The 72,089-nt window shown below is 38.1% G+C and overlaps 2 protein-coding genes and 1 long non-coding RNA gene across 12 annotated transcripts; 1 reads left to right on the top strand and 2 right to left on the bottom strand.

The window, feature by feature from the left end:
* Nucleotides 14,203-29,431, bottom strand: LOC109726694 (ALBINO3-like protein 2, chloroplastic). The gene is made up of 14 exons (XM_020256455.1): nucleotides 28,932-29,431; nucleotides 25,671-25,777; nucleotides 24,778-24,905; nucleotides 23,965-24,036; nucleotides 22,123-22,224; nucleotides 17,593-17,652; nucleotides 17,356-17,421; nucleotides 16,691-16,738; nucleotides 16,216-16,380; nucleotides 16,063-16,118; nucleotides 15,470-15,587; nucleotides 15,319-15,384; nucleotides 14,795-14,904; nucleotides 14,203-14,693 (listed from the first exon to the last, which is right to left on the bottom strand). Exons 1-14 carry the CDS (start codon nucleotides 29,342-29,344, stop codon nucleotides 14,558-14,560), a joined length of 1,647 nt encoding a protein of 548 aa, XP_020112044.1. The 5' UTR covers nucleotides 29,345-29,431; the 3' UTR covers nucleotides 14,203-14,557.
* Nucleotides 45,769-50,039, bottom strand: LOC109726838. Of its 2 annotated transcripts, XR_002220631.1 has the most exons (6): nucleotides 49,727-50,039; nucleotides 49,417-49,631; nucleotides 49,220-49,322; nucleotides 48,413-48,487; nucleotides 46,520-46,577; nucleotides 45,769-45,936 (listed from the first exon to the last, which is right to left on the bottom strand). It is a non-coding gene; the product is annotated as an uncharacterized LOC109726838 (long non-coding RNA). The 2 variants fall into 2 exon arrangements; XR_002220630.1 differs by having other exon boundaries at nucleotides 49,220-49,631.
* On the top strand, nucleotides 50,811-66,910 carry LOC109726295. Of its 9 annotated transcripts, XM_020255813.1 has the most exons (9): nucleotides 50,811-51,107; nucleotides 52,073-52,145; nucleotides 53,802-53,938; nucleotides 54,174-54,247; nucleotides 55,508-55,818; nucleotides 56,527-56,600; nucleotides 56,695-56,798; nucleotides 56,958-57,026; nucleotides 66,098-66,910. In XM_020255813.1, the coding sequence occupies exons 5-9, from the start codon at nucleotides 55,751-55,753 to the stop codon at nucleotides 66,377-66,379; spliced, it is 597 nt and encodes a 198-aa protein (XP_020111402.1). In that variant the 5' UTR covers nucleotides 50,811-51,107; nucleotides 52,073-52,145; nucleotides 53,802-53,938; nucleotides 54,174-54,247; nucleotides 55,508-55,750; the 3' UTR covers nucleotides 66,380-66,910. The 9 variants fall into 9 exon arrangements, with proteins under 9 accessions (XP_020111402.1, XP_020111400.1, XP_020111399.1 ...); XM_020255811.1 differs by lacking the exon at nucleotides 53,802-53,938; XM_020255810.1 differs by lacking the exon at nucleotides 53,802-53,938 and having other exon boundaries at nucleotides 55,478-55,818.

Raw genomic sequence — 72,089 nt, 5'->3', positions numbered from 1 at the left:
TAGTTTTCTTCTCTCTTTTTTTTTTTTTGTTTTTTTTTTTTTTTTTTTTTTTTTTTTTTTTTTTTATTACCTTTTCTTTTATCTTCTTTCACAGAATTGAGTAGATCTTCCCTTTTTTTTTTTTTTTGACTAGATTATTTTTTTTGAAATTCCAAAAGCTCTCCTCCTTGCGATTTTTCTTCACGGTATGTATGGGTGTTCGTCACCGCTTGAGGAGAGTTCGCGAGGCGATTTGAGCGGAAACGTGGAGTGGATGCGTATTCGGTGAGGCGGTTAGGGGTTTCGTTGGATTGTGAGTGGAATGCGGGTTTTTGATACTCGAATGGGATCGTGGGATGTGGGTAGTTGAGAGGAGATTGTGGGATATTTTGGCGGCATGCGATGGGATGTGTGGTATGGAATGGTTATGATTGGAATCGTGGAGATATTGGGTGGTTAAGATGTGATTGGGGAATATTGCGAATTAGTCGCTTTCCTTGTGATCATATGTACCTTAATCAATATTATATGATTAAGGTGGGGCATTTTTGTAAATATAAAAAGGGAATAGACTAATAGCTATTTTATATACCCGTCGTATTATTTTTTCCGCATCCGGTGCATGAGATTATTTTCAAATTTAAATTTTATCCATGCACACTGGTGCATGGATGTCTCATAAACCATACTCTATTTTATTCTTTCTCTCCCTTTTTTTTTTCCTTTTATTCTCTCTCTTTTTTTTTTATGCTTCAGACAATGCCCCCCACCTTTTCAAGCTTGGATTTAAACAAGGTGAAAAAAGGTGCCGATCTCCTTTTACATCACGACCTTCATATGAAGGCGCCATCTAAGGTTTGATCATACTAAAGATCGGAGGTATTTATATATATATAATATAATATATATATTTTATACGATTTGATCTCTTTTGATGTTATATATATACATATATGTATGCATGTTTGAGATCTGTACGAGATGTATTTGACCCATGAATAGATTGATCATGATATCTCTGATTTCAAAACATCTTATTTTAGATCGTAGATTTTACTCATATGTTTCATATTGTAATCCTTTTTCTAGATCATGGGGAAAACGAGCGAGCCATTAATTCATCCCGATGATGAAACTTTAGGCGTATTTAGAGGGCTTTCTTTAACACGTTCATCTCCGATATTTGGACGTTCTGCTGAACCCGCAATTCCTTATGAGACGCCTATGTTAAAAGAATGGGCGATATTTAAACAGAAACAGTTGTTGGGTCGTTTTGGGGTTGACTATTATGCTCCCGATGGTGACGGTGATGTTATATTATTGCCCCCATTAGGTCCTCCGAGAGAAAGAGACACGTTACAATCTCTCGGGTATAAAATACTTAATAATCATCCTGGATGGTGTGGGATGAGTAGGATTTTAGGGGATAGCATTGAGGTAGAGGGTTTAATTGAATGGGGAAATCATATCATCTCTCATTACACCACACAGTTACGTCGTGCTGGCATTTTAGAGGGTATCGTAGCTTCACGAGGGAGATACAATAAGAATATGAATATCATCAAGGCGTTGGTAGAGCTGTGGTGTTCGGAGACAAATACTTTTCATCTTCCATTTGGTGAAGTTGGGATTTCTTTATGGAAAATTAGAGAACTCGGTGGGCTTCCGTTATGTACGACGAATATATCCCTCCAAATTCTGAACTTTATAGTAAGAACAATTATCCCAGTTGTGTTAGGGAGCTTTTTGATGTTTATCAATGGCTCATGGCTCGATCTTCTAACAAGCGTGTGCGGTATGATTTATAGGTAGATTTCTTTTACACAAGCTGTAAGAAGTTGACTAAGTCTAAGTCTCGGAGTATAAGTAATAGAGAGCTCGCCCTCTCATATACAGAAGACGCGACCCGAGCGGCCTTCATTTCTTTATGGTTATGCAACTTCGTAATGCCTTCTGGATTAGACCATTTCATCAGGCCGGAGACGTTTATTATGGCTTCTAAGCTGGCATTAGGTGAGAAAGTTGCTTTAGCCCCTGCCATTCTTTGTGCGATCCATGCTGGTTTATCTTTTATGAGTGATCACCCTGAAGGACCTGCGCATCCTGGGCCTCAATTTCCTGTTAATTTTCTATATGCGTGGATCGGTCTTCATTTTGAACAGACTTATTCTAGAAAAGCAATCAGTGATAACATCAAAAACATTGCTGGCTTACGAAGCCCTCCTCAAATGATATTTTTTATGGATGCGGCGGCTTCTCCTTTTAATGCTAAGCGGGCACGGATTCATCTCAGATCGAGTGCTCATTTTGTGTGGCGTCCCTTACCATATTCGTGGGGCATTTTGTAAATATACAAAAGGGAATAGACTAATATGCTATTTTATATACCCGTGCGTATTATTTTTTTCGCAATCCGGTGCATGAGATATTTTCAAAATTTAAATTTTATCCATGCGCCTGGTGCATGAATGATCTCATAAACCATCTCTATTCTTATTTCTTTCTCTCCCCTTTTTTTTTTCTTTTATTCCTCTCTCCTTTTTTTTTTATGCTTCAACAACCGGTACACTTGTGGCGAATTTCGAACCCGAGCCTCGGGTTTGCATTTTCGTAGGATGCGTACCGGTACACTTTTCCGTGTACCGGTACACTTTGGCAAAATCTGAGCAGTTTGAACTGCAGGGGGTTTTTCGCAAATGTGGCTCTCTATATGTATCCCCCACGCCCTTGGGACTTCTCCTGAGCTTGTGACCAGCAGGAGAAGAGGTAAGGGAGCCCTCCACACTCTCCCCTTTGATTCCTTTGGTTTTATTTAGATTTAGAGAGATTACAGCCTCTCTTTTTGCTCCTTTTTGGGTGTTGGAGGCTTTTCCCACCATTGGAGCTTGGGTTTATGCTTGGTTGAGGGATGATCCTTGAAGATTGAGGACTTTGAGCTTGGTTTGAAGCTTCCTAGAGGTAAGTGACTAGATCTTTTCCTCTAGATTTGAATTTTGGAGGTTTCTTTGAGATGAAACCCTAGATGAGGTTTTAGGGCTTACATTTGGGCATTTTTGATCTAGGGCTTTTGGACCTAAATTGGTTGGATTAGAGCCTTCCTTGGGCTTGGATTGGAAGGAATTTAGCTCTCTTTTGGAGCTTGAGAGAGATTTTTCACACATTGGGTGAGTTTTAGCCCTTTTGCTAAATTTGTTAAAGTTTGATCTTATAGTTGATCGTAATGCCCGTGTATCTTGTCGCTCAATACTTTTAGGGTATTTTGAGACTCGGGGACAACTTTGTTCGGCGAATCGAGACCCTACGCGACGGTTCGGTGGGTTTGACCTAGCCTACATATGAGAAATTCTCATATATGGTTATATATGTTCCGTAAATTGAAAAAGCATGCATGTTCATACTAAATGTATTTATTATGATTTTTAGAATGCTTAAAATGCATATGTTATATATGATGAAATTTTGGACCTCTATGTAGTAGAGAGTTGCTTGGGAGATCTTTGGTTGCATTTAGCATTCTTTATGAGACTTGGTTTCATGCTTCTATAGTATAAATGAGTTCGGATTCATGCATTTAAACTTGAGTTTACTTGTGACATGAAAGATGACAAGATTGCCATTTAGAAGGTATGTGAACTAGAGAGCTAATGTCATCAAGCGGCATTGAGCTCGGGACATGTGAGAACCTAGTGGATAGGGCCATTGAGGGATTTGGAATACATGTTGAACATCAAATTGCCTAAGTGTCATCAAGGGGCACTAGGCGTAGCAAATGTTGAAACTTCACATTGTGACTTAAACTAGATCTTCGGGATGCTAGTGACCATACCATGTTAGAGACATGAGGATTGGATATTTGAGACTTGGACTATGCTTGCTTGCCATTTGTGCTCATTCGCACATGCTTGTGAGGGTCGCTCCCTACAAGCCGGCACTCCGGAGTTAGCCTACGCGACTTATGTTCGCTCGTGCGGTATTGAGAAGCCTACGGGGTCGAGTGGGACAGACACATTCCAAGAGTAGGGATGTTGGGCTACCACAGACACTTAGGCGGCACAAGCTGGACTACCTTGAGTAGGTCCTTAAATTGGAAATGGAAATCGACACGGTGTTGTATATGGACAATCACTACTAGATAGGATTAGTAGTTGGATTGCTTGGACATGCTCATGATTTAGCATTGGTACATTTAGTATACTTGCCGGTTTCATTATCGCATAGTAGTATACTCGGTCGTTTGGATAGTGTTTACCCTTATGCATTGACATATTGCATCGTGAGGTTTACTTGTTTATTATGTTGAGACATATTGGTATGCATTGGACATATTATCTTATGATAGCGTAGATGTACATCACCATCGCAACATGCTTACTTGAGACATATAGGTTAGCACTTCAATTATGCTTTCTTACTGTTGTTACTGTTATCCTTATTGTTGTTTATTATACTTACTCCTTTTCTTTTGGGGCCTAGTGGTGCGATGAGCTGAGGTCAGTAATTGCCCACTGGGAACTATAAATTATAGTTCTCACGCCCTCTTTTTCTCGATGTTTTTCAGAGCCTTCCACGCAGGGTGAGGCCAGGAATCGCGGGAAGGGAGTTGTTTCGAGCTAGCTTCCTTCGAGGACGAGTTGCTAGGTAGCCTACCTCTCGATATTTACTTTCTACCAAGAGGTTGAGGGTTTTGCCAGTGTGTAGAGACCACCATTTTTTGTACTAGAGACTGATATTGTACTACTTATGGTTTCTCTTTTTTTTGACTAGCTTTACTTCTTTACTTTGGTGTAGATGTTAGAACTTTACTCGCTCTGATATCATTAGTTGCTAGTTATTTCACTTCTTCTAGTTGTTCTATTACTTGCTTTTACTTCCGCTTTTATTCTAGACGCCTTATATGTGTGTCAATGGCGGGTCTGGGCACGCTACTGGGAGGGCCTCCGCCGGTCCCGGGGCATGACAGAGACAATTGATGACATACCTATTGCTGATCTCGTTGTAGAGGGTGGCCGTAGACGTGGACGTGGCCGTGCACGAGGACGTGGCCGAGGACGTCGAGGGAGAGGACGATCGAGAGGCTGATTGTATATTTTTGATTTAGATAACTTAGACTTTGTATAATATTATATAATACTTAATTTAGTGCATATTTATATATTTCTCAAGGTTTTTTTTGATATTTTTATCTTGTTGATTGTATCTTGTTATTCCACTCGTGATCTTGTGTTTCTTGTTGAAAAATTTGTTATCGTGAAAAAACTTGCGTCAAACTTGTTGAAATTTTCTTTAAAATCAAGCTTAAAACAACATCTGCAGCTATTTGCACTAAAGACGGTGAATGGTTCACCGTCTTTAGTGCAAATACAAAGAACCGGAGGAAAAAAGGGCTAAAAGGGCTAAGTCCTGGACTGCGTTGTGTTTGCACTAAAGATGGTGAACTATTTACCGTCTTAAATAAGACGATGAACGATTCACCGTCTTATCTATGCCCCCAGCTGTCAGGGGGATTTGCTGAGAAGGTGGTGAATGGTTTACGCGTAGATAAGGCGATAAACGATTTACCGCCTTTCTTAAGGCGGTAAACGAGTCACCGTCTTCTCCGCGGCGAATTGCTGAGAAGGCGGTGATACGCGGAGAATTGCTGAGAAGGCGGTGGAGGTTCCACGCCTAGAGAAGACGGTGAACTACTTACCGTCTTCAAGATTAGTAAAGACGGTGAACGAGTCACCGTCTTATTTGGGCGGGGGCAACACTGAGAAGGCGGCGAATGGTGTACGCCTAGATAAGGCGGTAGACGATTCACCGCCTTCGTTAAGGCGGTAAACGAGTCACCGTCTTCTCGTCGAATTGCTGAGAAGGCGGTGAAAGGTCCACGCCTAGAGAAGACGGTGAACCATTTACCGTCTTCAAGATTTGAGTAAAGACGATGAACGAGTCACCGTCTTTGTGAGAAATGCTGAGGTGGCGGCTGAGGTGGCGAGAGGAGGGTTAGTTTCACAAATAAAAGTTTCACAGGGTTATTTTGCCAATTACAAAATTTCAGAGGGTTATTTTCGAAAAAAGTTCGCGTCGAAGTGGGAAGAACGATTACAGATGACATACCAGACTGCAATGGAAAACAGCTTACGCGTGTCCGAACAACCGTCCGCTTGATGCAGCCGAATGACGTCGCTTTGTTTTTCTTTGTTTTTTTTCTTCTTCTTCTATTATTTTTTTTTTTTAGATTTCTTCGGGCTCGGGTTGGAGTGCGACGCAAATTCATTTGAGATTGGGATAAAGCCAAAAAGGAGTGAAAGAGGAGAAACGGAGTGAAAATGTTTTTCTTTTGAATATTTTTTGCATATTTCGATCATTTTTTTTTTCCGGCTATGCATTTCTGCATGTCTCAATTATTTAAAATTAAGTTGCAACTTTCAAATAGTTCAACTCAAGTACTAAACTGTATAATTTTTATTTTATGTAATACAATTTAATCTCAAAAAGTTTAAAATTGTGCAATTTAAGCTCAAATAGTATAACTTTGACTAGCCTTCATAAGAGAAAAAAAAATTATTTTTTTATTTTTTCTTTGAAAAATGTATTATTTTTTCTTTTTATTTTTCTTCTTCTTTTTCTTCCACCCTCTATCTGTGCCTTTTTCGCCATTACGCCTCATTGTCCTTAAATTTTTAAATCGTGCGGTACGCTCTCTCCTTTCCCATCATCTTTAAATCCTACGGTATTTTTGCGCCTATTGCTGTCCATGATCACGCGCTTTGTTGCAGCCTCACTTCGGCGATATGTGCCATATTCGAGCCATCATCGACAGAAATGTGGGCAAGATAAGAAGACGAATCGAAAGGAGAAAAATGAACGAGAGGGAGAGGGTAAAAGAAAAAAGAGAGAGAAAGATAGGATAAAGAGTACTTTAGTCAGTTTATTAAAAATTCGAATCGAATCTGTAAAATCCAAAAAATGACCTATTTTTTGTAAAAACACGATCCGTAAAATTTTTAACGTAAAAAGATCATTTTTATCTAAATAGTCATTTTACACTAATTTACTTATTATTTTTTAATAAGTTCATTCTATTTTTTTTTTTATTTTGCAAATAAAATCATATCTATTCTCGTAATATAATCTCCTTTATTTTTCTTCCCCCTTTTCTTCTTATTCTTTTTTCTATTTTCATTATTTTTCTCGAAAAGCAGAACCAACAAGCAAAAAGGGCTCATAATAAGGATACAATAATATTCTTTTCATTTCTATCAAGAGGTGTCAAAGATTTACAAAATATGATAAGAAATAAGAATTCACGCCTTCTATCTCCTTTTTTGTTTTCTTTTCTACAAAANCTTGGATGAAGGGATGTGCGATTGATGATAGTGGTCTCCGATTACGATGATATTTGTAGCACATAAAACTTTAACAAATATCAAGGTTACAATGTAAGACTAGCGTTTTGAGCTATTCTGAAAGTTTTGATGGTTGTTTGGAATGTGTCAACCTGTTTCCAGAGCTAAATAAGCGCAAGAACAGGTTTTTGACATCAAAATCTGCAAATTATAATTTTGGTGTTGAGTACCGGTACTAGCTTGAGGTATCAGAACTCATGTAGAGCGCAGAATTTAGCTGCTCTCGGATTTTGCGGAACCAGGTTGTGCGTACCAGTACTAAGCTGAGTACCCAAGAATTAAGTGCCGTGGCACTGGACCGTGCCGGAAACTTGCCGGCACGATACGGCACGGTGCGTGCCAAGCCATGTCGATGCGTGCTGGTCAAAAATATTCTTGTGTGCCGACACATACTAGCATGAAATATTTATTTTCTGTAGCAACAAAATATTCTAACTATTTCTTATGTCTTTTTATCATATCTTTTGAACTTTATTGAGGAAATTACTTATTAATTTAAAGAATAGAGGGTTTTGAGCTGTGCCATCAGCATGGGGTCTGTATCGTACCGGTATTTTGTTGACACAGTACGGCACGGTAGATACGGCCCATGCTGACAGGCACTTAAAACCTTGCGAGTACCGCTACTGCATCGAGCGGGTACCAGAACGTAGTAGAAACCAGAATTTCCAACGTTCGGATTTTGCGGAACTGGACCCCTGGTACCGAAACTACCGAGTACCGGTACTCCAATACGTGTGAAGGTACTCAATGCTGCAGAGGCTGTTTTTGTGTTGAATGTAATTTCTGAGATTTGGAAAGGCTTTGGGGATATTGTTACTGTTACGACAAACGCACAAACGGAAACGAAATGACGAACACAAAAAACAATCAAACCACAAGCAGAAAATAAAGAGACACATATTTACGTGGAAAACCCTTTGCAGGGGAGGAGAGAGCTTCACTATGAAACGAAAAGGGAATACAATGTTCTTCCGGTTACAACCGACCACAATCACATGCCTCTAGAGCAAAAACGAAAAAGAAAAACTCATAACGGGTTTCGTTTCCGTTTACATAGGCAAAAACGAAAAAGAAAAAAATGAAAAAGGAAAACTCGTATAACATGCCCCTCGTCCTCTCATTCTCTCTTTTGCTTACTGAGGTTAGAAAAGGAGAAGAGGTGAGTTTTCTTCTCTTCTCTCTTACATTTCTTCTCTAACACCTCTCTAATCCTTGGATTTTTCTTCTTCTCTTCATCTCCACCATGGATGCTTGCATCTAGGACCTTAGAGGAAGCTTGGAATTGAAAGAAGAACCCTATTTAAGGATTGGACTTCAACCCTAGCATCTTGTAGCTTGGTTTAGAGCTTGTTGAGGTTAGTGATCTTTTTGCTCTCCCTAATTGTGAGTTTTGCAAGAACGTTTGGTAGTAAAATCTAGTTTTGTACAAACTAAGATTTATTTTTGGAGTTTTCCTTTTGTGAGCTTTTGAAATGGAATTGATAAGTGTAGAACACTCTTGTTGGTTGGTTTTAAAGCTCCATTGCATTAATTTGGACTTTGCACAAGTTTTTCTTGAATTAAGAGAATTTTTATCTAATTTCTATTTGATTTTTTGTGAATTTCGTAGTAAGCTTTTTAGAAGTTTGTAACCCCTTTAGGAATTTTTATTAAGGCATAAAAAGTTTAGGAGGCAACTTCATCAGAAGATCGAACAAGGTTTCGAAAGTTATACGGTGGGTTTGACCTCACCGAAATGAGTGAACTCTTCCTATGTCTCCTATCTTGCTATAGAACTTAATAAATGATTTTTCATGCTATTCTTGACATCACAAAACTTTTGGATACATGGCATACACATGTTATATATGAAAGGATATTTTCTCTATGTAGTAGAGAACTTGTGACTATAATATGCATGATAAAGCATATAAAATTGCATTGAAAATATTAACCTTCTCTTGTTCAAGTATATATATGTATATGCATGTTAAAGATGAATGGTAGTATCATATGAGACACTATATGACTAGTGGAGCTATTATGTTTAGACATAAATGGCAAATGTATATAATTGCTTAGTCAAATAAGAGGCAATTGCTTACATGATAAGTAACACGAGAGCATAGCTACAGCTATAAGGCGTCTGCAACAATATGATAAGTAACACGAGAAAATAAAGCATCTAGTGTAATATCAGAGCATAGCTACAACTAATTTCTAACGACAAGGAAATAAACAGAGCTAAACAACTATAATAATTCATGAAGTAATTACATTACAAGTTCCCCAAGAATAAATACTAGATACAAAAGTGGTGGTCTCTAAACATCCGGTACAAAAATATCTCTCCAACAAAAACAAAAAGAGAGATAAACCACCTAGCGGAAACACCGCGCTATCTAGCTTGCCGCGATCCCTAGCCTCTCCCGGAGTGGATGGCTCTATAAACAAAAACAACAATACAATGGGAATGAGAACTATTAGTCAATAGTTCCCAGTGGGTAAGCCGCCGACATCAGCGAAATACACCACTAGGTTATGCAGGCATAAGTAGTATGCGTATAACTGAAATGAACAACATAGATAATTAGCATGTAATAGAATCTACGAACTACTTTGCCTCTACTTTAGCATGAAGTTTTACATGTATAAGAGCTATTCTAATATGAATGAGAATGTACAACTCGTATGCACTAACTAGTGATAATATCCACATTATATTTTTATTTATCATTATTCCAATCCACTAGGACCTACACAAGTGTAGTCCGGCTTGCGCCGTGCCTAATGGCCCCGTGGTAGTCAACATTCTCACTCTAGGAATGAGCCTCCCCCACGGCATCCTATTTCGGCGCCCAATCCAGCATGGGCGAGCTTGTGTCGCGTTGGCTATCTCCGGAGTGCCAGTTTGTGGGAAGCGACCCTCACAAGCATATGCGAATGAGCACAATGGTAAGTAAGCATGATCATCCGTCCCAAGTCCACTGTCATCATGTCTAAAATATGGTATAAATGCTAATGACCCAATGGTCTATCTCTATGTCATCATGTAAAGATTTAACTATTTGCTAATTCAAGTGTCACTATATGACATTAATGTTCACTATGTCAAGTAATAGTTCTATGTCCAAGAGCATGTACAACTTGTCATTTTCACTAAATGAAACATGATTCCAACCATAGATAAGAAATACCATTCACATGCAAGTTTACTATATACTTATCTCTCTACTACATAGAGGTTATAAAGCATGATATATAACATATGCATTTTAAGTATTCAAAAATTTATTTATACTCTATCTAGCATGAATATGCATGATTTTTTATTTTACAATAAAAGCAATGATATAGGAGGAGTTCACTCATTTCGGTGAGGTCAAACCCACCGGATATCCCTCGAATCCCCTTCGTTTGTGCGAACGAGGATGCCTACTAGTCTCCTAACTCCCTAACAAAAATTCTAAGAGAGTTAGGGGTTTCGAACGAACACCCCACAAGATCATCTTAATCCAACCCATAAATAAGTAGAAAATTATCTTAAATGGTTGAAAACCCTTCAAAATCCAAAATGATGGCTAGAATGATTCTAATCCAACCTAGAAGAGAGTTCTACAACCATCAATTTAACCCAAAGGCTACAAATCAAAAACCTCCAAATAAAACCCTAGTTTTCCCAAAACTAGGTTTTCATCACAAAATCCACCATAATACAAACTAGAGGAGAGATCAAAGCAACTAACCTCTCAACAAGCTCCAAGCAAAGCTAGGAAGGTGCTAGGGTTGGAATTCTTTCCTCAAACAAGCTCAAATCTTTCTCTCCAAAGCTTCTCCATGGTCCAAGAAGCAACACCTATGAAGAAGAAACAAAAGAGGAGATCAAACCAAGTAAATCCACAAGAAAAAAGGAGAAAATCAAGAAAGGAGGACACTCACCTCCTACTCCACGGTTCAGGGCTCAAAAGAGCCCTCATGGGGGTTGTGGGGACATATATAGAGATGTAACAATCCCAAAAAGATCCCTAAAAAAGATGCAATCTGCAACTGCACTGCGTACCAGTACACGGGCTAGAGTACCGGTACCTCGCGACCGAACACGCAAACCCGAGCCTCTATCAAGCAGACGGACTGAATGTGCCGGTACACGCGCGATGCAGTACCGATACTAGGCTCCAGTACCAGTACTCGAGCGATGCAGTACCGGTACTCTGCCTCGCAGAGCTCAAACCCGAGAGCTCTCCTCTCGGTTACGCGACGTGGTTCCGGTACCCCTATCTAGTACCGGTACCCAGTACCCCAAAACCTGTAGTTTGGATGTTTTGGTGCTAAGTACTCATCCTCGCTCCTCGAGACGCGAGTAATATGTCGGAACACAGTCAACGACCCTCCAGAAAATCCAAAAAAGCTCAGAACACTAATTGAATACTTGAACCTTGCAATTTGCTAAAGTTCAGTGTGCTACAAGCCACGTGAGAAAAATGAAAAATTTTCTTTAACTATTGCTCTTAGCTTGAAGATAGATATACATGTAAATTTGTATTTATATATATAAATAATTATACATAAGACAGTAGGAAAACCATATTCATGTTAGTAGACATTGTCACGTAGAGGCATGATAGTAACTGAATCATTTCGTTTTAAATATTACCTTTGCGTTTCATATTTCTATTATACTATATATCATTGGCTCAGTTGACCTAATGGTATATTTCGCTACTCTCGCCAGCTTACCCACTGAGAACTATTGTTTAATAGTTCTCATCCTTATTAGTTGCTTGTTTTTGTTTCAAAGCCCTTGACAGCGGAAGAGGTTAGGGATCATGGCAAGGGATTAGCGATTAGCTAGAGCCTCCTCAGTATTGCTATAGATGGACCTATTGACATCTTTCTTTTGATTTTAGTTTGAAAGATATACAATTGTACTTTGTTAGAGATCTCCTAGCATCCAAGATGTACTTTTTGTTCAACTTATTGTATATCTTGTGAATGTGTATTTGTATTAAACTTATTTATATAGTAGATTTATGTACTTGCTCTGATCACCGTGTATAGGATTTATTTCTACTTCTTTCTATAGTTGTTGTAGATGCCTTGTGTGTACCGGGGGTGCTTGGTGTACACTGCGGGTATGTGCACGCGCTGGGTGGGCTTTCGCCGGAGTCGGAGCGTGACAGATTATATTGGTATCAGAGTCTAAGGTTGAGTTTCAATGGACCTAGCAAACCTTAGGCCGGTTGGACGATAAGAACTAAGAGCATGAGAGACGGAGTCTTTTTTGACTTATTGACGAAAGCAACATGATTGGGTCATGTCTTTAGTTCAAAAGGTGTTAGAGTTGGATCGAAGTGAACAACTTCTATGTCCTTGGAGAGTCATGTTGGCGGCCAACAACGTGACATCGGGGAATAATAGGAGTTCATTTCACTACTTTTGCATGATTGAGAATTTGTGCTTATGAGTGGGGATACGTTGGCGTGGATTATTTTAACCCATGCCTCTTTTGTTTGTTGTAGCTTGGGATGCCGACGACGCACTTCGTGGCGGCCGAGGTGGTTGAGCCAGGGAAGTCTGCATCCTCTAGATTTGGTGAGGTCCGGGAGTTGAGAGAGCAGCTAGCCATTTTAGTTGGCGTGGTGGAGCGATAGTCGTCTATGGCATTATTCCGAGCTGAGACTTTGCGTCGACAGAACGAGGGAATCAAGTGGCTGGAGGACTTGTTGATTCAGTCGGTAGCCGACCTCAAGAAATTTCATGAGACTATAAATCGCACCTCTTATCAGTAGGGAAAGGTATGGAGACTATTGGGACGGTAAGAGATGCCACCAAAAGCGACAAGTTAAGTGTAAGCGGACCATCAAGGCGTTCATAAAGAAATCGATCTCGAGGATGTGGTTCCCCATTTGGGAGAAGGACATCTAATTGTCGATAGCCATTACGATGTGTGATTTGTGGAGGTCGGCACGTGCTTTCCCAGTGCCCTCAGCGTGGAGGCAAATGCTTTTCTTACGGCCAGGAAAGCCATTTTCGCTTTGAGTGTCTAGGGAAATTGATGCCAGCAGCATTGGTACCGACTTCATTGCGGAAAGCAGCTAGTGGACGTATGCCAACAGCTCAGGCGGAGGATGATTTAGCGACAGAGGAGATTATCACAGGTATTATTCAAAATAATGATACTGGAGTTAGAGCATTATTTGTTATGATTGCATTACTTGTGTTTCTTCATCGACTGTTCGCCGAGTTGCTTGGCATTGAATTCTTTTCTTTGTTGCATGTAGGTTGAGTTTGGCCCCGAACAAACTCTAGATAATCGGGAATACTGTTTTGATGCTCTATTAGAATCGAGGGTTTCTATATGCCAACAAATAGATTGGCGCAGTTTAGACTATGAGATATAGAGTTGTTTTGAGCTTGGTCTAGCTCGCGAGGTATCATGTTGTTGTTGATTGTGCGAGCCAAACTGTAACGTCTTGGGAATCTGAGCATGAAATAGTGTGTTCAGAGGGTGTAAATTTCGTTGTTTGCGATAATCATTTACAGGCTAAGTTACATGAGAGAGCTTTAGCTGTCATAAATAGGAGGGTCAAAAATAATCACAAAATTACTAATCAGTATCAACCAAACTCCAACTATAAGCCAGCTGCTGGAAATTCTATAAATAAGCCACCACAGAAGGAAATCACCGGTCAGCCTTTCAATAAAAGATAGTTAATAGAGCAAAGAAGAGCACCTGGACAATGTTTCAAGTGCGGTGAGAAATACCACCCAGGACACTCTGTGCAGGTAGATTCAAACTTTTAATCGAAAGTAGATATCTAAATGCAAAATTGAATGCAAATTTACAATATAATATGCACACCGACACAAGGTCATGAGTTTTATTGTATTATCTCAAAACAATAGAAATTCACTAAATTGGGTAAAAAAAAAAAAACTTATCAAATGATCTGAGAAACAGAGATAAATTACATTATTACAAGAGCCGAGAGAAGCAGCTCCGAGGAGTGCCACCAAAAATGTTTTCGGGCGGTAACAACTCATTCATTTGATCCCCCCTTGTTCTTCTCCTTTTACCCGCGTTCTGCGCAGCGGAAGCTCAACATCAGTAATTACCATTTCTATAATTATGTCAAGTCGAAAAAGCACACTCTCCTCGTACTACATGCTAGTCTATGAGCCTGTGAATGGTTGCGAAGAATAATTCATCCGGTACTTTGGTTGGTAACTTCCATTGCATCTTCACATTCTTTTACGTAGGCATTAACTGCCGGATCATATGTTGCAGCAATGCGGAGGTACTTCACAGCTTCAGCCTTCTCTCCCTCTTGAAACAGGGTACTGTACATCAAAACACAATACAAGTTGAATGTTCGATGAAATACATGAACTAAACAATTATAAGTTAGCGATAAAAATTAACCCATTTGGGGTTTTTATACCTCCCCAACATCACCAATCCCTTATGGTAGCATGCTTTGTCCATCGGTTCATCGGGTTCCCTCAATTCTGCTATTCTCTTCAGGTGTTTGATCCCTTCTTGTTTATTTCCCTGTGAATTAATTGGCAAGGAATTTCATGCTCTTTGCTTTTAAGGTATATATGTATGGAGACCACTTGAACTTTAGGCCATTTTGACTCAGACCCTTGAACTCTACTTTCATTGATTAAGACCATTAATTGCATTGGTAGCAACCAGTCGCTGATGGTAAACAGAATCCAAAATCTCGTCGATGGAAAAGTGTTCACAACAGTTAAATTTAATCGAATCGCTGTGAAACTTCACAAGATCCCTGATTTAATTGATGAAAAAGAACATAAATCAAAGAATGAAAAGTTGACGGGCTGTCGATCAAAAGAAACTTCGCTGAGAGGTCTATTTCAAAATGCCCTATGGTCGAGGGAGTTACCTGCTTTTAATGATTTTGAAGCTTAAAATCAGGTTAAATTCCCAGACCTAGTTTACCTGCAATATATGTGAAACGCCTGCTCCAAAACATGCAAGCACAAGAAGAGCATCCTCCTCTTCAATCTGGTTACAAGCAAGTTAACAGTGAACAGATGCTTGAAGGAACTAAAATCAAGTTTTAAACTAAAACAAAATTTAGAAAATAAACCTTTGGAATTGCACGCTCAAAATATTCAGCTGATTCAACAAATGATCCTTTTGAACACAAAGTCTGCCCCATAGCAATCAATGCTCTAACCAGGTCAGGATCCTTCTCAGTAGCAATTCTGTGGACAGAAGTTTCTCCTTTAGACTTAACTATTTGAAGTCAAAAGACAAGAAACAATTAAGCTAAAAGGGCTATAAAGATTTGATATTATAGTGTAAACTGCAGTGTTGTCCCCAACTCTTAGAAGATTTCAGAACTGAACCCAACCTTTCAATTGTTCTAACTGGGTCCCTGGTCATTTTACTCTGATGCAATCTTACCCTTTTCATTTAATTCGTCAGTCATATTGGATGGAAATGCCAACAAAATCACCATATTAGAAGCCCAAATTATGCTTATGAGGCAGCTAGAAGACATAATGTGAATGATTCTGCCCATTATAAAGGAATTTACACGTAGTATATGCTGACGGGAAAATTGAAAAGTCAGGGACACAACTGTAACAATTGAAAAGTTCAAGACTAAAATAAGACTATACTATATACTATAAGGTTAAGGACCGCTGACGCAATTTTACCACATGATAAACCTACCGCAGCAATGGAAGTGCTCTATCTTGATTCCCTGCAGCCAGCTCTTGGAGAGCAAGCTATAAAATAAACCAAAACATGTCGATTTTAGACGTAGCTAAGATACGGATCCAGCATCTAGACGAAAGATATATCATATATCTACAAATTATGTACCTCAAGGAGCTTCTCAGGGGGGAGAGATTCTACAGAGAGTTCAATGTCTATGCTGCTGCAGCTCTCAGGTGGTATGTTCTCTGGAGCGATTGTTTTCTTCTCGAGAACTTTCAAAGCCGGCAATCCTAATTCCGCACGAACATATGTATTTTTGAGGGACAATTGCTACATCATTCACAAAAAAAAATAATGAGCAGCAGTTACAAACAGATCTGCATCACATGGTATATACATCAACAATATAGTTTATGGAACATCAACTAAAAACTTGAATTGCACCTAGTGTTACTGTTATAAAGTGATAGAAAAGAAAGAGTGCCCTCCAGTACAGATACCTTTTGAAATTTCTAACTTCTAATCTATTGCAGACATTATGGCATCTCAACTATTACTAAACTTTCACGAAAAAAGGAAAATTACTATACAAACAATCTGCTGAAGGTGACAATAGAATAGATAAGCAAAGTTTTCAAACCTGAAATAAAGTGAATAAGCTGTTAGTGGTCCAATAGACTAAACTCCCCTGAAAAACAAAAGAGAGTTGGTATTAGGAAAATAAACTATGACTGGAGTTGCATGCAAATATGAATGTTCGCTCGCACATATAAATTATGAATCATAATTCCAGACTTCCGGTTCAATTTTTATCAAGCCAGACTTTCTTGAAAGCATAGCTTACACAGTTAAAAGAACAGAAGATTCCAACCTGTGGCAATCCTTCAACGTTAAAACCTGATGAAGCTATCAATATAAAAAAGACTAATCAGCACCAAGCCCAAACTTTATTTCGTAGTCATATTGGTCTTTTCAGCATTCAGGCTTCTGTTCTGAGGAAACTATTAAGGCAAGTGTGATGATGCAGCTAATTAACTAGAATGGGGTCAAAGTGTAAACATAACGGCAAAACAACAGAATAAGTTGGAACGTCCAAAGGTATATTATGTAGCATCATGAGCTGCAGATTAAGGCTCTAAAGCTGAAATTCGTATAAAAGAATATTTGTGTAAACCAACAGTTCAGTCTCTACAAGGAAGTTTGATGATTTACATTATTGCAAAACTAATGATAAACACTGAGGGAAAGTGGTTCGTTTGAAAATAACCTCAGAAATAAAGAAGATAAAAATGAAAAAAGCTTTACCTGAGGAATACAAAATCCGACAAGAAGTAAAGGAATTGCCAGAATATCCAGATATAATTTGTAATACTGCAATCAAGTAACAACCTTAAACTGAGTCAAAAACATCCAAAGCCAAAGCAAACTTTTACGATTGAAAATGGATTGTCAAAACTATGAAACATAAAAGGCACGTGGTGATAATTCATGATTTCCCAAATTAATAAATGTAAAAAGTTCTATATTCTTTTACCAACTCACTTTTGCCAATAAGCCTAACATTCCACGCAGGTTTGCAAGCTGAACAGTCTGGAAAGAAATCTGAGAAAACACGAATTTTAATCAGTTATTCTGCTTCTGGAATAACCATTAAATAAGCAGAAAGAAATAACGTAAACCTGTGATACGAGCATATTTGTTCAAGGAGAGAAAACGATGCAAATAATAGGTTTACTCAATTCATACCACATATAATTTACTCAAAAAAAGTTTCAAGTACATTTTAATTAGATTCTGGCAAATATAACCATATTTGAAAAGAGAAGAATATCTTAATAGTTGTGGGAAATATGAATTTTCCAGAAAAGCTTAATATTTCATCTCCATATTTAAAATGGAAGAATCTATCTTCCAGGCTGGATGAGTATATTCTAATCAATATTTAGTTATATAAGCAAGCGACCACTAATATATTCTAGTAACTAAAAATATGCCTGGATATTTCATTAAACAATGATCTAAAAGAGTATAAGAAACAGAAAAAGAAGAACAAGTTTCAGTTTTGGTTCAGAGCCTTCAGGCCTTTAGCGTATCAGTATTTGTCAGTATTGGTGGTTGTCACACTTCTGTGTTCTAACTTCTTTTAATTTGAAGTTTTCAAATATAGAAAAAAATAATTACGGTAATCACAGTGAAACTCAATTGCAAAATGTCTTGATGCAAGTAGTGTATTGGAATGAGAATAATGATGTGTACGACTACTTCTCTGAGAGATATAATGAGCTTTAACATTGTTCTCTTCCAGTAGATCAAGATACAATGAAAGAAATAATATAAATGACCTAGATTAATCAAGTTAATCCTATAACATAGCACCAAATAGAGCGGAAAGTCTATAACTTCTTCAGAGCCAATGTAATACCGAGTCCTTTTGTTTGAGTTAAATTTTATCTAATTATATTTAAAACTATTTTTTTTATTATTCAGAATTGTTAATTGAGGAGACATATTGTATGAAAAATTAAATGTTACCAAGAAAATAAATATGTGGTCGTGATTAGTGAATTAAGATGAATCTACTATATGAATTTTGGGTCAGAGTGGATCAATAGATAGAGTCTGCTTGGGGTTAGATATGATAATTGGATAAAATTTAAGATCTATTATTTTATAAAAGTTGCAAATCACAAAAAATGTGAATGACTGTACTGTAATTGATCCTCAAGATAAAGCACAGCTTATTATGGTGTACTAGACAAGTCTGTTTATGATGGTCTGTTTATTGGTGGGAGTGGAATCCTAATTCCACTCATATAATAATATTTCATGGTGCATGAACTGGCTCTATTGAATCATGAGGTGAATCAAATTAATTGGCTAACTAATGCGCGGGACGTGAGCACCAGGATTAGCTCCAAATGAGACTCGACTAGGCTTTTTAGGAATTGACTAATATGATTAGAACATAACCATTACACACATAATGGCCATATAGAATTGCTAGGCCACTTCTATTCCTCCTCGCAACCGAGAAGAAAACATTGCTTCTTCACTTAGCAGAGAGGGTTGAGACGGTGTAGCCCTTCTCCGTGGCTTCAGTATTAAGGTTTGCTCAATAAAAGAATTATTATTTTACTCTTCAATTTCATCTTCTCCGTTTAAGGTTTAAAAACATATAATACAAATACTTTTTTCGGGGAGATTTTCATGTAACAATAGACAGATGAATCTCATGATAAACTGTTGGGTTGAACCAAGCCTCAAGAGAGAATTAACATCAGAATTATAATCTGGTCTAGGTTATGGCATATTCTGAATAGACCCAAAAATAGGGAAAAAAAGAACTCTAAAAACAAAGAAAAAAGACTGATCCATAATTCCTGCAACGAGTTCAGCAATTGAAATGTAAATCAGCTGTTACTTTCTCATTTTAGCTCGAATTTTAAAGATTCAAGAGCCTACGAATTTGGGTTGCGACATGATTATATAGTCCGCCTAATGGGATTAGATCTAAACTAATTGTAGAATTTTGAAAGCAAGTTGAAGGGAATACACGAGATTCGGGCTTTTCGGCTAGCTATAAATTTAACCTCAATAGAGAGAATTTAGTGTTACAAAAATATTATATTGAATATAACTCTAGAAATTTAACTGAAATGCACATTTGCTTTAGGTTCTGAACGAAACTAAGAAATTATATTCTATTTCGCAATCACGGATAAAATTTAGAGGCTTCTCATCTAGAGGTGGGTATACAAATGCGAAGTTGGTATAGCTTCCTCTAGTCTAAATCCTTGTTTTGAGCCTGCTTGAAATGTTTACCAATTAAGGATTTTCTTTTGGTCATATCTAACTTTTTGATAATGAGATGTTTATGGCATGCTTATGTTTATTGTTGAAATATGTTTCTTATATTATCTTGAAATTGTTCATAGTAAGCATGCTTTGTTGAACATAAATACCTCTCCCAAGATATTTGTATGCAAAATACTTCATTTGGTTGTTCAATTCTCTAGAATTAGTAACTAGTTTTGGGGCTCAATTTGTTATTGTTCTTGGCATATTATAAACTCGGGAGCTTTTGTAATTGTGCTGGAGCTCTGATCATGAGCATGATGACTAAGCATTATACTATGCTACTTATTTACCATGCCGTATAGGATCGCGAACTTGCGATAGGGTGGACTCTTCTAGAAGAGTAGTCCCGATTAGACTTGTCTAGGCCCAATATGCCCCAATTGGGCAAATGAGCATGGAATTGGGCAAATGAGCATGGACACCCTCATTGGCCATATGGCACTGTGGTCGAAAGGACATACCCCAAAAGGGTCAAGAATCATATGAAACTTTATAGCAGGTTGATGCCTGAACTGCCTAGTTGTCAAGTTGTAATCCATCAATTTATTATATTGTTGAATCTTGCTCATATATTTATTCTTCTTGTTTACTAATAATGCTACTGTTCTTACCATACTTCTTCTCATTGCTGGACCAACTTATGCAGCTTACCTCCATTGTCTTACTGTACCAACTAGGAAACTAATAATAATTACTCACCCGATTGTGGGTAACATTTTTTTTAGATACACCTATTAGTAGGGGTGTCAAAGAGCCGATCACGAGCGAGCTAAGGCCAGCTCGTGTTCGGCTAGTTTATGAAACCGACCAAATACGAGCTGGCTCGTTAAAGCATCGAGCCAAAAAATTCAGCTCATGTTCAGCTCGTTTATTAACGAGCCGAACACGAGCTGGCTCATGAACAACAAGTTAAAAGAAATATGAAGGATATGTATAGAAAATAAATTTATGAAATCTTACCCATTTGACTTTAATCTAATAGTTGAAACTTACATATAAATGACCTTTTTATAATTGAGTTGGGCTTTATATTTTAGGTTAAACTAAAAATTAAATAATAAAAAAAATTATATTTTTTATATATAATTTATTTATTTATATATATAAATATAAAATATATGTATTCGAACTGTTATCAAGCCGAACATGAGCGAGCTGACCCCAGCTCGTGTTTAGCTCGTTTATTAAACAAGCTGAAAAATTTAGCTCGTGTTCGGCTCATTTATTAAACGAGCGATTCGATCTCGAACTCATTTCGAGCCGAACACGAGCTAACTCGTGAACAGCGAGCTGGACTGCCACCCCTACCTATTAGTGAGGATGAGGGTGATGCGTCATGAGGCCACATGATTAGTTAGCACTTAACAGATTTATATCCAATTAGATGTGAACTACTGAAGATTCGAAAATAATTGTAAGCCAATGAATCTTTACTTGAGAAGTTAAATTGTGATCTCTTTTTTGGATGAAATTGAGACCTATATTTTGTTATTAATTAGATATTTATTTGTAAAGTTCTATCATGTGTTAATATTATAGGTTGACTTATTGTGATGCTATGCAGACATAAGGCCTTAGGACCTTACGTTTGTGGTGGGTCTATCGTGCGTCCAGCTAAGCTTCTGAACCAGGGGGTGACAGCCATTCATACTAAAATACGATTATCGATTTTGGATTTGGTTTCGAAGTTTTAACAGATGCTCAAAATTAATGACGACTCCTACATTGATTAAAACCCCTGTTCTGAGGACTTCTTAGCTCATGTTGGAGGCAACTCAACCTTCATTAAACCTTAAAATAGTGTGATGATAACAGCACTATTTCTCATTTCAACACAGGTCTGGTCAGAATTATTTTTACTAAGGCTCCATTGTGTCCTTCAAGCTTGATTCCATATTCTTTGCAGACTAAATATTATTAGTTAGACATCCGCCTTGTGAAATCAAACCTAAATGAGTGCTTAACGAACCTCAAGTATTGATGCTAAGCAATTTCTATAAGGATTACAACAATAATAGAGAAACCTTCTGGTGAGTGAAGTTAATTCATTGCATGACAAGTAAGTCGCAAAAAAGGGCAAAAATTGATAAACTATATTCTTAGGCGAGGAAAGATGTAGCCCTGACAAACACTAATGTGCTAAATGCGTCCATACAATGAAAGAAATATGAAAAAAATATATAATTCAAAGCTAAAGAAAGAATATACATGTACCTGAACATTGATATAATGCAAGCTGGCAATTAGAATAGGGAAAGTGGAACCTAAAACACCGTGGGGAAAATCAGTCAAGTTTTGGAACCACAGTGTGCCTCCCTGAATTACTGTATGTTAGAAACTCCAAATAAAAGATCGAATCAAAAGGAAAAAAGCTTTACACAACACAATCAAGAAACTTCAATGACAAACCATGCTCCTAACTTCAGCTATAAAATGCTATACAAATTGCAATAAAAGTGAATGGTGAGAAACAAAAGGGAAACAATGTATAGCCAAAAATCAGAGTTGCATGGAATACTCTCGTAAATAAAAGATAGTCTCTGAGCCAATCAAACTTTCTTCCTCTTCTTAACTCCTCTAACTATTTCTTGCTGTTTTCTTTCTAGTTTTTCTTTTTTTCGTAGCATCAGGTCAACTTCAGCAATGTACCCAAAAAAATTTCTGCATTGTTTAGCTCACTCATCCCTGAAACTGACAAATTGAATACCAAAGCCCAACTTCTCCTATCATGTTCACCAACTAAACAATAGGGCAAATTAGGTAACTTCTTTTCCCTTACAATAGCAGTTTTTTTCAGTTCCATCATGCTGTACAGAATCTACTAAGCAAGACTAATTTAGTATTAGACCATTATGTTCAGGTGATTCTTTGCATCCACCATCAATGTGTGCAATCCTTATGCCTTAAGTCATTTGTTTTTCGTCACTAATGTCGGCTACCATCGGAATGTTTTGATGAAGAACCGTAGAAAAGTATATATTTGTCCATACTTGTTGACAGCTACTATAAGCAGCTACTAGAGAAGAACATCATCACTACCTCTGATGACATAGCTTAAGTAAATGCGTATGAAGGCAGTAACAAATGCAATGGTCAGTTATAAAAGATTTAATAAGCAGGGTACCCTACAGTTACCTTGTACAGAAAGTTAAATTGCACAAGGGGTTCCCAAAATTTTAGGAGGCTTCAATTTGGTCCCAACCTTACAAGGGAACCCTAACAGTTACAACCAGTTGCAACTTACCCTCTCATTAATTTTTTCTGTTTAACTGGTTTAGAATGCCCACATAATCGCCTCAAAACAAGTTCAAAAGTCACCAACACAACATCTAAATGGCGATCACATATATGTTTCTGTCCAATTCAATGGAGGAATTCAACTGAAAAAGGTAAGATTACAGAAAAAATAAAAAATAAAAATAAGGGACCCAATTTTAAAAGTTGAAATGTTCAGGATCAATTTAGAATTATGCTAAAAGTTTGGGGGCCCCTGCTGTAATTTACAAGATATCTTTTATGATGCTTTCACCAAATTATAAGATATTTTTTTCATGACACCTTCACCAACAATATCATTATTTTGTACTCATTTTTTTTGTATGGTTATTGACAATAAAACCAGTCTTCTTTTGTGATGCAGCAAGTAGATTACCATGAAGCAAAAGTTTAATAGCATGTATGGTTCCAAGAATAAATTCTAGAGCAATTTTTACCCCTTTGTTTGTTATATGCCAACAATAATCGAATATAAAGTTAAATTTGTGTATGATACAAGATTATTGGCATATAAATGATGAATGAAGAAGAACTGTAATGATAGGGCAAGTGGCAAAGGGCTTGATGGTTGGTACCCGAGGTCCCAAGTACAAAACTTAGTCGCTTCATATTTCCAACTAAATTCATTTCTAAAAAAATGAACGAAGCAGGTAGCATGCTACCCTTCTCTCAAAAAAACAGTAAAACAACACAAAGTATAACTAGAGACAGAGTTAGCCCTATGTCGTTCGACAGCCAAAAAATCCTTGTACTATAGAAATATGAGTTTATCATCCTTACCAAGTCAAAACCAGGATGATTACTCAAACACATACTCCGAATGCTGGTCATCCACAACAAAAAGCAAGGAAACTGCAAATGAACAAAAAGAAAGAAACCAATATTATCGGGAGAATCAATCAGCAATAGAAGAGAGAAAGAGCAACTATTCTTCCCAGCACAGTCCAGATGTGAAATTGCATGCAAAAAATTTGAAACTCAAAATAAACAAACAACAGAGTACGATAGGAGAAAAGAAGATTTACAACAATTGTCTTAACCATATAACACCATGAATAACAGACAGTGGAATAATATCTAATCAAACTGAAATTATTTAAATTTATTCATTCCTAACGTGTCATAATATAGGATTCAAAAGCATATCATTCAAGATCTGTTCCAAAAATAACACTAATAAAAAGATTATTACATTATGTCCCTTCCAGATGACATTGTAAAAAAGGAAGTTAAATGCACCAATTCATAATCCGATAGAGGATCTCGGCTCTTCTGTCATTTAATATATGTTACTTCTATTTATAAAAGCTGCTTAATGGGAAATTTTACTGCAAGTCTTAGAGTAAATCATAATCTCTCTATGCTTCATATTAGCATTTAAAACAAGGTTGAAGCTGCAAGCCACTTTGCAAGTAAAATTGCTTCCTTTATTTGTATAAATGAGATCAAGAAAAAAATAGCATGTGAAAAATTTTTAATACAAACTGTCACTGCAAATGTTGTTACAGGCATACGGTTTTAAAGAAGAAAAATCTGGAGATTTTTATCATAGAAGAGTTTATAGCTAATCTTTGATTTTATTTTTTTTTTTACCTGAACTGTAAAGAATGCAAAATTCCACAAAAAAGAGGGACAGCCAAGTTCTCGTCTTTTCTGTTGAAAAAACAGATATTGTTCCCGAAAGCTCCTTCCCGATAAGGGTGGAGGCAATGGAGGGGGCACTTCTAAAAAGATATAGAAACAAATAATCAGATAACTATCATCAAGTGGAAGAGAAAAGGGAAAAATGACAGAACACTTGTTGAACAATTATCATAGTTTGTTAATACCATATACGTATGCATAATACCTACGTTTGGTCTATCTACACAAGCATAGAAGTTGCTCAGATAAATAGAGTGGGCAATACAAACTAGCGATGTCCTAAACTGCTATGGTGACCAACGAGGCAGAAAAAAAAGGTACAGTGGATCTTTCAGTATACATGTGGATCTTTACTTTTGGCCATTGCATTAGTTTTAGAAGATTTTGATGAATAATTGTCAGAAGGTTTGTACAATTTAACGCCACCAGCATTGTTTGAAATATGACAAAAACAAAGGTCAGTGGATCTTTCAATATACGTGTGGATATTTACGTTTGGCCATTGCATTAGTTTTAGAAGATTTACATCTAGGTTTTTGCCTCTGATGAATGATTTTTCAATAGGTTTGTACAATTTAAAGCCACCGGCCAAGCAGGACAATTCATGTCATTACAGCAAAATCATCCCATATAATAAATAAACACTACAAATGGACCAATTATTTATTACTCCCAACTAATGATCTTAAAAAGTAATACAACACAAAGTGTCTCCACTGCAGAGACCTTTAATGTGAGTTCCTATATAGAATGTGTTTTGCATCCATCAATGATCAATCAAATAAAAGCACAAATCAACAACTTAGTAAGCAAACTTCAGAGAGTACAGAACTCTTGCGTACATTTAGGAAGAAGTTCAGCAATTTTCCCAGCCTTCTTAAGCTGCAATATAAGAACTGGAAGAAGGGAGAACCTAAGGGCCAGTGTTGATGTGGAAATTATGACCCACCTGTAATGATGGTTGTAGAGTTACAGAGATAAATATTGCAACAGTGAAAGTATTAATAAGAATTAATTCGAGTTGAACTCAAGCCATGATGTACTAAGATTGAAGCAAGTATATGAAAAGAAATTAAAAAAAAAAAAGCAAGGTCCAAGTAGGTAAAAGACATCATCTTTATGGGAAAAAACAAAAAAAACGAAATATGAGCTGGCCAAACTACTATTAAACAAAGTATACACTTGCATGCATTCATTGAAATCCCATTTAATAGTTAAAACTGGGACATCTCATAAAACGGAAAGAGGTCCAAGTGTTTATGAAGTCTACTGCAGGCAGAAAAGATTCCTTCCTTCCTGATACAAATCTCCATTACACTTTAGATCTTGTTGAATTTGCACAAGCCCCATTATTAGGTGAATATTCATATATGATATAGGCTTCACCCAGTACCTATTTACTTAGTTTTCAGCAAAATTTAGTCCATTCTAGAGCTCAATAAAACCAAAAACCTAATGCAAATTAAAAGTAGAACCATATTTAGCATCCCTATATTCTTTCCCTAATCAACCCCAAGCTAGTCCTAACTGGCCAGCCAAAACATACTTAAAAGGAGCCCCCCACTGACATTCTAAAGAATCCCGTATATTGTTCACATTTGTAATCTCATGTGAACTCCAAAATTTCGTCTGATGGAATAAATAACAGTTGAAGAAAAAAAAAATCCAAAATAATACCCATCTTTGAGAAAACAAAAGTAAAATTCATCAACCATGCTCCTATTGAGATGAAAATACTTCTTGCATCATAAAGAGATTAATGAAAGCAATAGCAAGTTATCATTTTCCTCTGCCTCCCTTTTCCTAGACTACTGTAGCGTATTGGTCTGCTCCAGTACACTCTTTATGTTCTGGTAGACAGTAGCTTAGTCATCCTGTTTCCCATCGACTTCCAAAACAACTTTACGGCATTTCTTCTGAAAATGTTCATACAACTTGGTATTTTTAATGACACTTCGATTTCCAACCCTGCTGCTACATTGTGCTGGAAAATGAAAATTCTGCATAGCCTGGAGTCTATGGCATACATATGATGAACTTCATAAATATCTGATGAGGTGCCCTAAGATATGCTTTCCACCAAAAGTGAACTTAAAATTCTTAGTTTAATCTATTGAGTTACCGCTGAATCCAGTTTCACGTGATTTAGCTATCAATATAATTCATATGGTTATAGTTTAGCAATCATTACAATTCATATTGTAATAGTTTACTATTGTTTTCTACCCATTTTTCAAATGGTGACATCATATATAACTGTACTGCTTAAATTATTGTTTCGACCCATTTTTCAAATGGCGACATTATATATTACTCTACTGCTAAAATTGCTCTGAACTTCCTGATTTGAACTTGAAATTAAACTTGTACTGCAGCAAGCAAAACAGATTTTAGCTGAAAAACAGTTGTCGACAGCAACTAAAAATTGTGAGAACAGATGCTATCACAGAGGCAGCTCAGTGTATTTTCTTTCCTCTTTTTTTTGGGGTGGGTTTTTTTTCCTTATGTGTGTGTTTGGGGGGTTGGGGGAGTGTTGGCAGGGGCAATACAATAATGTCATGTCAGAAAGGAAGAGCTATGTGGATTGCAGACTTCAACAAGAGTTACTGTGTCCCGACCGCACTAATTTAACATGATGCACTAGTTTAGCACTTGTTTTTTCTCCAGTTGGGGTAAAGGTTTTGCAAAACACAAACCAAAAGGTCCAAAACTAAACCGGCTTTTCAATTGTAGAATTTTCAAGACCACAATCCAACTGGTTATCATCGAAAACTACTAAAATCTGACTAAATAACAAACTGATCATCATAGAAAACTTCTTTACTTGTAAATAACAGACCGAACCAATCAGTTTAGTTCAATTTAGCAGTTTGACCAGTTTGATGCTCACCCCCGCGCAACTCCAAAAAGGGAAACATTAACAACAACTAAGGAAGAAATCACAAAATTCCTTCACTAATCACTAGAGATAGCTTTTTTTTTTTTGGAGCCTATTTCTTTGCTAACCATTACCTGCAATTAGTGAGAGTTATATGTTAACGAAAAGGATAGGAGTTGTGGGAGTCATGTAATAGTGATGATAGTAAGTCGTGAGATAGTGAGGATCATCAGTTGAAAATCATGGTTTAATGGAGTTATGTTCTCATGTCAGTTATGTTTTTTCCGGGTTCTTTCATATATGTGTGCGTGGTTTAATTGCTAAGAAAGGCATCCAACTTTTATAGTACTCATTTCTATGCGTTAGCCTTGTCTAACTTGGCAGCCTTGGTTTTCTGTGAAAATAAACCTCTCTGATATGCACCCAAATATCTACCTATGTTCCAATATCTCCTATACACCATACGGAATCATGCAAAAGAAGCTCTCCATACAACTACCCAAAAACTAAAAACCAGGTCAATTAAGCGCGTTATGCTTTCTGCATGTAAGACATTAACATAGGCAGGCTACCAACAAACTAAATAAGAAAGAATAATTTTACACCCTCTTCCTAGAGTATATGGAAGTAGAATCTAGATGACAGGAACCGTATCATCAAGTTATCTACACAAATTGCAGGATGGTGCGCTCCACACACCACACAATTTGGGCTAAAATAGTTGATTCCACAATAGGGAATAATGCGAAAAGAGCTCCCCACACAACTACCAACCAAAGTATTACATGCTCTATGCCTTCTGCTTGCAAAACAATTACTAGAGTGAAAACAAACTAAATAAGAAAGAATAATGCAATGCTTCCAGACAATTTGGGCTACAATGGTTGGTTCCATCAGAATATAGAGTGGGAGCCACCATTATCTGATTTGTGTATACACCTAATAATATAATATAGTTCCCACCCTTCAGATTCTACTCTCATATGCTCCCGGGGTTGGGCATAACATTACTCTGCAAGAAACGGCAACCGAAGGCCGTAGTGCCAATAGCTACTGGAAATCTTTGGCTACACTTCACATGGACTAAAATGCTCAGAATCATTACAAATTAGAAAAATTTCTTGTGGCATTCATTACAATGCTGAAAATCATCATAAAATTTAGAAAAAAGAAATTTTCTCCTCGTAGTACAGCATTCATTCATTGATTTGTGTGGTTTTCTTACCATGGAAGACCAGTGAGATCATGGTACCCATCAAGAAGGGCAACTACTGCGCCGACCGGGTAATCCCACAAGCTCTCTCCATCTCCAGCAACTCCCTCTACGATCGTCCCCCCCACACTCGAAACCTCCCTTCCATCCTCGGAGCCAAGAATCGCACCGAGCTCCACTTCGGGATCGGAGCTGATGTAGGCATCTCCGCCGCGGGAGTCGTCGGATGGTCCGGGCCAGGAGGGGCGGGAGAAGGATCGGGAGGGGATTCCGCCATGGAAAGGTTGGGGAAAGGGGTTGGAGGCGAAGCGGGGGAGGAAGGGGGAGAGAGGGGGATTAGGGTTTCGGAGCGGGGAGGAGGGAGGGGAGAAGGAGGAGAGTCGGCGGCAGCGGCGGAGGTGGCGGAGTTGGGTCGTCGATCCCATTCTTGGTGTTAGGGAGATTTGGGCGTTGATTTACGCAGTAATAGGCCGCTCGGATTGAAGGCAACGGGCGTTTGCATGTGCATAAAACGAACTGGAAGAGCTGAAAATTTATTTTCCATATACCAGTGAAGGACCCGCGTGTTGCGGCAGAACGATTTCATAAAAATAAATAAATAAATAAATTTAAAAATAACAAAATAAAGAGTTAAAAAATTATATAATATAAACAACCAAAAAATAAACAACTAATTAAAATTTGAAAATAAAAATATTACATACCTCATTATTTAAATTATAATACATTAAAATGTGGGGATTAAAGTGTTATTCGTTCTATATTTTTATTTTAAGGATGAAAGTATAAATCCAATCTTTCAATTTTTTTTATCCAACTTTTTATATGTTAGATTTGAGCAAGTCAACGATATTTTGACAATTCTTACAATTAATTTTTATAAAATATAAAATTAATTTAAACTCTATCAATTTTTTTTGTTTTTAATGTATAATCTAGCTATATCTAAATGCTCAATATTGTAAATTTAAAATTTATATTTAATACAAATAATATAAACTATTTAAAATTTATTCAGAGGGAAAAAAAAAACCCTCCCTCCTCTCTCCCCTACTGGGTCCCACCCGCACTGGATCCTGATTGAATTTAAAAAAATAATAAATAAGAAAAAAATTAAGATGAGAGAGAGAAATTATTATTATAATTATATATAATTTTTAGAAAAAAATGATTTATTGTTCTTACATTTTTGCCTCTATTCTTTTTTTTATCTATCTTATCCTTTAATTTTTATTTTTATTTTTACCTTTTTCATGTTTCATTTTTAAATTTTCTTTCTTCTTTTTTATATATTTTTAATAATTTTTTTTACTCAGCTTAATTAAAATTTATATTTAATACAAATAATTTAACTTATTTAAAAATTATTTATATATTTTAAATTTTTATAAAAATAAATAAAAATTTAGATAAATGAAAAAAATTTATTAATTTTTTAATCAATATATAAAGAACAAATATATAAAAATATTAAGAAGAAAAAATTAAAGAGATAAAAAAAGACAAAAAAAAAATCCATCTCATTCTCTCTCTCCTCCTCCCTCGGCTGGGCCCACCCTCTCCTTCCTCTCTCTTCCTCTCCTCTCCCGCTCCTCTCGCCCGCCACGGGGCCGCCTCGCCGCGGCCGCGCGCCGCCTGCCCGCGCCCACGCCCGTGCCTTCGCTCACCGCCACGCCTGCTCGCCCCTCTGCCCCCTTTCGCCTCTGCGCCAGCTCGAGCCCGCCCGTCCCTCGCGGCGCGCCGCGCCTGCGCCGCTTCCACCCCGCACGCCGCCCGCACCGCGCGCGCGCCTGCGCGGGGCCCAGCTCGCCCACCCCCGCGCCTGCTCGCCTGCCCGCGCCACGCGGCGCCCCGCCACGCGCGCGCTACCCGCGCCCGCGCTTGCCCCTGCCGCGCGCCACGCCTCGCCACTGCAACAGAGCAAACAAAGGAAAGAGGGAGGAGAAAGCTAAAGAAAAAGAAAAAAATAAAGGGGGAGACAGTATGTACCACCGTCGAAGGTATTAGGGCCAGCGTTGGTAGGGCATCGAAGGCCAGCGTTGTTGGGGCATCGAAGTCCAAGTGCCTTTATATAGCCACTGGGTGGAAGCCAGCAAGCTGGACGCCGCCTCTCTAGATCTGTAGAACGCCGGGAATGTGCGCGAACGTGCAAACATGATGAGACAGTGATCGGACAGCGAACGGGAAAGACCTGTACAAAAGGGAGCAGACGAAGGATAGAGTTCCAATGCGTTGCTTGGGAGTGTGGCGGTAGCGAGCCGTACGGTAGACGGAAAAGAATGGAGAAGCTTCACCGGCGACGCGTTGACGATAGCATGGCGACAGGAGGATGCACATTAAGTGCAAGCGTTGCGGTGAGTGCTAATTAATGGAACCGCTGAGGCAACAGAGAAGCCCTTGGCCAAATTAACGACGTGTGTGCCACATCATGACAAAATTGGATCATTAGATTTTGTGCACATATGCAAACTCTGGATTTTATTAAATTTGTGCCAAACATGCAAATCGCGAGTTTTCAAACAAAAACAATTGAGATTTAATTAGATTTGTGCCACTCATGCTAAAAAATATTAAAATACAGCAGTTAAATATGAGAATAAAAATATAAGGTAATTACTACAGTAAAATATAGAGATTAAAATATAAGAAGTAAAAAAAAAATTATAAAATTAATAAGCCATATTTATAATTGCAATAGCTTGAGTTTGAAATTGCAACTCATTAAAGTTTGAGAACTAAAACTTTACGTATCTCATACTTCAGCAAAAAAAATATAATCATTAAAATTCGAGGACTAAAGTGTTCTGTATTTTATAGTTTAAGGATCAAAAGTGCAATTTTTCTCTTTATATGTTAATTTTAATCCAAACAAAGATAAAATTGAGCATCGATCGGGTTTATTTATTTAGTAATTTTATTTGAGAAAAGAATATATTAAAATATTTAATAAATTTTAGAATGCCTACTTGTTAAAATTAAAAGTCAACCAATCACATTTTGGATATTTCAAAATATTTTAAAAGTAAAATTTATCGTTCATCAAACTATAAATATGGTATTTAAGTTTTATATTAAAATTAAAGTAAAAACGTACAGAACTTTTCTAAAGTACGAATTATTTTGAATTAGCTATCCAACCTTTAAAAATTTAATTTTTACTATCTAACCTTTTTATATATTAAGTTTAAGTCACTTAATAATACATTGACTTCAAAATTTGAATGTGTTGTTTACAATAAATTTAATTAGTACTTCATTCAATTTTTGCAACTAAATATATTAAATAAGTAATTAATTTAAACTTCATTCATCGCTCTTTTATTTTTTTATTCTACAATTTATATTTAAATAATTAATATTATAAAATTAAAATTGATATTTAATACATATAATCTAAACTATTTAAAAATATGTATATATTTTAAATTTTCATAATGAGAGAGAAAAAAATTAATAGATTTTAAAAAAATTAGCCCCTCAAAATCAATAGAAAAGAAAAAATAAAAAATAAAAAATAAAAAAATATATAAAAGAGGTATGGGCCCACCTCAGCCGGCTGGGGCCCACCCCTTATAACTCCTACTCGGCCCCTTTTTCTGCCATGTGTTAAAAAACTGGGCTTTCATTATGTTTATAGATATTAAAAAAAAATCACTTTTTAGGATGTGTTTGACTTCATTAAAAAATTACTCTAAAATGATTTTTTTTCACTTGAAAATATTTTTTCAATTTAGTTGCTCGTGAAAAAATTTTCTCTAAAAAAAGCAAATTTTTGTTTTCTGCCTTCCATGATAGAAAATGAAAACTTTGTTCAAAATACACGACTTCGATGAGCTTGAGCACGCAGTCCACAAGGTTATCTTAACCTCGTGAACTCATGAAAGAGAGTCCACGATAGATCTCTCTCTCTCTTCCATTATATATACTAGTTTAGGACCCCTATAATTCATTACGAAATTCCACTACAATTAGGAAATAGAGGCCAATAATTCAGCTTCGACGTAAACACAGTTTTTCAGTTTTCGACCTCGAAGAAAACTAAAATTCTTACTCATCTTACCTCCAAATTGGTCCAAACAAAATTCTAATCACTAGATAATGAAGTCAAGATCACTACCAATCCTTCCAAAGCTCAGATCCTAAAAGAAAATCAAACAAATTTTATCAAAATCCAAAACTGATTCAGTTTAGTCCAAAAAATCAGCATTGCACCGTTTTGGATCTGTTGGATATATTGTTATATAATCCAAATAATATGTTCACATACAAGCCCAATAGGTGAAAGCGTATTAGGGCCCATATCAACTGGAGCCCAATAACTTACTTCTTAACCCTAGGGTTCTCCTAAGCACTGTTGAGCATTCCAAACTTGATGTCTCTTGGTGTAATACTTCAAGCACCAAAAACACCATCTATTCTCAAAAAACCCATAACCTCCAACAGAATCAACTTTAAAATTAGAGCTACAAACCTGATTTTCAACTCAAGGAAGGTATAAATAGCCTCTCAACATCCCCGCACGTAAGTACAAGCCTTTAATTTTGAAGGTGGAGCTTCAAAACTTCCCCAATTGCACAATATATCATCTCCCCTGACTAATAACCACTCTGCTCCCAGCTTCACTGCTGCAGTGAAGCTGCTGGCAGCACTTGATGCTGCTGCTACTATTGTTTGCTGGATGAGCTGGGACCAAACCAGCAAGGAACACAGAGAGAGGGATGAGAGGAAAGTTGCAAGGGTGCTCCTCAGTCAAAACACTATAATCATCCAAAATAAATGAGAAATTTTCAGCCCATAAGGAGTTAAACTTGGATTAAGAACCAAATTTCAGCATCAAGCCAAATCGGTTGCAAACTCACTTAGAACCAAAAATTTATATTCCGCTAACCTCTCACTTGGCCCAAGTAAGCTTCTAATTAGTAAAAGATGAAGATACGTTCCTTTCCAACCTATCAAGATCTCAGCCAAAAGAGGAAAATCCAAAGAGATTCATCAACCCTATGAACTATTTAAATTCAGCTCATATAATAAATTCGACTAATTGAAGCAACTTACCCCCAATTTAGCTAAAATTACACACTCCTCAAGCTCCCTTCTTCATCAAGAGTACATGAAAGAACCATTTCAAGCAACCCCAATCTCGAATTTCCTCCAAAACATCAACAAAGTTTCAGCTGAGCTGCTGTTGTTGCACTTGATGCTACTACAAACTGCAGCAACTCCTACACGATGCCCAATCAGCAGGAATGGAGAGGAAGTTGAGAGAGTTGCTAGTGATGTGCCTCTGATATTTCTAGCTCCAGTTTGGAGAAAATTAGAGGAGGAAGGAGAAAAAAATGGAGACTTATTGCAATCCACCAATACAACAAGCCTGATGCAGCCCCTTCGCTACTCGGGCTGTAAACGAGCTGAACTCGAGCGAGCTGGAGCCAGCTCGAACTCGCCTTGTTGTCTTCAAGGTCGGCTCGTGTTCGGCTCGAGCTCGAAACTCTAGCTCGTGATCGGCTCCAAACTTAATCGAGCCGGCTCGTGTTCGGCTCATTAGCTCAGTTATATAATGATACTTTACTCGTTAGTTCGTTAGCTCGTGAATCGGCTCGTTAGCTCATGAGTCGTATTCGACTCAACAGCTCGATTAAAAATTTTAACACATTTTATAAGCAAAAGATATTAACAACAAAGAGTAGATATAAAAAATTTAATAATTTACAAGTAAAAATAACAACATAAACTTCTTTACTACATAACACATTGTCCAAATAAAACACATTACAAGTTTACAAGTTACAACACAAGTCGAAATGTACTCTAAAATAAAAATATTAACGATATAAGTAGGCTTTAGGCAGAAAGAAACCATAAACCCAAATACCCAACCATCATAATAATTTGAATTCTAACAAAATTTAACAATTGCCCAAATAAAATTACAAGTTTCATTCCATCCATTGCTTTTCAATGATAGTTAAAATTGCCAACATCCTGAAAAAGATCAAAAACACAAGTTATGAATAAAAACAATTAATATTAAATTCAAATGTATAGACTTTTACCATCGTGAAAAGTGTACATTAAGTGATCAAAGACAACTCTTGATTACTTTGTGCTTCCAACCTTTCAAGGCACAAAATAAAGAAAAGATTTTAGAAATGTCAACAAGGTAAAATCCTTTAGAGCTCAATAGCATAACATGCAAATAATTATCTGAAATGATGATAGTGTGCTGTTTTCACAAATACTATTATGCAGATCTTCCAACTCAGTAATCTCTTGCTGAAAAATTAAATTTAAATCATAAATTAAGTATATAATAAAAAAGAAATGGTAAAAACTAATAATTGAAAATCATAGCATACTTACAGATTTAGATTTTGTAAACTTTTGTGAAGCTCTTATCCAATTTCCAGCACATACTAGGGCGTCTACCATTTTTGGTGCCAATGAACTCCGGTAATCATCTAAAACCCTTCCCCCGGCACTAAAAGCTGATTCCGAAGCGACAGTGGTAATTGGTATACTAAGAACATCACGAGCTAACTTGGACAAAATACGAAATCTGATATTATTCATTTTCCACCAACCCAACACATCAAATTTACTTGGGTCATCACGATCAACGGGAGCACACCCTTTTTCCAAATATGTTTCTAAATCTGATTTCTCAGGTTGGACAAATGAACTGCTTCTTATAAAATCATCAGTATTGTTATCATCGCTTGCTTTTTGTCTTTTAGATGAACTTGGATTAATATCCGCACTTGACGTTGTAGCTGAAAGGGTTCCTTAACCGCTCACACTTATTTTAGAGATGGAAGAAAAGTGTTCTGAAGCATAGCTATCGAAGAGATCGGATAATGCCTTTTGAACTATCATTATATTTCTTTCAACCTCATGACTTGGATATATTTTAGGAAAGCAGAATTTAACCAACAACATCTTGTATCTTGGATCTAAAATTGATGCAATGGCCATTAACAAGTTGCAAGAATCCCAATATTTATCGAATTTTTCTGCCATTACTCGTGTCATGTTTCTCATAAAATAATCATCTGATGTAGCTTGTTCAGCTAGCACTTTCTTAACTCTATAAGTTTCACGAAGGAACTTGTTAGATGTTGGACAATCTGTTGCAGAATAAATATTGCTTACATCATAGAATGATTTTAAAAATTTTCTTATCTTTTCATATCTTTCCTATTGATCGTCGGTGGGGCACCATCTATAACATGGATCTCTATTTGCATATTCACTAACTAATTTATAATGAAAAGCAGCATCAAGCATTTTATATGTGGAGTTCCATCTAGTAGTAACATCACTTGATAACCCTCTTTCTGTAGAGAGACCCAATTGCTTAGCAATTTCACCAAATTTTTGAAGTCGACCAGGAGACTTCTTGAAGTATTTTACTGACTCCCTTATGTCACTAATTATTTCAGCAATCTCTTTAAGACTATTTTAAACCATCAAGTTCAAAACATGTGCACAACATCTAATATGAAAGAACATACCCTTGAAGTGGAGCTTGTTTCTCCTTTCGAAGTTCAATCTTAAACTTTTAGTTGCTACGTCATTACTGGAAGCATTATCTAAGGTGATTGTAGACACTTTATCTGGAATCCCCCAATTTAACAAGCACTTAGAAATAGCATTGAAAATAGCCAAACCAGTGTGTGGTGGCTCTAGCTCAATGAAAGCAATGACACGCTTCTGCAATTGCCACTCTGAATCTATATAATGAGCTGTCAAAGCCATATACCCGATTGTTTGCTTGGGTGTCCAACAATCACATGTAAGTGATATTTTATCAACATTCTTTAGCACTTTTTTTAATTTCTCCTTTTCAGTTTCGTAGGCTTTTAAGCATTTATTCTTAATAGTGTTTCTACTCACCTTTTGAAAATTAGGATTCAATGCCTTGCACAATATATTGAACCATGTGTGTTCAACCATCGTAAATGGATATTCATGAACTATAATCATTTTAGCCATTATTTCTCAAAATTTAAAAGCGTCAAAAGATGGGCCAATGTAGACAGGAGAAAATTCTACCTCTTTATCTAGAGCTTCACTTGGTGGAAAATTGATTAAACCTTGATCTTTAGGCTGATTTTTCAAGTAAAAACATTCATTCATATGCCTTTTTAGCTGTGAGGTGGTGCCCGTCTCTGATTTGCAATACTTTCTTATACAATATTTGTATTTGAGTTTTTTCACTAATACTTTATTCTCAAGAACTTCTACTTCTTCAAAACATTCCCAAATCTTTGAAACTTTTTTACGAATTTTCTTTCCTTCTAGTTCATTTTCAATCCCATCCATATCATGATTATCAACAGTTTCATCCTTCTCTTGAGTATCACATGGTTCATTAGTGCCAATAAAAGATGCTGATTGTTGAGATGAATTGGGATGTGGCAAAGTGGGAGAAGACATAACTAAAAAAAAATATATAGAAACAAATAAATAAGCACATACTAAAAAACAATAATATGAAGAAAATGATTCATTCAAGAAATGGAAACTGTGATTTTGTGAACTTCTACTTGCCTTTTTTCAAGTTATCTCTGTTGTTCTACTTAATACGTCCCCACGATCAAATTCCAACTTGTTGTAAGTTATCTTCAACTTCAAAAAAATATATAGAATGATAAATACAACATTTAAAATAGAAAAGATATCAATATTCAAATTAAAAAAGTTGAAAATAGTAAACCTAAAGAACATAAGAAGAAAACGAAAAAAAAACTATCTATAAATAAACATACATGAAGGGGAGGAAGATGTGCGAGTGCGACGGTGGATTTCACATTGATCCGGCACGATCTACCTAAATCTTTGTAAAAAAAAATCATATCAGATTTAATTAGAAGCTCGAGAGAAAATCCCTCCCATTCCCCTCAAAAAAATCAAAAGAAAAAGAAAAAAAAAGATGAAGATCAATAAAATGAACCTGTTGAAAGCGCACCGCCGAAGTTCGCTGCCGGGGGTTTGCGAACGGCGAAGAATTGCTGCCGAGGGTGTGCGAATGGCAAAGGGAATTAGGGTCTAGGGTTGTGAGAGACTGAGAGAGATAGAGAAAGAGAGAGGCGGCTATGGCACTGTGCGGTGCTTGTGTCCTTGTGCGAGTCTGAGAGAGAGAGAAAGAGAGAGACTCATGTGTGTTGTTGTAATGTTGTGTGCGGCTGCAGTGTGAAAAAAATTGGGTCAAAGCTATTTAGGGTTAGGAGTTAGCTGGACATAGGAATAGAAAGAGTGGAATTTATTTCATGGGCTTATGGGTCATGAGTGAAAATAAGAAATTCTAAATATAAATGGGCTTATGGGCTTCTTTTATAAATAAGCTGAATTTGTTTTTTAAAGTTGGGCTAAAAATTAAAATTAATAATGGGCTTTTTTTGCATTTAGCCCCCTAGAAAAATTTTATTTCAAAAATGGCACTGTCAAAATTTAATTTGCAAAAATGGCCCTATCCCTGCCACGCAAGCGCCACATCAGCGCCACGCGAGCAGGGCTGGGGCCAGGGTGTATAAGTTGAACACGGTGAACTATTTACCGTGTTCAAACACGGTGAATGGTTCACCGTGTCTAAACACAGTGAATGGTTCACTGTGTCCAATGTGTTATTCACGAGAGCCTAGGGCAGAGGGAGACCCTGGGGGTAATACATGAGACACGGGGAGCCATTCACCGTTTCTTAAACACGGTGAATGGTTCACCGTGTCCAGACGCGGTGATTGATTCACCGTGTCTAGACGCGGTGATTGATTCCCCGTGTCCAGGGTGAATCAATCACCGTGTTCTCTTTGAATACAACCCTGCGAGCTGCCTTCCTCTTCCCCCCAACTCTCTCTTGCTCTCTCTCTCTCTCTCGCTCTTTTCCTCTCGCTCTCTCTCTCTGGCCGACGCCGCCGCCGCCGTCGCCGATGCCGCCGTCGCCGATGCCGCCCTCTGTCGCCCAAGGTTACACCCCACTCTNTCCTCTCGCTCTCTCTCTCTGGCCGACGCCGCCGCCGCCGTCGCCGATGCCGCCGTCGCCGATGCCGCCCTCTGTCGCCCAAGGTTACACCCCACTCTCATTCTCTCTCTAGCCCTAGAAGCCCCCACCTCTCTCTCTCTCTTTCTCTCTTTCTCTCTGTGACCCACTACGTCGCCGTCGGCAACGCCGACGACGCCCTTAACCCACCGAGAACACCCACCACCCCTCTTGCTCTCTCTAACATCTCTCTCTTCCTCTCACTCTCACTATGCCGCCGCCGCCGATGCCGCCCTCTGTCGCCCAAGGTTACACCCCACCCTCATTCTCTCTCTAGCCCTAGAAGCCTTCACCTCTCTCTCTCTCTTTCTTTCTCTCTCTTTCTCTCTGTGACCCACCCCGTCGCCGGGCATCGCCCTTACCCGGCCGAGAACACCCCCCCACCCCTCTTGCTCTCTCTAACATCTTTCTCTTCCTCTCACTCTCACTGTGCCCCCGCCCCCACACCTTACACCCCCCCCTTACAGAGGCTTCTTAATGTGAGAAGCCTCTGTGAGTGTAACGTATCGAAACCCGAAAACGATTATCGAACTTTGATCAAATTGGTTAAAGTGTCCAGAGAAAGGGGCTGGCGAGTTCCATTTTACATTCCAACAAGGTTGGAAGGGTGAAAATGAGTTTAGAAAGGGTTAGAAGGGCTTTAGCATCGAGCGGTGCGAAATAGAGTCGAATCGGAGCTAAAACAGAAATCTGGAGCATTGTGTACCGGTACACCATGGTGGTTGTACCGGTACAGCAAGCAACCCGAGCACAAGTTGCTCTCGGGTTTGAGTCTGCGCGAAGGTGTACCGGTACGGGACCCGTGTACCGGTACACAAGCTGCGAAACCGAGAGACTTTGCTCTCGGGTTTGGACCTCTGCGCAGGGCTGTACCAGTATGGGAGCCCGTGTACCGGTACACCTTGGGTCTGACAGCCCAGTGAAGTCTGCTACAGAGTTAAAGTTGAGGGGCCTATTTGCTAATGTTACAATATGTTATTTGGCCATCTCTCTCTCCCTTTCCACAGCAAACACACTCCTCTCCCTCTCCCTCTCATTTTTCCCTCTTTCTCTCTCTAAAGCTTGGGCTAGGGTTGGGAGAGAAGGAGAAGAAGGAAGGAGAAGAAGAAGCAAGAGGCTTGGAGAAGGATTTTGGTGGGTTTAGCAAGCTCTCCTACAAGAAGGACTTGGGGGAACTTGGGCAAAGGTGAGTTCTTTAACTCTAGAACTNTTAGTGACATTATGACAAATGCACCTTAGAGTTAAGGGTCATATGAACATGGTTCTCCTTGGAGTTAAGAAATGGATTGAACTTGGAATCCTTAAAGTTAAGGATTGATCGTACTCACCTAATAGTCCTTGCTTGAGGGCGGTAGCTCCCCCTCGGGCGATGTGCTCCAGAGTTGTCATCACTGGGTCGTAGCGATTATCTCCCCAGAGGGCGGTCCCGTCGGGTCGTAGCGGTTATCTCCCCGACAATAGGGATTTGGGTTGGTGAGTTTGTTAGGGCGAAACCTACGGGCTAGCCATGAGATTGGGTAATGAAAAGTTAATCTTGCATTCATCATGAACATACTATTGAGCATAGTTTTACTTATCGTTCAGGCATATTAGCTGTATTTGTTAGTTGGTTATTATCTATTCTTTCTTCTATTATGCTTTATTAGACCTAGTGGGATAGTTGGCGTGATTGCTTGTCGAACCCACTGGAAACTTTGTTGTAGTTCTCACCCCACTATTTCCATAGAGGCGGGACCAAGCGAGCCGGCAGATGATCGTGGTAAGGGCATCGCGCCCTAGGTAGTGACCGCCCGAGATGATTTTCATTTTGTAGTTGCATACCCTTTACTATCATCTTTTGTATTTGATGATTTTAGTATCATGAACTTGCTTTAATGAATGATGTAAGGGATATTTATTTTAAATGTCAAAAGTTATATTTTGGGTGAAATGAGATGTAAAAAGAAATGATGCAAGAATGTGAACAACTTGATTATAGTTGGATGCATGTATGTGATTTAAATTTAGTCATATTATTTGTATATTGAATTGTTAATTCTTTCACCTTGGCTATTGCTTGCCCTCGTGCAAGCCATTGTGTATGCTTCCGCTTATGCAAATTGGACTCTATTGATACTTGTGTTGAGCCTTGGGCGAACAGGGGAAGCTCTGTCCGTTCGGCGTCTGTTTGACGCTCTCGAACCGGCCAAAAGGGATCGGGCTCGGGGCGTGACAGTGAGGCCTCTCACTAGCAGCCCCCCCTCCCCACAGAGGCTTCTCACTGTGAGGCCTCTCACTGGCAACCCTCCACAGAGACTCTTTGAGGCCTCTCACTGTGCAACCCCCCCTCACAGAGACTCATAGAGACTCTCTGTCTCTCTTTGTCTCTCTCTATCTCTATCTCTCACTGATTGTTCTCTGTGTCTTTGTCACAGGTCAGTCCGTAGCTCTTAATCGGCATAGTAGTCACGCTGACCGTGTTCCCAAAATGATAATACCATCTCTTACCCTCTCCTTTTGTTTTATGTTAGAAATGTGGTATGTCTTGAGTTTAATATTTATTTACATTTTATTATATTACTTTAGAACTCTATATCTGGCGACTGTGTTCCTTTCTATATCCATTGGGACAGAAATTTTGTCGAGAACAATAATGTATCACGATATATTGGTGGCCGTAAAGAATTGGTTGTGGTCCGACGTGATATCTCATTTCGGAAATTTGAGATGGAAATATATAATGTTACTAATTATGATCGAGTGGAAGACCGTCTACGCATCACGGTGAAATGTCCAATGGGAGGCGAATGGGAATTAGTTAACGTATCAAATGACAATACACTATCTGGTGTGATGAGTATTTTTTCCTTCCATGGATGTATAAAATTATTCGTGGAGAAATATGTGTCGACGACACACGACCGTCCAAATACTGTTAATTATACCGAAATGTGTCATAGTAGCAATTATCAAAGGAATTACGTCAATCGCGAACGAGTTCGTACATCAAGGTATAAAGCAATGACCTTTATAAATATTTTTTTCATGATTCCTCAATTAGTTTAGGTGCGCAAAATTAATAACTTTGTCTTGTAAGTGTTATAGAGAGTTTGGAGTCCCATGTGTGCCAGTTAGTGCATCATTGCCATCTACTATGATGGATCCGTCTCCGTTGGTTGCTCAAAATGAGTGGTAGGTATGATTTAGTTACATGAAATTTTGACCAATGCGAATAGTTTATCTTATATATCTTTACAGGTTTACTATCCATCCTTATCAAAGTGAAGGTCTATCTAGTGTTCATGAATGGACGGATTGGGAAGTGAGAACTACTATCCCTCCTTATCAAAATGAAGGCCCATCATCTAGTGTTCATGAATGGACGGATTGGAAAGTGAGAACTACTGTCCCTCCTTATCAAAATAAAGGTTCGTCATATAGTGCTCATGTATGGACGAATTGGGAAGTGAGAACTACTATCCCTCCAAATCAAATGAAGGTCCATCATCTAGTGTTCGTGAATGGACCAATCGGGAAGTGACTGCAACTAATAATGAGGACGTAATTGGAAGTGATGAGGAGTATGTTATTGAAACTGATGAAGAGGATCAAGAGCGAATTGATGCTGATTCTAGTGATGACGAGGAATCCTTTGTTGCGTGTTCTTTGGATCCTGATCATGACGGTGGCTTGAATGCCCTCGCATGCGCTATTCAAGATGAAGGTGTTGAATGGATTGAAAACTCAAATGTCAACAACGAAGATGTACCGGACCCGGTGGAATTCGAGGAATATGAAGATCAACGACAACGGTTTCTCCTGGGTAATGAATTAATTAATCAAAGCGTTGTTGATGCATATAGTGAACAAAATATTGATCAGGGTCCTCCAAGTGATGAAGCATGGGCTAATCGGACTTTTCTGATAAATCATCCCTAGTGAGGGCGTTGGACGCTTGGCACATTGCACATAATGTGCAACTTAAAGTTGTTAAGTCAAATACAACTAGATATACTGTGATATGTCGTGGTGATTCTTGCCCATGGAGATTACATGCCTCTCAACCGAAAGGTAGTTCATTTTTTAAAATTAAGACTTTAAAGGTCCGCACACATGTTCAATATACGGTGAATGGTTTCCCTGTGTTCATGTATTACGCCGGCGCTTACTTGCTGTGGGTCTTTGCTGCGGGTTTATAGTGCTGCGGGTTAAGGAATAACAGATTGACATGATGACGATTCACCGTGTTTAGACACGGTAAACTGTTCACCGTGTCTAGACACGCGTGAAACCATTCACCGTGTTCAACTTGAACACCCTGGCCCCAGACCGGCCGCGGGCGCTTACGTGGCGCCGGTGTGGCAGGCCAGGGCATATTTGCAAATTAAATTTTGAGAGCGGCTATTTTTAATAAAATTTTGTCAGGGCGGCTAAATGCAAAAAAAGCTGCATATATTAATATGTTATTATATATTTATAATACATATAATTATATAATACGCAGCCTGTTATCGAGCCGAACACGAGCGAGCTGAGCCGATCTCGTGTTCGGATCGTTTACTAAACGAGCGAGCCGATCTCAAGCTCATTTCGAGCCAAACACGAGTTGGCTCGCGAACAGCGAGCTGGATTGCCACCGCCCATTCACTACTGCTGCTACTTGTTAAAGTCCTGCGTAGGAAAAGAGTAGGGGGAGAAAGAATAGAGGAAGAATGAGAAGATAAATAGGAGAAGGAAAAGAAGGGGAAGGAGAAAAAGCATCAAATCTCAGCCATCTACTAAAGTCCAATAACCTGAGTTAGCGCTAGCATCAGGAAATAGAACAACCGTGAATTTCGAGTAGCTGGCCAAGCTGCTCAAGTTGCTAAAGTAGTGATAGTTGGACTTTAGTGCAATGTGCCTTAGGCATATTCTAATAAAACTACACCGGCAGAAACCTAAGGGAGTTTCAGGGTTAATTGTGACGTCAATTTTGCGTCTAAATCAAATCTGCATCGTCCCGACACTTTTCCAACATATCGATTTATTCACGGATTGCGATCATCATTTTTTTTCCAAAACACTACAATTATATTATAAATTTATTTAAAAAATTAAAATATTAAATTCCAAATATTGAAATTTAAATTTTAAACTTCAACATTTTATATTTTAAATTAAAATTTAATTTTAAATAATAAAAAAATTTAAATTTTAAATATTTAATTTTAAATTTAGATTTGAAATTTAAAATTTTTAAACTTAAATTTCAAAATTTTATATTTTAAATTTTTAAATTTTTAATTTCAAGTGAAAAAATTGCTACATTGCTGAGAGAAAGAGAGAGAGGGGGAGGGAGAGGGAGAGGCGCGCTCGTGCCCGCTTGAGTCGCCCGCCTCGCGCGCCCGCACCCACACGTGGGGGGAGAGGGAAAGGAAGAGAAGGGGAGAGAGAGAGAGAGAGAGGGGGAGGCCGGAGGGGGAAAGGGAGAGGGAGAGAGAGAGTTGCTCCGCGACCCGTGCCCGCGCTCGCTCGAGCCGCCCACGCGCGCTACGCCAGCCCACGCTGCCATGTGCATGCAACCCACGCCCGCCCGCGCTGCCACGTGCACGCAACCCACGCCCGGCGCCTGCTCGCGCCCCTCGCGTGCCCGCGCCCGCCCGTGCTACCACATGCGTGTGACCCGTACCTGTGCCTGCCCTCGACTGCGCTGCGCCTGCCCGTGCTGAAAATAAAAAGGAGTGGGCCTCATCGAAGCCTCCCGCCAAACGCGGGGAGGCTTCGATGGAACTCCACTTTCATTATATACTAGTTAAGACCCGCGCTTCGCGACGGATCGATAGATTTAAATTAAATATTCATTAGTAATTAACAAATAACAATAAAATAGTTATTTGCATACATAAATATATTTCATATATTAGAGTTTTTAAAAATTATAAGTGATTTTGAATTTTCAGCAAAATCAATTTTATATAACAAAGGAGCAAGAAGCATACCAATTTCTTTTAGCTCAAAAATAAAACTAGTGCAGGGACCCACGCGATGTGGCGGGTAAAAAAAATTTATTAAAAATTTGCAGATTTAATGAATAAATAAAAACGTGATGAAGAAACAAAAGAATATAACCACATGTAATTGGACTTACTAAGATGAAAAATGCAGTAAAAGCTTTAATAATGGAATTACAATCCAATGTAGAATAACAAAAGAAAGTGAAAAAAAAAAAAAAAAAACTCAATGAGAAAAAAATTTACTCAAAAAATATTTAGAATATTATGAAAAAAGAATAACAAATAATAAAGAGTAAACTGAAGAGGCTCAATTCATATTTAATATAAAGAGATTATCTTTCCTATCCTCTTTCTAGACCCAAATTACATTCTTCTTAAAAAGTAAAGATCATTACATTTGCCGTCATCATAAACTTACCAAAAAATGCAAAGAAAGCTCAAGAAAAAGTCTAAAAGAAATTTTACAATAATAATAATAATAGTTAGTTTCAACTACCGCTAAATTGTAAAGACTCAACTTTCATACATCTTTGAGCTAACAACTGAACAACTTAACATTGTTCTATACTATGGTTTTCTATACTCTACCTAATTTGGTATTAATTATGAAAAATGCTTATTTAACTTTATAAATTTTCTAAATTCATGGCTGTAGATTATAGAGTTATCAATTTTCAATGGCAGCTCTTCTAGCATTGACTTCATTATCCATTCCACAGATGCAAACTAATAATGACTAACACACACTGCATTTAGTCTTGTACAAATACATCTACAAAACAACAAATTCAAAATCTAATTACATTTCAATTCGCCAAAAGAGATTAACTACATTCATTATACAAAATAATCTCTAATATCATCAAATTGTGTCAATCAAAGAATGTTCAGTGAACGGAGCCCTCATATTATCTGTCGTCATCACAAAGCCACTGAAAATATTTGGTTCCATAGCTTAGACAAAATTATAACCCAAATCACCTCCAATGCTTCACTCAACAACAAAGAACTGATCAATCAACACGGAAAAAGTATGTAAAGCAAAACAACATCACCATTGAAAACCAAACTAAACCAACTACTAACAGTAGATGAGCATAAAAAGGAAACAATAAAAATATTAAAATTAGTTTGCAAATAGAAGCCTAAAGAAGAGCACACAAACCAATAAAAGAGGATCCTTTTATTAAACAAACCACTATGCAACTAACAATTTGATCACAATCCACCTCAAAACAATCCAATGGTTGCATGAAAAGGAGAAAAACCAGTCGAAAAATAATATAGAAAAAAAAATAAATTTTATATAACTGTAAGATGAGGTTCAAAGCCAGGTTAAAAAAAAAGAATTTTATAAAATTGGCTATAGGGGAAAAAAAAATTGCCATATAAAAGTTGAGTCTCTAGCAGTCCTAAGCAAGAAGAGAAAAGATAGAAGATCACCATTGTTAGCATCATATAAAATAAAACTATTTTTAATAAAATAATAGAGTGTTTCAAATCTCATGGACTTTATTTATTATTTATTACATAATGCATAAAGTCATAGAGATTAGACAAATATTAGGAAAAAGAGGGGGCAAAAAGCAAACCTCCAAATAGACAGTTGAATTATTAGTGAACCTGATAGAATATAAAAAGTTTCCAAGCCTGCAATAAAGATAGTAGATCAATAGTATGTGATAATAATCATCATTAAATAAGAGTTAAAAAAAAGAAATACTAACACTTGCAACCTACAAACAATTTGTTGCTACTTGTGCAAACTTTTTCTGTTTAATAGATGAAAAAGATCCAAGAATGTTGAATATACAGCATATGATAATATACTTATAAAATATCATAATAGATTGAGAGCCGCCAAATCTCTAAGCTATGGCATATACCATAGCCTTGTCCCGGATAATGAAACCAAGTAATTTGATCAACTTTTTATTTTTCTGAGAGATGCTTTCAATTGCGAAATAGAACACAAAGTTTGACACAAAAACCTACAATAGACATGGAGTTTTCTTAAATTTCTTAAATCTCCATAAAAACATGCTTCTAGACCATTATAAATTAAGAAATGGATTAGAAATAAAATAACAATCACTTCATGAATGCTGGAGCATGCTGGAATAAGAATCACCACATGAATACTGCAGGATGTTTGAGTTGTTCTTCAACCCTCTTTGAAGCAATGGCACTCAACTGAGATTAACATAACCCAGTTCGACTAATTCAAATGAAACCAGAAAAAGCCCAGCAACTGGAACTATTCCAAATTGCACCATGCACACAATCAAAACTAAGGTACACTAAACCCTAACACAATTGATTCCAGATTGCACTATGCACCCTAAACCCTAAACACTAAACACAATTTAAAAACTAAGGCAAATCAAATATAACGATAATATCTAAATAATGGAATTAAAATAATAACATTTCTTATAGCACTGGACAATGGCTTAGTTAAATTACTAACAAAATGTTAAATTGAAACCACTAAGCTTCTGAAAAAAATTGGAAGTCAAAATGACTTATCAATATGCCACGCTTATTGTGTTTGGACTATCGACCTAGTTTACAATTTGCCTCATGACACCTATAAATTTAGTTTTAAATATTCTTAGAGGGAGGGTTACTTCGAAAAATAAAATAAATCCTGATAATTTTCCAAATAATAAAACATAGATGCGGCAGCAGGCTCAAACTTCACATTAATTAACTACTTTAGAGATAAATAAACTATAACCTATATACTGCCATCAAATACGGTCTTTTTTACATAATTTGAGTAGTTAGACTAACAAAATACCATTTTCTAGTAGTGAGTTGTTAGATAAAGGGCCGGGTTCATTCAAAGGAATTAATTTACCCAAGGAATTATTTTTTCATTTCATGTTTTACTGTAAGAAAGTGTTAAGAGGTTATAGTAGCAAGTAAATCCTACTATAATTCGAATATGCTCTCAGTCTTCTCTTTCTGTCAAAATCATGTCGTAATATCCACTCACATGTTCATCATTCATTTATGTAAAATTCTCCCATAATTTATCTTAGATGTCTAAGTCAATTTAACCACATCCACTGAAACTTTAAAACAAAACTGAAACGAATTTTGAAGACTAAACTCCATGGACAATATTAAAATCTACGCCATATTGCATGGACTAACTGAAAATATAAGTATGAAATTGAAATTATTGTGAAATTTCAAGAACTAAATTGATACAACTGAAACTCATAATGACTAAATTAAAGATGGCTCAAACTCTAGGGGCTAAATCTATAATAAAACTTTTTTTGCTGTAAAATAAACAATAAAAATAGCTTATAATACATTTCGGTTGTTCCAAGTCAAATTTTTGACATTAAGAACCATATAATCCTGCAGCAGTAGTGGTTACAACAATATTTTTAGTAGAATTGTAGATAATATCCAAAAATTAAGCTAAAAAAATAGCACAAAGAAAGAAAATGGTAAGCAAAATATAATACCTCAAGTAAGAAATCGACATCTCTACAGAGGGAGGTCTCGTGTTCTTTTAGGAAATAAGGGTATTTCTTTATGGCCTATAAATGAGAGAAAACTTCATTTGAAGCACACGAAGAAATAGTATCGCAATATGATCTTTATGATCCTTCAATATACCCAAAAATCAATTTAAGCATAAAAATTTTATCTATTGAGTACTTATACACCAAGTACCAGACACCAACTTAAGTGTCAAAAATATGATGTTTTAAATATTTACAGACCAACAGAAGCATGAGCATTGGTTTTTTTTTTTTTTTTTTTCCTTTTTGGAATACCCAGATACCAATTTCAGCATCAAAATCTGATTTTTTAAGCAACCAAAAACCAATTTAAGTATTAAAATATGAGTTTTTACAATACCGAGAGACGAACTTGGGAACCAAAATTTGATCTTTTAAAATATCCAAAAATCAATTTAAACATCAAAATATAATCTAAGTATTTAGGCATCAATTTAAACATCAAAATATTTTTGAGTGCCCAGAAATCAATCTAAGCATCAAAATCCATTCTTTTACAGTACCCAAAAATTAATTAATTTCAGCATAAAAATATGATCTTTTTTGTATTTAAATACCAATTCAGAAATCAAAATTTTTACCTAGAGACCACTTTAAGCATCAAAATATGATATTTTAGGATACCCAAAAATCAATTTAAAAATCAAAACATGATTATATAGTGCCCAGAAAAAAATTTAACCATCAAATCAAATCTATTTAACTACCAAAAAAATCAGTTTGGGAAGAAAATATGACATCGTATACCTTAAGGAGAGTGACCCATACCCTTGGTCTCTTCGTGCTCTTCTAGTTCCTGTTGGCGTGGGAGAGGCGGATCGAGGAGGTGATGGAGCGAAGGCAGAGGCTCCTATCAAAAGGGGATGGGCAGCGAGAGTCAAGAAATCTAGGGTCGGAATTAGGGTTTCGGCGAAGGGTGAGATCAGGGTGAGAGCGAGGAATACACAGAAGCCGATGCGGAGGTTTAGATGAGGACGAGGGTGACGAAGAGACGGAAGCCGAACAGTTGCGATCGTTTTCCTATTGAGTAAGAGAGGGCGAAGCGGCGCGTGCGCGACAGAGAGAAGGAACGCTCGAGAAGGCGACAGGGGAAGACGGGCGACGCGTAGGAAAGGAAAAGGAGAGAGAAAAATACTGGCAGTGGGACCCACAAGGCCACCTGTACAAAACTTTAAGAATGAATTAAGCCTAAGATGACACGTGGATGACTAATACGGAGATTAATAGAGGATATATAGATAGATAGTTTGTTACCATAGGTATATTATGGGGTACATTTTTATGTATGCATGCTAAAGAAGAAATCCACCACTTTCTCTTTGATGCACTTTCTTGCTCTTGAAGCTGAGCAACTGGAGGAGTTGATGGGTTGCGACATTGACTCGAGTGCCGACGCTGGCAGGCAAGACGACGTCGATGGTGTGCACGGCCGCAGCTCTGGCGGCTCTAGCGACAATGTCAAAGGACCCGGCAGCAGCGGCTTCCGGCCAGAGTCTCCTCTTCCTTCTTCTTCTTCTCATGTTACTCCCTTCTCTCTCTCTCTCTCTCTCTCTCTCTCTCTCTCTTTCTCTCTTTTTTTTTGTGACTCTTTTTTCTTTTTTGTTTGGCTTGCTCTCAGCGTGCGTGTGGATGGGTTGTGCGTGCCTCCGCCCCCCATTTTGCCTGCCTTCCTGAGGCCATTTAGAGGACTCGGGGGAACTGAATCCCAAGATACCCCGCCGGCGTTGACGGCGACAGGACGAGCTCGGCGCGATCCGCAACTGGATCTGTGGGATCTATGTACGGCGACGGGAATGGGAGACGCGAGATGCGACGGCGACGATGATGGCTCGTAGTGGCGGAATTTCTGGCAGGATCTAAGGGACTCGACGGGACTTGAAGGTATGGCCGGCGGGATATGGGGGATTTGCGAGATTTTCCGGCGAGACTGACGGCGGCGGGCGTGATCTCCGGGATACGCGTACGGGACGGCGGATCGGTTTGAGGCGACGACAGATGGCGCGGGATTTTCGGGATTCGCCGGTGTGATTTGGGGCAACAGACGCACGATTTGGTGTACGGCGGGATTGGGGGTATCGGCGGGATCCTGTGAAGAGAGGACCCACGCCTCATAGGGAAAGAGAAAGAGAGGAGGTATTTGGGACCCACCTCCGAAATCACGGAGGAGCTGTAGAGAAGGTTTTCGGTTCGCCCTTTAATGTATTTGTATTGATGTATTGATACAGATAGATAATTTATATTTTTAAATAACAAAAATACATAAAAATATATTTGAAATAAAAAAATAAGGATAAATAAAATATTTACGTGGGTACAGAGACAATTTTTTTTATTTTGGCTTCTCATCACTCTTTTTTTCGGCTCTCTACCGCTCCAACCCTTTCCTCCTCAGCGCTTCGCTCTGCCAACGCTAGGGTTGCGCGCGCCTCCCTCGCCTCGTCGTCGCCACCGCCTCCCTCCAGGCCGGCGCGCCGCCGTCCGCCCCTACTCCACCTCGCCGCTGCTCCGCCTTCCCCTCTATTTCCAAGGCGACAACTCGCCGGTCTCCGGCGGCGGCGGCGGCGGCGCCGGAGAAGGCCAGGGGAAGAGGAGGGTTTCGACGCCGACGCATTGAGAAGAATCCATCCCTCTTCTGGTTCGATTTCCCTTTTTATCAACTATTTCTGGTTCCAAATTTATGTCCCAAAGTTGAGATCGAGCCACGAAAAATGCGAGATTCAACAAATTTGGTCTTGGATCTGTCAACCCAATTTAACCTTATTTCTTCTGTAGGATATTGGTTGCTTGATGTGTATTTTTCATTTTCATTTTAAATTTTAAATGTCACATGACTCTGGTGGCGCCCGAGCAAACCTTGTGGGTTGTGAGCCGTTAAACATCATATTAAGATGATATGATGTGTCAGATTTAAAGCTATGAACTTTTTTTTTTCCTTCGTTTCCCATACCCAATTAGTCGATTATTATGAAGCAGTGTATATTAAGTGCTTTTATTTTAATAGAATATGATGAAGATAAGAGGAAAATACCATTTTAATCCACTTTGCTCTCCCAGTGTACTGGAAGTATTGGGGAATTTAGTGGTGAGTAGTGGAGGAGATTAAATTAGTTTTTTATTTCCGAGAAATAGGATTTTAGGTAAGCAATAATAAGTTTAGCAGCCGTGGTGGCACTATATGTGGTCATTATATATGTTTAGTTCTGTTAATTGAACCTTTTTTTTTACACTGGGATGACATATCAATGGGAGAAAAAGAATAAAGTAATTGTTTAGCCAGCATTTTGATATGAGCCTTAAATTTTGAAATAATTCGTGGAAATAAACTAGTGCAACTGCATTGGGATAGTCAGAAGTGGCCTAACTTTTGCAGCTGTTTCTTGTATACTTTTTAGCCATTCAACTTTTACTATCTGTATTCTCATTAGTTATACCAACACATTTCTTAGACATTTTTTACGTACCGCATCTACTACGATTACTTCTGGTGAAGTTGTAATATTCATACACCTAATGCTTACATCTATTTGGACTGTACATTTTGGGATAAAGTGTATTCGTTATGTTGTTTCTAATATTTGTCCTTTTTGACTCTTGCTATAGGTAGCGACAAAGCACCTGGCTAACACACTCATCCATCACCCATTTCTAGTTGCATATATAATCTCCTCAAAAGGTAACATCTCCGCGGCTACTTTATGGCCTTTAATTTTTTTCTTTTTTTGGTGAAACTTAATATATGCAACTCTGAGATGATCAACCAGATGCTGATATATTAAGATGAATGATTTGGTACATTTCATAATTCATTCTAATGTACAATTTGCTCTCTGTTGCCTTGATTGTGGTATTACTACTACTAATTATTTCATATAGGGTATTACAAGGATTAATTCATTCCTTTGCTACCTGAACACTCAATAATGTAACTACCATATACTATGCACATTGATATGCAAGCCCCATGAAAATTAGCTTAAACACATAACTTCGATCAATTCGTCCCACTGTTAGTAATAGTAAAGTGAAATATTTTTCCAATTTCAGCACCTTATTAATTTGGCATTAGCTCGTTACTTTGTTGCGAGGATATGTACTTCTATTTGTTCTCTTTTTGTACCTAGTTTCCTTTGTCGTTCTATGCAGAGTACACAAATAGTGACTTAAAATATTTAAAATATTTAGTAGACAAGGGAGGGTTACACAATCCAAACCAGGTAATTCAATGTCATCCTAAAACTATTAATATGATCCATTGATCTTCTGAATTTACCTTGCCTTTTTCTTGCTTGATATTCTCCGGTAATTCAACATATAGAGGGGTCGACATGTAAGTGATCTACTGACAGTTTGGGGCACGGGGTCAAAGAACAACCATTTGTAGAATGTTACACCACCTTTTAATCCGGTCTTTGCTAAACTAAAATATATCTCATCACACTCATCTCCAAATAGATAAAGTTAACAAAAGTCCTATTAAACACCAATAAATATTAAAATAGTTAAAATATAGAAATTTAGACTAAATTTAAACTTTTTACCCGGGTTAAAAAATCTAGTCAAAACGAGTTTTGTGCTTCCACTCCAGGCTTCCGACGGTGTCTTGGGACCTGCCGAAATCATCTTTCATGAGGACCTCGATCATGGTTCTCGAATAGGCTTAATGTGGTAGCAAAGGCGCCAAAAATATACAAATAGGTGATTTAGCTAATAGGAGAAAAATGATTAAGGAAAAATAAAGAAATGAATGAGGGAGGAGAAATAGAGAGAGGAGGGGATAGGGAAAGTGGTAGAAGAAGGAAAAAAAAGGAAGGAAAGATGGCTCGAGTGGTAGGAAAAATAGAGAGAGAGTCTATAAAGAAAAAGAGATAGGGTGTGTGTACACCTATACATGCCTCGAGAGGGAGAGGACACTTGTTAAATGAGAGTGAGGAGGAGGAGAGAGAATAAGTGGGCAGATCGGGCGAGGTTGGGGTAGCCTAAGCTTGGTCAATTGGAGTCACCAGTCGGTCGACCACCAGCCAGCCAAAAACTTAATTGATTTAAATAAAAATTTGATAGTAATATTAAAAATTTTAAAACACTAAATTTAATACTAATTCATTATATAAGAGCTTTACACTCGAAATTTATTTTAAATTCGAAAATCGCGTTGGACAAGGTGTTTCACATTTGAACAACCAAAGTTAGTTTGTGACACTACGGGACAACTTATTGGAAGGGAGCTAAAGCACTAAAAATATCTCAGCTAATGAGCAACTAGTAATATTATTACATGACATAAGTTGTGGCATGAGTAATAGAATTTTAACGAAAATATTTCAACATTCAGAGGAGACTATCAACAAGCATTTCAATAATACGCTGGGTGCAATCATGTAGCTGAAAAATTAGTGCTTGCAACCTCCAACAAACAACGTTGGGGTGCAGTCTCGGATTAAGGGCAACCCAAATTTCCACCCTTTCAAGGTAAAGATGATTTTAATTGATAAGTTTTTTAGCTAGATGTTCGTTACTTCAGTAACTTTGGCATTTATAAATGAAATTGTAGAATGCTATTGGTGCAATAGATGTGACACAGTTACCCTTAATTGTTAGAAAGAGTATATAATTATGGTACCATAATTAAAATGGGTTTACATTTTAGATGATGATGGTGGCCTATAGTTTTTACCATCAATTTCTGTTTGTATATATACACCAGGTGACCAGGATGTGTTGTTGACTTGAGGGTCTTGCAATGGTGTCTTGAAAGTGGAGGCTTTATAGTCCCTGGTGGTTAGTGGTTTGAGCTTATTTTAATTATTGATGTCATCTAACAGGTAATGTTAAACCTTTTTTCCCGTCTTTTTGGGCTAATTGATAGGAAACTCGATACTTGTTGACTTAAATATGTGAAAACTGACAAGTTTCTCGTATCTTATAGAGGAGAGCATTACTAAAGCTAATTTGATGGTATACAAATACTCATAGGCATCGAAATCTCCGATATCTATATAACTACTCACACACACACAATTGCGTAATGCTGCTTGCAGTAGAGATAAAGTCCTTCGACAAGCTATTCTATTGTTGTATAAAGTGTAGTGTTGTATTGTTATGGCATCAAGTATTTAACATGCGAGTGGACCCATTTTCGCTAGATAATGAAAGAATTGATCCAACATATTTTGTAGGCCTAGATGAATCTCGACAAGGCGATACCCTTCAAACAACTGCACCGAGGAATTATGGAATAATAGATAGATAGAACTTTATTATTTTATGTTTAATGTTGATGATCTGCTCATTTATTGGTTTCAATTATTATGTATATATGCTAATTCTGGTGTAATTTCATGCACTAAAATAATAGCTTTGAAGAGAATCAGATTTTGCTATATTTCTACTCGTTTTTGTCCTCCAAAGTATACTTTCAGTTATTCTGTTGGATTGAAATATTACTTATTCTTGTCCATATCTTTCTGCCGTGCTACATTATTTTCATCTACTAAATATGGAATAACGGTTCAAGTCATATTTCATTGCTTTATTTGTTTTTATTGCTCGCTTTATGAGTTAATTTTGTCTTTAATCCTTCTAATGAACTATTATTAAGGGGCTGTTTGGTTTCTCAGAAAAGCATGGAAACAATTTTTGAGAAAAGAATTTTCTGTAGGAAACCTCTTTTTCAGTTTTTTGTTGTTTGGTTTAAAAAAAAAAATAACTTTTTCGGAAAACTTTTCAAATTTTATGAAAAACTAGCATTTTTGTTTTTCTAAAATAAATTCTAAACAAGTTAGTTTTCTTTAAAACCATAAAATTTAAAAAATAAATTTCTAAAAAGGTTGGTTTTCTTTGACACCAAACGGATAGAAAACTAAATAAAAGGTTTCCTATATAAATTTTTTTTTCTTGAAAAACTCTTTTTTATGCTTTCCCAAGGAACTAAACAGTCCGTTAAGAATATTCTTATGTTCTTGGAACAAAAAAAAAAAATCAACGGTAACTCTCAATTTGTTCCGAAAGGGAGCCTATCGTAATTATTCGGTGGATCAGAATTGCCATATACCTGATTTGGTTGCACCCTGTTCGAGTTGAGACCAAATTCAAGCCAAGTTGCAGCGTAACCAGCCACAGAGGGAATCAAGATTTTGTCGACCTTAAAAACGCTCCCAGCCTACTGCAGACGGAGCACATGCGGGCTGCACCCCGCATTGGCCCTCTCGAGTTCTCAACCTCTATTTTCCGTTAAAAACGAAGGGGAATTCTAACCAACCGTTGATCTCTAGACAGTCTGCCATGGTGGTGGCATCGGGCACCAACGCCTGGGCCAAAGAGATGGTGATCCGGAGGAGGATAGCCAACATGTACTACGTCCTCTCCTTTCCTTTCCCTTCTATTTATGTCTTTTTGTTTTCTTCCTTTTCTTTTCCTCCTCTACAAAAATACCCTATTCTCGCTTCATAATTGTAGGTTTTCTAAATAATTTGGTGCTTAATTTGCCTCTAATTGGTAGGACTTAAAAGGAACTTTCAAATATATTTTACCATAAGGGGTTAATAATTTAAAAATTATGTCTGTTAGTATTATTATTATTCTTTTCTTTCTATTGTCAATTAGTTTTGCAAACTCATCTTCCTTTGAGCTACTTGCTATTTGGTTTTTGTGCCAAGCAAACCCCTTATGTAAAGATAGCAAAAACTCTTGCATCTTCTAGCAAATTAAGTCCACATGGGGTTTGAGGTTGAAAAAATACAGAAGCATAAGCCAATATAAACAAGGTCTGTGAATATTAGTTTTATATTAACCAGTGTTTACAATTCAAAACAATACTTTGATTGTTTATGCGTCAAACCTAACATAAATCTTAAAATACTGTGTTTTTTTTTTTTTTTTGCATTTAGTTTTTTAACAAATATTTTTTGTACAAATAGTCTCATAAAATTTATATTTATAAAATTAATCTTATTTTTGCCACGTGAATATATACTACACGTAAGTGCCATATTGAAAGAAGAATTNTTTTTTTTTTTGTGTAAATGTGGCTTTGCTTTACATTTCATTTTGATGCTCAGATTTAATAAAAGAGAAGAGGATTTCCCATCCCTAAAAGAGTATAATGATTACTTAGAAGAAGTTGAGGATATGAGTAAGTTTGTTAACCATATGCATATATAATTATATTATCTTCTTCATGTTTTGATGTTTACCTTAATAGCAATGTGCATTCTCTTCTACTGTAGCTTCCAACTTAGTGGAAGGAATAGATGTTGCTGCAATTGAAGCTAAGATTGCCAAGTACCAAGAAGAAAATGCTGAGCAGATAATTAACTCCAGAGCTCGCAAGGTATGCTGAATATCTATGTGTTTCTTCTAAGTTGATGATTTTCTTGATCGCTGCTAGTATGCATTGTCATGTCTTGATTGTGAGTGGACAAATGTCTTTCAGAGTAGGTACGACCTAAAAAGGCATATCTATTCTCGTTAATCAGATATAATCTTGCAGGCTGAAGAACTAGTAGCAGCTCTAAGGGCAAGCAAAGGGAATCCTGGACAGACAGATCCTACTGACATGGTGAGCGAATTACGAATTTATTGACTTTAAAGACTTTTTGTGGATTAAAAATTAATGTTGTTGTCTACGTTGGAGCTGTAGTGGAGTTAGTAAACTCACTGTACTTCTAACTCTTTAAAAATGGAATGCATCATTTGATCACAATAATTATAATGCACACATCCGGAGGATAGTGGTTTTATTTATTTATTTATTTTATATTAATTTACAAGTACATCTCATGCCAGTACTTCAATAGTGCATTTTTTTTAATATAACCACGAAAAGAAGAAAAACATAGCCGCTTGTTGATGCTTGATGCCTTGATATTTTGAAGGCATACTCATATTGACATGCTACAGCATAAAATGTCATAATTGATTAATTGCTCTTTTTTTTTCCCTTGGTATCACTCGATGTTCTTATGGGTTCACTAGCATTACATCCCAATTGCCCAATTGGTCATTCCACTCTTGCATATGCTATTGATGACTAATTATTCCAGTCATGTCGATTTGTGATCTTTTTCATGGACTTCAGATGTCCAAAACTGGTTATTGAGTTCAATGAGATGCCAAAACATCAGCATGAAACTTTTTTTTTTTAATTGTTATAATTTCTTTTGCCTCTATGCTAGCTTCTATTGCTTATGATTTACTTGTTATCGAATTTCTTATAACTTTTTCCGAGAGAAGTCCTAACTCTCTTATTGGTTCTGTTTCTCCTTTTTCCTCTAATATTTTTTTATGTCACCTATGGTTTCCAGCTTTCGTTTTGAGGGGAAAATGAATTCTACTGGGGTCATTGTCAATTATGTTTGTTTTTTTTTTAAGTATTGGGAACCTGAAGCAGTAAGGAGCTGGGACCGTGATATTTGGATTTCAATTGACAACAATCTAGAAAAATAAAATAAATAAAAGAATGGCAGCCAAATCCATTACTTGCTTCAGGGTCCTTTCTTTTTTGGGAAAAAAAAAGACAAAATTGGAGGTAATGTTATTTTCGTTTTATATTTTCAAGTCCAAGATTTCTGTTGCCATCTGGTTTCTTCTTCAGTTCAGTGCCTGTTTTGTCCTCGAACTTTTGCAAAAGGTACATTTTGAGAAGAACTGTCAGGAGAAGCACTAATAATTTCTCACTGAAAATGTCGTAAGATTGATAGGTTTATTTATCTTCATTATATGAATGTAACAGAGGAGAGCCTTGCTTACTATAGAATTAAGTAGAAAGAGGAAAAGAGGGAGAGGAGATGGTGTTCTTTGAGGAATTTTGTTTTATTAAACATGTTAAAGAGAAAAAGGGGGAGAGGAGATGGTGTTCTTTGAGGAATTTTGTTTTATTAAACATGTTTGAAAATTCAAGTCTATCAGAATTCTGATGGATTTAACATGCAATGGCAAGGTACTGAAGTGCTGTCTGATAGTCTGCAATATGATTATATGAGGTCAATATTGGTTTGACATACATGATATATGCGCAATGAAGGGCAGAGGAACCAATGCATGGAAGATATTCGTATTGTAACTAGATTATGCCAAATAATGGGGACATCCCTGTGTGGTTTTTTTTCTTTTTCCTAATCAAAACATGGGTTACAGTTCTAGGTGAGAATCTCATTTCAATTAATGTGTGGATTTCGGACGACCTGGCCTTACAATGTTGGCCAAAAGGAAGTTTCAAAATGCTAGAACAGTTTGCCAGTTGAGAAGCACTGTTATTGATGTGTAGTGAGTTAAAGAAATTTGTTGTGTCTTTTGTATGCCATCAAAATGGAAATTAAAAGACAAGGACAGATGTGGAAACTGTTAAAACGTGATGATAATATCATAATGATAAGACGAGGTCATAGAGGAGAATTAATTTTAATGGATGGACAAATTAATTCAATTTGTCGGAGTTGGACATTGGCTAAGATACGAGATTGTACGTCGTGGTTCTTAGCTGAGGAAGAGATACGCGCGCACACACACATGCACACTATGAAGCTTGTAATAATGTAATAAACAATAGGAATTTGCATCGGGCTAAATAATCTTGATATTATGGATGTCGTTCTTAGGTATCGCGTACTAGTTTCTTGAAACTTGTAAAAAGTTGTCAGTCACATTTATGGAGAATCAAGGGTCTATGTGGATATCAGAACAGTTTATCCAGTTATCGTTTGTGTACTACTAGTTTACATGTTCACGGACGCAGTGACAGGCATGACATGACTTGTCCACTGCGACTTGTCAAATTTTATCGAGAGAGATGTAAAACTAAATATTACTACATTATTTTTAGAATTTGTAACATATTTTTGATTCCAAGAACTTGCCGTGCAATAAAAGAAGTACTATACATCTTCAATGATAACTACGGATAATAGAATAGAAAATTGATTCCCTACATCTTCTTACGTACATTTTTTTATTTGGTTCTGCAAATGACACACTTTAATCTGTCACACTCCGGGGTCCCTTTAGGTTAAAAACATAGCGGAAATTTTTTTTTTTTTTGAAAACCTGAACCCAGGGTATACCAGATCCGCCACAAATACAGGAAATCCACTGTTCACACGGACAGTCTCCCCTATATTTGCACGGCGTCGCACAAGTACAAGATGTCTCAACAGAGTATAACCCGGATACAACCACAATACATGAATAGACAATTCTCAACATTCATTCACCATTCACCAGATATTTACCATTCAGTGTTTAAACATAAAAACCACAAGAAAACTCTTTTGAAAGCTGTTTTCTACACGAAAACCTTTTCTTTTTAAAACGCTACCACGAGGGGTAGAAAACTATTTTTCCCTTTTCACAAAATCCACAAGTTCTATAGTTCATTCAAAACAACATGCATTCGAATAACTTAAACCAACTGAACCATAAAATATCAAAGCTATTAATAACACAAGTAAATAGAGTAGGAACTAAACCAACAAGCCGGGTCGGAAGCTCTAGCGACCACTACGAATGCGTCTCACGACTCGTCTCATATCTCACCACCCGCAATACCTGAAAAATGGTGGGGGAGGTGAGAACATGTAAACATGTCTCCCCTCCCAGTGGGTACCGCAAGCCGATGAAGGCGAGGAGTACTCACCGGATCAGGAAGAGATATATAACAATGTGGTAAACAAATACTGATGCTGATATAAAGAAACTACAGTAGCTATAACAGATAAAGAGGAAGCAATAAACAATACTGCTACTGTAAGGAATGCAAAGCCAAGTATGCCTCAAGGTAACCAAACCAAAACTGTATCCAATCTGATGCTGCTATATTGGTCCGCAAACCTCAAGCGTTGCCTGTCATAGATCTGCACCGACCTGATTCACCCGCCCCACAGGACGACCCATTTGGATAAGCACACCTCCGGTCGGTGGCCAAACCGACCCGGTGTCGTGAATACCCCCAAGTGCTGTGACTAAGTCATGCTGGTATGCTCAATACAAAAAACCGGCTGAAGCCGGTGCCTAGGCCAAAGCCAGAAACAAGGGCGTACAACGCCGAGCCACGATCAACCAGATCGAAACACATGACAAGAGAGTCGATGTGTGCCTGGACCGAAGGTCCACAGAGTCCAATCGACCAACAAGGTCACTGATACGAAGTGCGAGAACCGACCAATCAGGTCAACAGATATGCATATAGATAGAACTACTCTACTTCTACTCAGAATACTAAGCATGCAAACAACGAGTAGAGTATACTGGAATAATCATGGGTGTAAGGCTCAATATATACTATGCAATAGTAACAACAGAAGAGTAAGGGTAAGAAACTATTACCGAGCGTGTACCACTGTACCAACGTCGGATCGAAGTACCCACCTGTCACTGTCGCGTCGGAAAACCTGGATGCACACAAGTCGACCAGACCTACGAAGATCCACTAGGTCAGTATCCAACCCACTAACATGAAGTACACAATCTCACAAACCTCCACAAAAGATCCTTGTAATCGGTTTCCCAAACCGACCACCGTAACTCACCGAAAGTCCCAAAAACCACACCGGGACGCCGTCGGGACCCATTAAGTGTCCCGAACTCACCGACTCGTGCCACGAGTCACCCGCTGCCCCAAAGCACTCCAATTTGGATGCCTTGGCAGCAAACACGAGGTAACACAACAATACAATTATCGCCGGATGATTGTACGAATTCGGATTCCCGGAAGTGTCTATTTCGACACCGGAACCCACCGTCGCTCACCCATCATCACCGAACCCACGAAATGATGATGGTGACCAGCCAACAAGGCTCAGCGACAAATCATAGAACAACCAAAACCGCGTCGGAAGAAATCTGAACCGAATCCGCGTTCTTTCGGCGAATTTTGCCGAAAAACGCACCGAAATCGGCTTTTTGATTTCCGCGAAAGCTACAGGATCATGGACAATCAGTCCCGAGGTCAAACACACTCATACACACTGTCCACAGTGGCCCTAGGGTGCACAATTGCACAAAAGTCCCTCTAATTACATAAAATCCTATCATTTTATGTAATTTGAGCGATCAAGTGGCTCGTTTACGCAAACCAAGGACTTCCAAGGTCCACAGAGACACGTACTGACAGGTCTCGACGTACCGGAGGCCGTGCTCATGATCCGGAGCACAACAGCTCGCTGTGGGAAGCGCGGGAGCAACCCGAAGGTTCAGCGAACAACGCGCAGTCAAGGGAGATCGTGCCGAACAGGACTAACCGGACACTTCTGATCCAAAATAAGGTGAGCACCGTGATCAGCACTGACCAGCGGTCACCGTGCTCACTTCCGGAGGCATCGGAACAGCCTCGGATCGCCGGAAAAGCACGCACAAACACAGAACAACAGCCAAAAAGGCTCTATAGGGTCGACACCGCAAAAACAACGGAACGGGGCCTTCCTGACAGAAACCAAGGTGAGCACGATGATCAACAACTTTCCAGGATCATCATGCTCCCTTCCGTAGAGATCGGGGAGGCTCGAGAAGCTCGGAACAGTAAACCATCCTAACTAAGCCCTATTTCGGGCTTAGCCGGAGCAAGCTCCGGCCGGCTTCCGGCGGCACGGCGGCGTGCGCGGAGGCCAGGGATGGGTGAGGGGGAGGTGAGGAGTGAGGTGCTCACCTCAGTTGGCCGCGAGGAGCGGCGGCGGCGACGGCGGAACCAACCCAGCCCACACCAGGTTCGGCTCGGGTTCCAAGGGTAGTTGCGGCCAAGGCGGCGGCCGGGGCGCTCAGGGACGGTGGTGGAGGGTTGAAGGAGGTCGGAGAAGTGCCTCGGGTGCAGTCTCGAGCAGCGGCGGAGCAGAGGAGAGAGAGCAGGGCTAGCTCGGCCCGAGAAGACCTGGGGCGGCCGCGGTTGACAGAGGAGGCGGCGGCGGCGACGGCGGGGATGCTCGCCGGAGCACGGGGCGACACCGGCAGAGGTCTGGAGGTGGTGGCAGTCTCGGGCTTCCTCACAACCCGAGAGAAGAGAGAAAGAAAGAAGATGGCGCAATGGTTGGGTGGTAAGGCTGCGGCGGCGGCTGGTCGGCCGGGGCTCAGTCGGCGGCGGCCTGGGCGTGCACAGCAGGTGCAGGGAAGTGGGGTGAAGGTGGCTGGGGTTGCGGCTAGGGCTAGGTTAGGGTTACAAGGCTCCAAACCCTAGAGAGCTAGAAATACTAAGGTGCAACTTTGCAAATAAGTCCACCAAACCTCAGTATTTATTACTGAGTCCCTCACAGCGCGTGTAAAACGCGCGAACACCCCTCCACGTGCGATCCCACGCGAAACGGTACATAAAATATCGCGACTTTTGCGAAATTACCGTTTTGCCATTACAGACCTCTCCTCGATCAACGCGCAATCTCCGCAGATCCGTCCGTCAGATTTGCGAACGGATTGCACCAGTGCGATCAGCACGACGGAGACAACAAAGCTACGATTTCGTTTCACCACGATCGACCACGGATTCGCGACAAAATCCAATCTTTCTTTCCAATAGAGGGAATAACACATATACATATAAAACATGTATTTTTGGATTTTCTCGAAATCCGTGCGTCAAACTCAAAATCCGTCAGCGCCAATAGTTCCATAACAGCTGAACCGGTCGAAGCGAGCTATTGGACTGCTAGGAACGGAGTCCGATACGAGCCAGAAGCCAACTTCCCACCGTGACTTCTCCGGAAAATTGAGTTACTATTCACTTTAAGTGAAACTTGGAAATCGCGTAGAATTTCCATTTTAACTCGTTTTCACCCGAAACTTGAGACATGTCAACTGAGAGTAATTAAATTAAACTTGAGACATGTCAACTTGGAAATCGCGTAGAATCGCTTTTGTAATTAAATTACACACAAAAACATCGTCAACTGAGAGTTTAGCTACACTGCAAAAAATCTCAGTCCTTACACTTTAGACATGTGACGGACAAAACTGCAAAGGACTTGCGATGGACAGGTGATGAGTGAGTAGGAGGATAATAGACATAGGATGGGGACACGATGGCCATTTGTTTGTATAGTTAATGCCTGAGAAATGTTTTTGACACAACTAATGACCATAAGTCATTCTTCTAGGTGGTAGTCTCTAAGGCTTCTTTGGATCCATGAATATATTGTTAAGCGTTTCTCTTTGTTTACGTTCAGTGAATGTGGTAACTGGTTGATGAGGACAATGAATAGATGTCTAAACTAGAATAGTATTCAACTATACATGCAACTAAACCATTTTGCTCGGAATATGATAAATTATCCTGTAGGTTGAATGAACTATTCTAAAAAACTACGATTATTTGGACTGAGATGGAGAAAACCTAGGTTGCAATAACGAAAGGAAATGTTCATACACAGAAATGATATTAGTGCAACTTGTTTCAATATCCAAAACGCCTTGAGAAAAGATATATCCTGAAACAAGATACTCGTGTGTCCAAACAGGCCCTAAAAATTTATCTATATATTTATTCTCTTGTATCGTGTTCTTGAGGCTCTTTTCTAGGTCTATGCACTAAATTGTTTGATGATTATGCTCAGCAGTCTGTTTTAGCAGTTTCTTTTTTATTCTCACAATCATTTATGATTAATCTATTTTCGCCAGTGGCTGCTTGTCTGTATAAGTTCATATTTGTAGGTATTGATGCTGACACTCTAAACAGCTCAGCTAAAGAAAACAAATGCATGCTTTGCTTAGTTTACTGTAGGTCAATGGCATGAAAAAACAGAAACTTAAAACCAGAGAAAGAAAGACCTTTGGTTTTCAATTATTGCAGGAGGATAGTTGTTCTTTACTAATTTTATATAAGTGAATGCCAACTCCTACTCCAGTCCAATTTTCATCATGGCCGTCATAATTAAGTCTGTTCCCAGAACTTAATATGTTATTTTGTAACAATGTTCCAAAAGACTGGCAGAATTTTCAAGGCGGAGGTTTCATTTGGAGTTGAAAACTGCTTTACTAGTGAATTTTCATGACAAAAGAACTCTCTATGTGGGAAATGAGAAATTTTGTGATTTCCAAATTGGGAGCACCAAACAGGTTCTTCAAACTTAGCAAAATCTCTGATTGAGGGCCCTGGGCTCCACCTATTGATGGATTTCGAGTTTGGAGCACCTGTGAAAGTGCTCCGTATTTGGAAGATATAACACCACTCATATGTGGATACTTCATCTTTGCTGCTATCATAAGAATGTCATTTACTTGCTAATTTCATTGCAAATAGCTGTGCACATGTGTGCAATATAATCAGGAGAGTAGTTTTTCAAGTCCAGGGTTAACTACAAAATCATAAAATTAATCTTTGAAATTTGATTCGGGTTTCAAGTTTGTCTTGAAATTCTAATTGTAACTATGTACTTGCTGAAGTTTGACCTTGGTTCTATTTTCATCTTCGCTTTCCATTTTTGATCGTGAAGTTTTGATATTTGATGTCGTTTTGGTCTGTGAGACCCCGGATAGTCCTATATATATATATATATATATATATATATATATATATAGAGTCCGGCTACTATACTATCTATAGTACGGGAGCTCCCGTACTATAGTGTTGTTTTCGATCTTCGGGCGTTCAAATCAACGATCCACACCGTTAAAACTGATCTAGGGTATTTAAAGTTTTTAGAAATAAAATTTTATATTTTTTCGACATAGTTTACTTTATGATCAAAACATTTCAAAATTGTCAAATTTCAATGGCTATTATGACGAGTTTGGAGTTTAACGGTGTAGAAGAATCTAAATTTCTTCAAATTTTGATAGAAAATTTTTTGAACTATATAGATTAAGGTTAACATTCTTGATCTTGAATTTAAAAGTCCTATGCTCAAATTTTAAAGAGTATTCAATTCCCACCGTCCATTTTGACATAATTTATTTACTAAGTAAACGATATCGAAAAGAACTAAAATTTTATTCCTAAGAACTTCATGTACCCTAGATCATATTTAACGGTGTGGATCATTGATTTGAACGCCCTAAGATCGAAAACAACACTATAGTACGGGAGCTCCCGTACTATAGATAGTATAGTAGCCTAATTCTAAATATTTAAATATATATATATATAATATGTTGATTTAGCCTACAAAACAAACTATAGTACGGGAGCTCCCGTACTATAGATAGTATAGTAGCCTAATTCTATATATATATATATATATATATATGATATAATAAAATAAGGCTAATACTCTTAACCCGGCTTAAACATTTTGGGTGGTGGTTAGGCCCCAGAGGTTAAGAGAGTTAAGCATGTTAGGACGGGAGTAGTCTTAGTATGGATGATCCCGTGGGAAGTTGGGGCGTCACATGGTCTCTAAAGTTTGACAACCCCCACCCCCCCCTCCCCCCTCTNACAGTTTCAATTGTCCACGTTATCCCAATTTTACCAAAAGTTAAATCTAGAAATGGTTTTGATTTGGCACTTTTTCCTGATGGTAGACTAAAGAAAGGACTTAATTATTATGTGTTGAATAAACTCTAGGGATTAAATTGTTACAATTAAAACTGTGAAGACAAAGTTGACATCCAGGTAAAAATTTTGAGGGATCGAACTTAAATTTTCAAGCAAGTATTTTGGATACTTGGCCGTGTTGAGTGATGTATATATTATGGGTGTATTTTCCTATACTGCAGGGTGCTGGACAAAGCTCTCAAGTAATTGCTGGTGGTGTTGGAGTTCAAGGGCAGTATGCTCCGACTGCAGTCCCTGGTGGGCTTGCACAACCACGACCCACTGGGATGGCTCCACAGCCAGTCCCAGTTGGGGGCCCGGCCGATCCCTTACATGGGTATGCAGCCGAGGATGAGGAAACCATGAAGCTACGCGCTGAGAGAGGGGCCCGAGCGGGCGGGTGGACGATCGAGTTGAGCAAGAGGAGGGCGATCGAGGAAGCATTTAGCAGCATATGGTTTTAAACTCGAACTAGTTTGTTGTTCAGACGGCTGCAGGCATGCAGGGATTAATAACCTAAATATGCAGCACGAGATGGGCAATAGGATCGCAAGATAATTATAGGGAGCTTTTCATTGAGATTTGGACTGTTACCTTGGTCTTAAATAGATTATCTGCAGTGCGGATGCTGCTTTTTTGTGTTGCTTGGTCGTTATTGAGTGAGCTGTTCTCGAGATAGCTTGCGAACCCTGGAAACTGCAGGTTGATAGCTTAAACATGTTGCTGATGCTGCGTTCATTTATTGAAAGAGTATTACTATGGGTCTCCGACAATGCGTCGCTGATATGCTATCCTGTTGACGTGCTAGTTGTAGATTGGCTCGTGCAATACAGACCAGTTCTTATATCGTAAGCATTTCCCTTTGTCGGAAGGAAAAGGATTTTACTATTGCAAACCGTGTATCAATAATGTACTACAGATGTTGTAATTAAGCACTGTTGTTCTCTTCAGTTGTTATGGAATAATATATTCTCAAGTTAGTTTCTTGCTGTTCTCGGGCTGGCTTTTCGTGTGTTGCTTTTTGGTTGCGAAGATGCAAAATGTTAGTAACCGTTATCGTAATCAGATACAAAATAGTAGTAACTGTTATCGTAATCGTCAAATGTCAGTTCTCAGTTTATTATTTTATGTTTTTCGACATGAACTCGTGTTTGTGTGCGTGCGCGTGCGCATGCTATTGTCCGATATTGGAATAAGTGTAAGACACTTAAATGAACTTTCGAGTATCTTCTCTTTGTTGTGGCTTCTCCTCCTGTATCTGTTTGTATGTGTAACATAAAAAACAACAACAATAGATCCAGATATAATTGTTCAAAAATAGTAATATTGATACCTGTTAAATAGTAGTTATTAATATATTACATTTAAATTTTACTTAATAATTTTGCTTGCCGTACATCTGTGTAATTTGATTTTGGATTTACGGTTTGGGTTTGGGTTTCGGTATTTTGACGAGTTCGTGTTTTCGTTTTGGATTTCAAAAGCCTCCCGTTTTCGGTTTGGCTCCAGGTGGGCAATTAAACTTGATTTTGATTTTCCTAAAAATTGAACTGAACCTGCCTTGTTGCCACCCTTTTTATCACGCATGAATCGACAAATGTTCTTTTGAATGCACTCCATTACTCTGCGGCAACTACTACTGTTGCATCCAATTATTCTCTTTGCACCCATATTATTCTTCTTTTTTTATATCTTTGTTGGCATCAAAATGGACGAGAAAAGAAAATTGCAACCACTCGTTATGAAAGTGACGCTATCGTTTTTTTTTTTTTTTTTTTTTTCGATTAAACAGGGGTATACCCTGTTTTAGAAAAACATAAGTCACATCAGATAGAGTATTTCTAAACGTGCGCGAACAAAATAAAACAAAGCGAAAAGAATAGAAAAACATTATAGAAGCGGAGTGACCAAACAACATTGTCAAGTCTCAAGCAACGATTTCCACAGTTGCACCGTACACAAACGCTTCTCCCCAAAAATTCACTTTGATATAGATGATTGTTGAAGATTCGCTTGTTCCGCTCATTCCATAGCTCCTAACAACCCGCTGTAAAATAGAGGTCGAAATTGGTTCTGGATTGTCCAGATAATACCATCCTCGTTCTGCTCCATCGATTCCATAGGGACCGTGCGTAAGAGCAGTGAAAGAGCATACGATTCAGGGTCTCCGCATCTGAGCTGCAAAGGATGCAGACAGAGGGGCCGTGCCAACCTTGCTTGGCTAGAATGTCAGCTGTGAAAACTCTGTATCGCGCAGCTAGCCACATGAAGAATTTGATTCTTAGTGGAATCTTAATTTTCCAGAGGAAAGGGATTTTAGAGTCATTGATTCCGTCAAAAGTCAGAAAGTCGTAGGCGCCTTGAACTGAAAACATTCCAGAATTAGTCCATCGCCGAGAGGGCTAGTCATTACTCATTAGTGGAGTCCGAGAGCACAGTGGCTATGCATCCATATTACAAATTAAGATTTTTTTGTGTGGACTTACACAGTTGATCGATTTTTGGTTTGATTGTGTGTATATACAAGTGAGGAAGTTAAATTTCGAAAATTTGGCTTCGTACCCTTCTATGAGAAAGTCAAAATCTTGCGAGTAAAATGTTTTCTGTTGTTTTGAATTTTACTTCGTCGCTTTCACTTTCACTGTCATTTGCACTCCATTCAAGCCAAACAGAGAAGTATGATCTCATCAATTTAGGCCTGCATTTCCGAGCCAAAGTTTCTTCCAACGCGAACTCCTCTTCCGCTGTTCTACTGTGGCCCCAAACCCAAAGCTACACTGTGCCGTATTTGGTGGGAAAGAGTAACAGTAAAAAAGCATTTCATCTAAAAAATAAGAGATTTAAGATGGGGATAATTTTAGGAACTAGGCTAAAATACTATCAATAGCACAAAGTTATTGGTGCTATTAGATTTTCGACTCCTAGATGAAAAAAATATACGATTAGAATGATGTGCGCCCCTTAGGGTTGAGTGAGTTATTGGTTGAATGTTTTAATCTAACGGGTGAAAATAGTAAAAGGGTTAAATTTAACGACGGAAAACTCGGTAGCGCCAAACGCTTGGTGCTATTAATAGTATCTCAGTCGGACTCTATAGCAGGGCTATTGTGCTATTAGAAGTACAACAGCCCTTGTGCTTCTAAGTTTTTAACCATCCATCAATTTTGATGGATGGTTAGGATGAGAGAGAGAAAAGAAATTGGAGAGAAATTAGATTTCTCAATTTGTCTTCTTTTTGAATATCTTTCCAATTTTTCTTCTTTCTCTCATCCTGACCATCCATCAAAATTGATGGATGGTTAGGATCATAAGAGCACAAGGGCTGCTGTGCTCTTAATAGCACAGTAGCTTTACTCTCTCTCTCTCTCTCTCTCTCTCTCTCTCTATGTATATATATATATATTGCTTAATTGCAATGATCTGCCATTGAATAGGATATCAAAATGATATAATTTGCAAACTATAAGATGATAAAATAAAAATTATAGGCTTCTAATATGTTCTAGTTTACATCCCTAAGGTTTATGAATGAATTACTAGTAAAGAACTCGCACTTCGCCGCGGATAATTTTTATAGTTGTTTTTTTCTTAAAAAAATAAAGGGAGTATAAAAGCAGAAGCATAAGTAAATCAGAGAGTATAAAATCGGAAGTCTAAATAAACCACATAATTAGAAGTTTGATCATAAAGATAGCATAAAAACAGAAGTCAAGGTAAATCACATAGTTAAAAGTTTGATCATAATGTAATCGCGCCGCCGGAAATTCAAAAGCCTAAGTAGAATATGGTCCTTCATTATTGTTAAAACTAAAACCGAGAAGATCTAGTTCGTTGGATGCGAAAATATCAAAAGAGATCCGAGAAAGAGAGAAGAAAAATAAAGCACACAATATTTACATGGTTCGGCCAACGGCCTACGTCCACAGGCGAAAACGGAGCGGGGATCTTCATTATAATCAAAGTAGTGTACAAAATATGCCTCTTTCACAAAACCCTAATCCCAAAAATATACCCATATTCCCTCTCTTATCTTCCGCACTAAATCAATAGCAGAAATGGCATATTTATAATAGTGGCTAAATCCTAATACGATTAGGAATACAAACCCACTAAGATTAGGAATATCTCAATAAAATTAGGCATAATCTAAACTTAACTTAATGAGATAATCAAAATAGAATAGGGATAGAAAACCTTGCGGTACTAGAATTCGAGACATATCTAACAATCTCCACCTTGGCTTGAATTCTCTGTCTTCTCCACCAAAATCCCAAAAGCTCCTGAAGTGCTACTGCACATGCGACCAAGTTTACGGAATACTTGACCTTGATCGCCGGAAAACTTAATGAGCAAATTCGCGGGATTCTCTGAAGTGCCAATCTTCTCATTCTCCAACTACGCCGCCTTTTTGCAACCTCTGTTGCATCAGAACGACAACTTGTCGTAGAACGAAATTGTTGGAGCGATCAAACTTCCCGATCTCAAATTCGTCGACGTCTTAAACACCCAAACGAACACTCCGGCTCTGATACCAGTTTGTTACGACAAACGCACAAACGGAAACGAAATGACGAACACAAAAAACAATCAAACCACAAGCAGAAAATAAACAGACACAGATTTACGTGGAAAATCCTTTGCAGGAAAAAACCACGGGCGAGGGAGGAGAGAACTTCACTATGGAATGAAAAGGGAATACAATGTTCTACAGGTTACAATCGACCACTATCACACGCCTCTAGGGCAAAAATGAGAAAGAAAACTCATAACAGGTTTCGGATCCGACCCGCACCCCCTGGCGAATGTCAGTGGTGGGCTACGGGCTCGGGCCTGTCGGCCCGAGCACTCCGCTACCCACCACAGACATTCATTTTTCCTCCATAATTTTCTTTTCCAAATTGGTCGCACCGCGAAGCTGTCGGCTAGTCGTAAACCCGAACGTGGAAACAATAGTAGATTTCGAGTCACATCTGACAAATCTCCATCTTCACGAGAAATTCCCTTTTAATAAAACCGCAACTATAACTCTCCACCTTCTCCACAAGCCCCTAAGGGCAATCCAATCAGCAGTTAATACTAATCAAGTCCAAGCAATGCTTGAACTTGAGAGGAATAAGAGACTTCGTCAACATGTCAGCAGGATTTTCTAAAGTGCTAATCTTTTTCACTCCAATGTCTCCTTGCGCGAGAACCTCACGAATAAAATGATACTTGATGTCAATATGCTTCGTTCTCTCATGAAACATTTGATCCTTTGTGAGATAAATAGCACTCTGACTGTCGCAAAAAACTGTTAATTTCTGACTATCTCCGCTTAATTCACGAAATAAGCCTCTTAACCAAATACCTTCCTTCACAGCCTCCGTGATCGCCATGTACTCAGCCTCCGTCGTAGATAGTGCAACAGTAGGCTGTAAACAAGCTCTCCAACTAATAGCGCATTCGCCAAGTGAGAAGACATAACCAGTAAGAGATCTTCTTTTATCAAGGTCTCCAGCATAATCCGAATCCACGTACCCTGTCAAACCTGCATCAGATCTACCGAACTCTAAACAGGCATTAGTAGTACCTCGCAAATACCTCAAAATCCATTTTACAGCTTGCCAATGTTGTTTTCCCGGATTTGCCATGTACCTACTCACCACGCTTACAGCATGCGCAATATCTGGTCTCGTGCAGACCATAGCATACATAATGCTACCGACTGCGCTGGCGTAGGGGACTCGTTCCATATATGCCTTCTCATCATCAGTTTTCGGAGCCAAATCAGTTGAAAGTTTAAAATGTGTAGCGAAAGGTGTACTTACAGGCTTAACATCCTTCATACAAAAGCGCTCCAACACGCGCTGGATGTATCCCTTTTGAGTCAGCTGTAACTTCTTTGCTTTTCTGTTTCGCTGTATCTCCATACCAAGTATCTTCTTCGCTGCACCTAAATCCTTGACATCAAATTCAGACTTCAACTGTCTTTTAAGATCATCAACATCAGCCATGTTCTTAGCAGCAATTAACATATCGTCCACATAAAGAAGCAAATAGATAAAAGAGCCATCAATTAATTTCTTTATGTAAACACAACTATCAAAATTGCTTCTATTAAAATCATGGCTAATCATAAATGAATCAAACCTCTTGTACCATTGCCTTGGAGATTGCTTTAATCCATACAGAGAT

The sequence above is a fragment of the Ananas comosus genome, linkage group 21 (genome assembly GCF_001540865.1).
Source record: "Ananas comosus cultivar F153 linkage group 21, ASM154086v1, whole genome shotgun sequence".
NCBI lineage: Eukaryota > Viridiplantae > Streptophyta > Magnoliopsida > Poales > Bromeliaceae > Ananas > Ananas comosus.
This window is presented reverse-complemented; position numbering and strand designations above follow the sequence as displayed.

Coding starts and splice junctions, on each gene's coding strand:
- LOC109726694 (XM_020256455.1), bottom strand. CDS start 29,344: ATGGGATCGACGACCCAACTCCGCCACCTCCGCCGCTGCCGCCGACTC. Junction 24,906..25,670: donor TGCTGAACTTCTTCCTAAAT/GTACGCAAGAGT, acceptor TCTTTTTAGAAG/TGCCCCCTCCATTGCCTCCA. Junction 16,119..16,215: donor CCCCTGAGAAGCTCCTTGAG/GTACATAATTTG, acceptor TTTATTTTATAG/CTTGCTCTCCAAGAGCTGGC.
- LOC109726295 (XM_020255814.1), top strand. CDS start 55,751: ATGGTGGTGGCATCGGGCACCAACGCCTGGGCCAAAGAGATGGTGATC. Junction 55,819..56,526: donor CGGAGGAGGATAGCCAACAT/GTACTACGTCCT, acceptor TTTGATGCTCAG/ATTTAATAAAAGAGAAGAGG. Junction 56,799..56,957: donor TTAACTCCAGAGCTCGCAAG/GTATGCTGAATA, acceptor ATAATCTTGCAG/GCTGAAGAACTAGTAGCAGC.